This window comes from Epinephelus lanceolatus, chromosome 7, assembly GCF_041903045.1.
Source record: "Epinephelus lanceolatus isolate andai-2023 chromosome 7, ASM4190304v1, whole genome shotgun sequence".
Taxonomy (NCBI): Eukaryota; Metazoa; Chordata; class Actinopteri; order Perciformes; family Serranidae; genus Epinephelus; species Epinephelus lanceolatus.
In genome coordinates this window covers 37,371,957-37,444,045 of record NC_135740.1, presented here as the reverse complement: position 1 = coordinate 37,444,045, position 72,089 = coordinate 37,371,957, and the positions used below count along the sequence as shown (strand labels likewise).

Genomic DNA, 72,089 nt, shown 5'->3' with positions numbered 1-72,089 from the left:
ATGAGGCTTCCACTTATCAGAAGATCTGCAGTTTGATAACCAGCTCCTCTAGTCCACAAAATTAGATCCTGATGGGCAAATTTGCGCCTTGATTGGAGGCCTCTGCCATCAAACTGTGTGCGTGAGAATGGGTAAATGTGGTGTGTGGTGTTTTGAGTGGTGGTGAGACATCCATCCATTTACCAGTTGACCACCCTACTAAGCCCGGGCAGCATACCAACATTTCATCCTATAGAACAAACATCATTTCATAAAAATAGATAATGAAACAGATCAAGGTTATTATACATTAGTAAGCTGTGGCAGTTCTTGTATCCACTTTGAGACGTAGAGGACTGTGAGGCAAACACAATTGTCAAACATAAAATGGTAAAATATTACTTACAGTTGTTAAGTTCAAAGTGTTTCTTGAGCCCCTTTTCCACTGCACAAAAAACCCGCTAACAGCCACTGACATCTGGCTTTTTAATGCAGTGGGAAAGGTTTCAATCAACTTTCACACCTTGGTCAAATGACTCTGCAGTAGGCGCAGGTATTTATCGCCTTCGGCTCCAATCAGCATTGATGGGTGAGCCCAGGTGAACCCACTAATTTCAGCTCCTTTACCAGGGAGATGCAGTGACACGCAGCCACAAAATACCCTCTGTCTCCACCCAAGCAGCGCTCACATCGATCCAAAGAAGAAGAAACCACCATAAAGTTTTCATCGGTCTCCATGCTCCTCTCGCCTGTGTACCTGCTTTCCGGCCTGTCTGTGATGTCAAATGTGACACATTAAAAAACACACACACACACACACACACACACACACACACACAGAAAGGGATACTCACCTGCTGCAGAGCCGTGTACACAGTTCTGCTCTACTGGCAACGGGAAAAGAGTCGATTGCTTATTTTGAACGACTTAACAGAGTTTAAAAAGCCCACATACACGCACTAATTTGGGTGAAAAATGGGTTTTGGATTGCTTTAAAGGGACAGTGTGTAAGATTTGGGGTGATAAAGTGGAGTCTAGCAGTGAGGATTGAAGATTGCAACCAGCTGAAACTCTTCCCAGTTAGAATTCCTTCAGTGTTCAGGAAGTTTTCAACGGGAGCCGAATTATCCACAGAGGTCTCTTTCTGTCCAAAACAAATGGACCAGGTGAATAAATCCGGTAAAAACACTTAATCAAGCAGTTATAAAATCTGTGTTTTTGTTACAGGGGGCACAGGGGGGCTGCTAACTGTGGTGACCAATGCTAAAAAACAAAAACATGAATGTTCCTATCGAGAGCTAGTGTTTGATTTGTCCGTTCTGGGCTGCTGTAGAAACATGGCAAAGCAACATGGCAATCTCCATAGACAAGGACCTGCTCCCCATGTAAATATAAACAGCTCATTCTAAGGTGACTGAAACACAACGATTCTTATTTTCAGGTGATTATATACCAAAGAAAGCATATGTATTATATTATGAACAATTTCTGCCAATATATACCCCTAAATCCTACACACTGGACCTTTAAGTCAATGTGTCATCAATCAACTAAATGGAAAATGATCCATTTGTCACTGTTTTTCTGTGATCTGCAGACGTACACCAGCTTTCCATCCTTTTTCTAAACTCAGTGGCTAAGGGTATGTTTTCAACTTGTATTTGAAGAGAAGACCACGGGAAGAAGACAGAAACAGTAGGGCAGACAGGTTACCTGCAGCCACTGACTTTCCTTCAGCCCATTTCCACTTTGTCAGAATATAGCCGTTTTGAGGCTTAGGTTTCCACTTAAGTGGGAGTTTTTTGACCTCACAGGTTTCATGCCTTCGGTGGGCTTGCCAAGGAACAGGCTGCACTGAGTCATCCTTGTGCTAAACAGACAAATAGGATGGCATGAAAAATGTATAAGGATATCATCGGGTAGGAGGTTGCTCAGCTGGTGACTCATGTGGTTTTGAGTGACAACTGAGAGTCTGCCGTGTGATGTTGAATCTCAGATGGACTTGAACACAAAGCCAATATATCATCGTAACTTTGAGCCTGGAAACTACTATAGAATAAATATTTTTCCTCTAGAGAGGCACATGTGAATTGTGGATGGTAATTATGAATTATCAAGGGCTGAGGACTGAAACATCTGGTTACTCAAAATGCCAGCCAAACTGAAGTGGAGTTGGAGTTGAGAGAAAGTGCCTGGAAATATGCACTAAATTCTGCTGGAACATTCCTTTTGTAGTATCTGCTTCAAAAGAAATATTTCAAAGAGTACGTGGGTACCACTAACTCTATGAAATGATGATTCAGGGGGTTAGGGTGCATCACTGGTAACTGTGGCAAACATCAAATATGCACATACGATCAAATCGATATCAAGTGCAACGTCAGTCCCTCTTTTAAGAAATGGTTCGACTGAACGTCGAGTGGGACGGTTCACGTCTTCAAACGAAGTCTCTAGTGGTCTACAAATTGCTCCAAACCACTGACCTCAGCTCCCTGCAAAGTGAACAAAAAGAGTTTTGCTTCATCAAAATTATGAAACATTTGAAAGATCTCAGCGAGTTCACTGAAACCACAGCCTCTGTTCTGTTGTTTCTGCATGTCGGTACTTTCATTAATAAAGATGTGAATATATTCCAGCTCAATTATTAGCAAGATAGATTTATGTGCATGGCTGAGCTCTGCAATGAATCCATTCCAATTCTGATGCGTACAATAAACAGAATTTGTCATAGAGATTTAGGGATCCACTGACAGGAAAATTGAGCCTGTTAAAAGCAAATTTCAGGTTGTAGGTATTGTATTTCGCTACTGCAATGTCCTGCCTGGATAGTTTACTAAAATATGCTAAAGATAGCTTTTAGGCTGTAATGGTTTCGCAGTGCAATTAAGATATATTTTCTTAAATGACAATGCAGTGCGTCTCTGAAGGTATTGGTAGGTTAAAAACAAAACTTTCTAACAATAGAAATTTGACTACTAGACGGCTTTATTGAAATTATTGAGTATTAAAGGTACTATAAGTAACTTTTTGCATGTATTAATCGTTTTAATTGCCAATGCTTGAATGGATTATTAAAACTGACACCCTCACTGACTTTCTCAGTAGCCTATAACAGCCCGTGGACTGATGTCTACGTAAAGGTTTCAAGCCACATTTTCCAGGATGCGATAAACTTGAAGAAATCCCTTTTTAGTAAATAGCCCTCTGAGGTAAACTTCTTCCAACAGCGTGCTGCACCTCTCGACAGCTCTGCTACGATGCTAACAGTGTGCAACAGTAGCTAACTTGAGCTAAAAATGGAGTCTCTAATGTCAACAAACAACTGGCACCCACCACAACACGGTGACTGTGCGGTCCAGTATTGATGCTAATGCAAGGCAGCTACCTGTTTAAGCTGGTAGGAGGCGCTGTTTTGCTGTCTGTGTTACAGAAAATGTGGCAGTTCACACTGTTTGTCCCTGGCAGAGCACCATAGCTTTTAGATTTGCTCTGTGTAAGATGCCATGTTTTTCAAAGTTTATTTTCTCTTGGCCTAAAGGTTCATTATTTTGCTGAGGATAGGATGTCAGCATGCAGCAGTGATGTGACTGAGTGTTGCTGTGAAATAAAACACTGTCAAGGTCTCAACCACAATCCTGAATCCTGCTTTTCTGGTGCCGCCTTCTCTCGACATGACACTCCACCACACCTATAAATAAAAATCACAATACAGAGTCCATGGAAGGTATAGAGGGAGTCTGGCGACAGGCGTGCAGAGGCAGTGGGTTACACTATCATGCTGTTTAGTATGCCAGAAAAAGACTTAGTATGTCCCAATACATAGTATGTCAAATTCAGTGTGCCAAACATACCAGGATGTTCTACTACATCTGGTCCCATTAGGCAGTGTGCAAGCCAGCACACTTTTCTGGCTATTCTGACCCACAGTCCTTTGCACAGTGGAAGATTCGTCACATCAGCTGAGCTGCAAACAGATGAGATGTTGACAGCTGATTGACAGATGTCAGAAATCTTTATAATGGATGATGGTGCATTCAAGTGACTAATGACCAGTCGAATAGTAATGATACGAATAACAATTGTTTAAGAGAACATCAAAATGATAAAGCTGCCATCTGCTCTCCTCCAGTCGAAGTAGTCTTTCAAGAGTGGGGATCAAGTAGAAGGAAAATGGGTGCGCTACCAAATGTTTTTTCTAATTTGTCTAATTAGTAAATTAATTATATTGGATGGGTAACGTCAGCTAATTTACCCAGACTCCCAGGGCGTTTTTGCAAATCACTCCATCAGCTACAAAGCAACCAACAGCAGATCCAAGCAGCGTAGCTAGGTTACAGCTAGCTGGGCGGCCAACGAGCTAACCCAAACATATGCCAGATTACCCAGTTAGCTTTAAAGCTACGCTGTATGGTTGCTTTGAAACACCAGTTGATAAAGTAATTTGGAAAAGACAAGCCAGTTAGTATCATGGAGCCAGTGGTCCAAATGAAATACAAGAACATAGGTTACAGTTAGGGCTAATAGTGTAATTAATATTCCATTAGCCTATTCTGTCAACAGGGTGCAAGTCAGACATGGTCAGTCTCATGTTAGTCACTGTTGTTACTGATGTCACAGAGGATGCTGACTGTAGTTCACTTAACGGCCTCAGAGAGAGGTTTAACTACTAACAGGGATCCTCTGAAAATTACATACAGAACCATTTACTTTGAAATATGTCTGAACCCTGAATAAAGGTTGTTGGTTTCATTACATGCCATTAATTGATGAGCCCCATTTAAGGCTCCGACCAATTTTTTTTATTTTTTATTTCGTAGCCTTCTAAATTTTATCAGACAGGAATGGCTTAAAGCTGTCATGACTGTAGTATTAAAATCCGCAAATCATTTCTATGGCCTCTCAGAAAATGCTCAGTTAATCATTCAGTGTCATTTGGCAGGAGCTGGTTTGTTTGGAATTAATAAACAGAGAGCCCTGCAAAATTATCTGTGAGACAAGATGTAATTGGGAATGGCATTTTCACTCAAAGAGGGAGGCATGTTCAGAATTCGTGCTCGCAAGAAAAATTGCATTATGCATCTCCCCCTTTCCATTTGGATAGTTTTTAATAGGTTTCTTTCTCAGATATTTCTGCTGATTAGGGGAGAAAAAAAAGCCAAATTTATAGTTTTAATCAAGGGGCAATCCAATTTTTGGCTGCATTTACCGTTTACAGTCCACATAATTACAGTGACTTTAATTGCCAAGTGTAATAAATACACAAGAATGCTAAGTGCTAAAACAAATAACCTTACTTTTAATCGGTGTCACAAAAGGTCAATAGAAAAATTTAAAAAATGGAAATGAAATCACTCTTTCTTGGTGAAGTACATGCATACATGAAAATGAAGACTAATGTTTGAGCATGGAAGTATACTACTGACCTTTGGGAACAAATTAAATTCCAGGATGTAGTGGTAATGGGGAACATTACATATGTGAAGGGGTGAAGGCCTTGAGCAAAAGACTGAATGAGCGCTGGAAGCAGAAAACTATTGGCTCATTATCAAATTCAGAATCCAGTTCAAGGTTCGTATGATCATCGTATGTTCTGCGTGGTCAGGCACTTGTCTTACATTAAAGCTGTGTATTGTTTAAAAACTTACCAGTACTAAAGAAGACCGTTCTCTTGAGGTTGTGTCTCCTAAACTCTCGCCTTTGGGCTTAAAGGTCCAGTGCGTAGGATTTAGAGGTGTCTTACAGCAGAAATGGCATTTTATATTCATAACTATTTTTTCAATAGTATGTAATCACATGAAAATAAAAATTGCAGTCTTTTTGTTACCTTAGAATGAGTCATTTATATCTACATAGGGAGCAGCTCTTCTTTCTCAGAGTCCGCCATATTGTTCTGTAGTAGCCAAGAACAGACAAACCAAACATTGGCTCTAGATGGGACCATTCATGTTGTAGCGTCGGCCACTGTAGTTCTCTTAGATGCTTGGCAAATGGGAGAGGTTTCAGTTCTTCAATTCAATCCTGCAACTTCTAAATACCACAAACTGGACCTTTGAGACATGGATGGTGAACAGACTTTTATTTCATGATTTCTATGCTTTGTATCTGTTATTTTCTTTAATTGTGAATCACGTTGTGAAGTGCTGGAGGGTGCTACATGAATAAACGTGCTTAACTTACTCACAACATCAAATGTGGACATCAGTTCCACAGAGAAATGTCATGGAGGCAACTCCAAAGCAATGACACATTGTTAAATGGAGATAGATTACAATCTCTCCCCCATATGCAACCACTTGTTATCATGTAACCAAAGCTCCATATATATGTAGGCCACATGATGTCACTTGTGCCTATTGCCCTCGATGAATGTAGACTGTAAAATGAGGTTAAAAGCGCTAAAAGCTATGGTCCCTTAGTTTAGATTTAAATTCTTTTATTTGCCATTCTGGTAAAGTAAAATGTATGTTTGAAGCAGAAACACAAGAATGCAGCCATGTGATTCTACTCATAACACCAATACAGTTACTTCAAGTAATTTAATCCACATTTAAAATGCCCAAAAATAGGACAGGGATGATCAAAATGAATAATCGTATAATCTGGAAATATTTTTGTTTTTGCTCTTTAACAGGTCAGAGGTCAGATTCAGAACAGGACCTCTGTTCTGGCCACGTCTTGTTTAAATCGTGACTCAACAACCCCTGGAAATCTTGCCTTTGCTGACCTCCAGTGTGTTAACTTCTCACCTTGCTGCGTCGACAGACAGGCGGGCTCCAGGAGCTGATGAGCACATTTGTGATCTGCCACACCTATCAGTGATCCTGGGTGTGGTCAGAGGTGAAACAGACTTGAAACTTTGAACCAGACAGGGCGGCAAACTCCTTATGGACACATAGCAGGGTTGCTCTATGTGTTTGAACCTTGATCCTGAACATACTGAGACTCACTGAGCTAGCTTCATGTCCGTTACCACAAGTGTCATCATTTACATCTAATTAAATGCACCATTATCAAATTAGTCTAACTGTAAGCTCTGCGCTGTATGGGGAAAATAGTGATTACAATAATGATGTAAACTGACAATTAACTTTTCCTCCTGACAGCAGTGTTTGGATGAGCTCAGAGAGCTTGATTTAATGCAGTTACTTCAATGCCTGATGTTGCACCAGTTCTCCCAGTGACAAGTGCAGCCTGGTGAAAGCTGCTGGGGAGGAAATGAGTGGGTTTTGTCCAATTCCTTCCAGAAGACAGCGTCACTGATGAAGAAGGGAACACTGCCACCTAGTGGTGTGATATGGTAATACTGAAGTGGAGCTTTTCCTTGCAGCCATTTTGTTCTGAATGAATTCATCACTATCATGTCAAAAGCCACCAACTTGGCTTTTGTGTCGAGCTGTTGACAGAGCTGCAGGGTGCATCTGCTGTTTTAGCCTTTCGACAGTTTGCTCCTTTGACTGCCTCTGCGTGGTGTGTGTGTGTGTGTGTGTGTGTGTGTGTGTAGTGTAGTGTTTCTGTGATGTTGTTTTGTTGCAGTGACTGCCTTCACATTAAAAGGAACTGGTGGAAAGCGTTTCCTGTTTTCCAGGTCATTCCACGGTAGACTCAGTACATGACTTCACAGGCTGCACCCGCCCTGCTCAGCTGACCTCTCCATCTCCCAGTGGGCCTCCGCGTCTGAAAGGTGCCGTGTGTGAGTTGAGTGCTGGGATGTGGTTTCATGTGGTGAACTGGAAACTGTGGACCGTGAGCAGGCAGCCTCAAAGTCCATCCTAACAAGCAATTTTTAGGTTTTTGAGTAGCGTGAGTAGCATGATCAGACATTTACATAGATGAAATAGCACTACTCAGGATGTTTCCAGCTGAGAGAGCCAAACAAGAGGGACTTTATTCTGATTGTGCATGTGTGCAGGATGGAGTGGTGGAGTGGAGACTCAGTAGTTGTTTTTTCCCTTACCCAGTGTGTGCTACTATTCATAACTCTCGACCAGTGAAAATACTGATGGAACAATAATAAAAATTCCTCCAGGCCAGATGACACAATGATCATATTACATATGATGTGCAAGTTAAACACCCAGTAGATTATGGAGGAGGAGCTGGGGTGTGGGGGTCTTTGAGAAAATGGGCTGTACTTTGAAGAAGAGGGATTTGTTAAGGATGGAAATATTTTGAAAGATAACAGTATAAGTCAATTTTATGACGTTCAGAAGCAGAAGGATGTCACAGGATTTCAGCTAAATTGCCAGAATAAATGTTAGCATTGTGCGTTTCTGCAAAAACCACAGATATTTGCACATTACTATGTAGTGAATACGCTGAAACTTTATATGTCTTTATGTTTCAGCAATGTTGTGATTAATGTGTGGTGAGGTTTAGGCATAAAACTGACTTGGTTGTGGTTAGGAAAAGATCCTCTTTAGGCTTTGGTGGTACAATCAAGGCTGGAGAATCTCAAAACAGCTGTTTTTCATGGCACTATCCTGGCATGAAATGCAGCAATGTTTTGGTAAATAGCAGACTGTAAAACTAATAGACAAAGCTACTGTGATGTCACCGACTGGTTTTGTGGTCTCCCATGTTGAAGTTCAGCATTTCGGCCGTTGCTGTCTTGTCTTTTTGGAGCCTAGATGATCATTTTTGGGGACCTATGAAGGAGCAAGGGGTGGATCTGACTGAGAAGGTGAGGACACTATCTGTAGACAGCCTGTCAATCAAAGCAGCCCTTAATTATGTGCATCTTTAAGCCTGAATAAAATGTATACAGGTGAGTTATATAAAAATTCATCCCCCGTAAAGTTGTCATGAAGGGGAAAATTAGCCATAGAGACCAAAATTGTTTTTGTACCTGGCTGTAAACATGTTTATTTCTACCTTACAATGTGTTCATCTTGTCCTTAGAGTAATAAAGTATGATTAAGAGGTGCAGGAAATGAAGCAGAGAGAAAAGGCAGAAGTTACAGTATATTTCCTGAATAATACACAGTCTCACCACATTATATATTCTATAGAATATTCACATTTAGAGGGTCGCTTTTTAAAGTAGCATTATTAGCAGTCATCACTTCCTGCCAAGCTGGTAGAGACAGACATTGAAATGTGACCCTGGTGCGGCAAGTACTTTTGAAATCCCAGTTGCATAGCAACGCATCTCCATCTGCAGTTAAGCTTCTCTCCGCCAAAGAAACAACTGTCATTTTTGCTTTACAGGCAGTTTTATACAATGAAACTTTCCCGGAGAAAAACATAAACACAATTCTGTTTGAAGAGTATGAGCCTATTTTCCTCTTTAAAATACTGTGCCATTTTCACACATCTTTATACCGTACCTTAAATAAAGGCCCTGCAACTTAAAAAAAGCCTCCAAAAAAGTCCCAAATGAGAGGTGATTAATTTCTACAAAAAATACCTTGCTACAAGTCAGAAATATGAAATTAAGATATATTAAATCACATAGTTGACTTAACATTCCTTATTATGTCAAACTCATTAATTATGCATGGCAGGTCAACAGCCAGCTCATTGCTTTATGCTCCACTTGCAGCAGTTGAATAGGCTCCTGCTTCTCGTTTAATGAATGAAATCTTATTTCACTTTAGACCTCGTAAAGTATTTATCAAAGCCACCTAGACATCTTACATACACACACACACAAACAGCACCTGAATACAAATACACATGTGAATTATGTGCATGTTTGAGAGAAGTGCAGATCGATGCACTGAAAGACACATAAGCATAAATGTTGTATAATCCATAAAGAGAGTAACAGCTGCGGCCCCCAAATTTCATTTAACAATTAGAGGGCCATTAGGGGAATGGGAAGAGTTTTACAAGTCTCAAGGCAGTTTGCTTTATCCATTAGGAGTCTCATAATGGTTCAATGAAATTTTATGGATTGGAAGGGCTTTATCTTAATTTAAAGTACATCTGTGTTTGTATATATGCTCCTCTGTAACACAGAGTCCAGGTCTGACAGTGACTTAAGCAGTCTTTGGCTATTGATCGACAGCCATGTCAAAGTGTTACTGTTGTCAGAATGTGCTGTTCAGCAGCGACTGTCTTTCTGAATTCAGCTTTTAACAGAAGTCGGAGAGTTATTTGTTACAAGAAAATCCCGAAGCAAGGCACTGAGCTCCCATCAGGTATATCAACTTTATGTTTTCTGGACACAAAAATCTTTTCCTTTTGGCAGATCATTTTCAAACTGTAAGAGCTCAGTGGCCAGCAGGAGCAGAGTTGCTGCACTGGGTGCGCTGAGTGATTGCCAGATGTGATTTTGTGTGAGTACCTCAATCTCTTATGTAAGCACACGCTCAATTGAGAGGCTGATTAAAAGGAAATTGGTACTTACATGTACAAAAGGTCGTTTATTTGCGTGAAAGTTAAAGACACTAACCGGGGCACTTTTTTCAAGTAAAACCATAACTGAACAAGACAACAGTGGCACCTTCAGGGTGAGGTCATGGCCACCCTGTTACAATATCTGCACCCCCCAAGCGGCAGCCATCATCATCAGAACTGTATGGAGGGTGATTTTTTTACATAACTCACCCATTTACATTTCATTAAGGCTTGAAGTTACAGCCGCTTTGAGTGACAGGCTGTCTGCCAAAAGTGTCCTTGGCTTCTCAAACATACAGTCCCTTCTGTCTCCAAAAGAACAAGATGGAGACGCCCGAAATGCCGAACTCCAGGCTTCAAAACGTGAGTCCACAAACTAATGGGTGACGTCACAGTAGCTACATCCATTATTTTAGATGTGGCCCCTCTACACTGGCACTACTTGGCGAAAATAATTGGAGCCGACATTATTGTCTTTAAAAAGATGTGGTGCGCTCGTTTTTTAAGCTAGCTCAAGGTGGTATTTTGTTGTAACCGGCTCACCCCTTTTCCCCCTTTATGGGTGGTGGCCTTGTGGGTAACCTGTGAATGTGTGATGAGTGCTTCAGTGTGTATATGGAGGGAAGCAGCTCAGTGAAGACGGCATGTGGCAGCACAATTAGGTATCTAGATGAGCTCAGAGCTACTCTTTAACCTCATGTTTTGTGGTGAAGACTGCAATAAAGCCACTGCTGTGAACAACACCCAAATGCCTCGCAATCCTTCATTCTGCGAAGTGGTCCAGACTGTTAGAAGCTAGTTACCAGCTCACAATGAACCAAGCTAATTTAATGTTAATAAGCCAGCGTGTTCCCAACTATGGTTCAGAGCCGGTAAGCTGTCAATGAGAGAGGTGACAGTGTGAAACTAGACAACCTAAAGCGGCCATTGGTCCCAACCATATCAGCATAGCATTTTGGGAAGGGGTCTAAATAACGCTCTGAATTTAGGCTACATTTTGACGAGGGAACATATGGCAGGGCAGTTTTCAAAGGGGTACCTTGAACTCTCACCTCAAGATATCTGGATGAAAATGGGTTTCAATGGTACCCACATGTCTACCCTAAACTTGGCCTGACCATTAAAATTAGCCTGACCCATACATTTCTGTAAGAGATATGAAATTTTGTGCTGAAATGACATGCAAATTGTGGTGAAAATATGTTGTCAATGGACATTTAAAGTCTTCTGAGACATACAAACCAGCTGCTGAATCTGAGAGAGTTTTTATGAAAAGATTTCCCTCAACACTGCGCCCCTATATTGGCTGGATATAATAGCTATTTCCAACGAGTGAGATAAATCCAGTATTATTTCAGCAGTGACTTTATGCAGTAGTCAAAGAGGGTTGAAATAATTCAGTCACATAAAACAACAGCCTGTTGGCAGCTGTACATGATCACTGATGTGCATTTAGGTTTGTGTGTTTTATATTCATATCATCATGGAAACTCATAGTTGAATGAGTTGTTGCAGAAGTCATGACTCCACGTGTACAATGCTGCACTCAGCAGTTGGCACACATGCACAGACACACAAAATAAACATACACTTCTATACACACCTCTGTTTGTACATGCACCAGGTAGAGTTGTCCAAATCCACATTCTGAGGATCCACTTTGGCTTCCTCCTGTGTGTCACACCTGAGAGCACGGTGCATTTATCTTGACACACCTTGACACTTTTCCCCCCAGTGCTCATCAGTTTGCCGGCCACGCCTGGGTGATCATCTAGATCGTGGAGTACTGTACTTCTGTAGCTGCACTTTTTTCGCTGACAAACTGCAAGGCTCTGTGTTGCTCGCTCCATTGAGTCTGTGGTTGAGTTTAGTCTCAGAGGTTTCACTGAGCTTAAATCCCTTTAAAGATGTTTAAGAGCGGACAGTATGCCCTTTCTTGTACTTAGTCAAAAAGTGGACTGTCACTGTCTTCATCTTGCAGCAAAACAAAATGAACAAGGGGTTTTTGTGGTGAGTGTTGGTGTGGGGGAACATCAGCAACTGACAGTGTCACAGTTCAATCTTGGGTGCAGTTTAAACTGCAAGGCAGTCTCAGTACAAAGGCAGCGTGAGGGATATACAAAAAAAGGGTGGGTTGATAATATAAAAGTAAAAATTTGCTCTTATGCACTGTTTATGCTCAGAAAATGTGTGAAATTTGACTTTATAGGTGTGGATGAGGTCAAATGAATTGATTTCAATAAGGTGATTGAAATAAGTTAGAAGCAACACATTATCTGTCTGTACTTGGCTGCTGATACAACTTTAATAGAAACCAGCATGAGGTCCAGTATCGCAAAATTAGTGCATAAGATGTTTATCTAGATAGTTACATAATTTATACAGTTGTTGCGTCTTTACATTTTCTCAGCCAGGGGCATAACGGGGGGTTGGCTCCAGCCTCAAATGTTTCTTTAGAGCCCTAAATCTATGGTATTCCCTAAAGTAATCTAATATTATTGAATAAATGTTCTCGTGTTAGCCTAGTATTCAATTCAGAGTATTAAAGACCACATTTAGTTGGCATTATTGGGAATCCTTGATTTGCAATTCGAGCAGCCCAGATTATTATGGTATGGTTTATAATATCCCCAGGGGAGCATGTCCACAAATTCCCCTAAATTTGGGATGAAACCTTACATGAGTATGTACAGGAAATACATGTTTTACTAGATTTGTCTTCCAACATTTTGGATATTGTGGTCATTTTCAAAAAGAACTTCCCGTTATGAAAATAATCCAAGTACAATTCACAGCAGAGCCTTGGTGTTAAAGGGTTATATACTCAGTTAAGTAGTGATTGAATTGAATGCAAGACAGTGCTTTAATACAGTCTGACTGTTTGCACAGTATTTGAATCCCTTAAATCCGCACTGTTAACTTGCACATACAATCCCGATGAGACGCTTTCATTTTTTTTTTTTTTTTTTTACATTTAAATTGTCGTGTGAGGTCTTTTTGCCAACATAAGTCTGAGTTTTTATGAACATGGTATGGTCCTTGCCCTTCAAGTTTTAATATGTCTTTAATATGTCTCTCTGTAGTGGGACCAGAACTCTGCAGATACACAGGGGAACATTTTTACTTTTATCCTGGATACTGTGTGTCCTGAGGCAGGAGAGAAAGCACTGCAAGAGGGCACAATCCGATTTTTTTTTTTTTTTTTTTCAACTTGGATTGAATTACATTACACTTCCTTGGGTGAGACCCAGCTTCAAGTGCGCCACTTCCCTTGGAGCCAATGTGAGAGAGCAGCTTCAGATGTTAATACGCATTATTGCTGAGTGCTGCCTTTTTTGAAGGAGGGCATGGCTGTACACTTGGCTGGAGAACATGGAGTCTATCTATTTTTATCTGGGTCCACAGAAGGGCTTCTGGATGGTGAAACTGCAGAGCAAACAAGTTGTTGCAATTACGAAAGCAAGCCATGCAGAAAATCTTTTGACAATAATGCAAATTATAATTCCTTTGAATTTTTTGGCAGCCAGATGGGACACCTTAAATGAACATGGAGGAGGTATGGAAGGTATTACGACGAGGCCATAAGGCACACATCTGGCAGGCAAATTCAACCTGGGATGAGGGTATAATGGATAGAGTTAGGGAGGCAGGGCAAGGACATTTTCTGGAACTTGAACGCACCATGTAGTGTGAAATAAAGGTCAAACTTTGGTGCAGTGGTTACGTACTTCCTCTTTGTATTTTCTATATACTTTAACATTATGTGCTGTGACAGTGTTTGTGCATCAATGACACTACACGAAGTATTTGTAATTCAGACTTATTACTTAAAAATGCAGAAAAAGTCAACGATATGAACGCCTATTGACATTTCTGTATATATTATGTATACCTTCATTCATTAATGTTTATGTCACAATGTCACATATCTATCTATCTATCTATCTATCTATCTACAAAATATTAAACGACAGGTTATCTCAGTCATGTCTTTTGTGTGGGCTGCAGGCCCAACAATGGTACACCACCGCCCTCAAGTGGACAGTCGATAAAACTACTCCCACCCTGAGATGTACCACAGATTATTGGCACACCAAAGTGTCTCAAAAACAGTGTAAGACTTTGACACAAGACTTATATTTTAAGATTAAAGTTTGTGTCTAAGTATTGAGAGTAGCCTAAGCTTTACAATAAGGCTGCAACCTGAAAAATCAGAATGAGTCAGGGTGCTGCATCTTTAAAGGATATCACAGCTTGAGTAAGTGAGTACTCAAACAGATTAAAAGAGTTGAGACCAGGCATCCAGGAATAAATTTTAGGCTACATGCTTTTTAGATTGCAGGCTAAACTGTAGGATTAAGGAAATAAATGAATTACTAAATTATCTAGAGATTAGGGAAAGTCTTCTCATCATGTGTCGGTGGGTGTCCAACTAAATCATCAATTTCAGTGTAATATATTTTGATCTCCTTTGCTTCATCATGCCATGTTTTATCAAAATTTTACATGACTGATGAAATATGAGTGAGTGAATGATTGAAGGGAAGGAGCAACACATCTGTAGGTATAATTTAAAAATACTACTTTTGGTTTATAAAGTACATGGTTGAGAGCCCAAATACATTTCTGACCTTCTGCTACATTATGGACCATTCACACCCCTCAGGTCTTCTGGTACTGTTCTGCTCTGTGTCCCCAGAGTTAGGAATAAACACAGGGAAGCAGGATTTAGTTTTTATGCACCAAATATCAGGAACAAGCTCCTAGAAAACTGCAGGTCCAGTGCAACTTCTTTTAAATCAAGGCTGGAGACTTTTCTCCTTGCTCCTGCCTTTTATTAAATCATATATTTATTCATTTCTTACACAGCACTGTAACTTTTATTTTTGGATTTTATACTTGTCCTAGTATTTTTGTAGCTTGTTTTTATTTTCAGTTCTCTAACTCTTTAGTTAAGTTTTTAATTGCATTTTAAAAAAAATGCAATGTGATTATTCTGCACTATATCTCAGTGCTTTATGTTTTGTGTAGAGCACTTGCTGCTGAGATGTGCAACATAAATAAGCTTTCCTTGCTCTGTTTTACATACACAGACTATATAAGTATGCATATACAAGTATTTGTTGGCTATCTGTGCACACGTTATGCAACATTAGCTGCTTAATTTCCTTTAAAATCAGTATGAAAAAATATGCAAACTTAAAATGTATCTCCCACGTTGATTAATGTTTATGTTGTGCAAATACATCGAGTATAGATCATTTGCAAATAGTCTATGATCATTTGCCTGTAACATAAATAGGTTAATGCGCCTTTAAAGCAGGCAACGCCTATTTCCGGGTACAAACCGCACCACGCATGCGCGAAATTGAATGCCGTGGCGGGGAATCAAGACGACGACAACAACAAACTTTTATTATTCAGCCGCAGCAGGACAGTTTTAGGTTTAATGTTATATAAAATCTGACCTCAAAGATGGTTGAAGGTCCGGGGTGCACATTAAACGGAGAGAAGATCCGGTCTAAAGTCAAAACAGGACAGAAAGCGAAGGAGCTGAGAGGCAGTTTGACAAAATCCACCGTAAGTTACGTTATGTCACATATTACGCAGGGGTTTGTTGTTAGCTAACAGTTACTAAGCTAGCGTTAACCAGCTGCGTTTAGCTGCATGCTAACCTGCTTAATATGTCTCTTTACAGAAAAATAACCCAGAGGGAAGTGTCTTCCAAAGGTTTAATGGTTGTCTCTACACCGGGGTTGACACTCTGGGAAAGGAGCTCTTCATGTACTTCGGTCCGAAAGCGTTGAGGTAACGTTAACTGTAACGTTACTCAGTGCTGACGCTGACGTTACATGTATCTGTTAGCTCGTATTTTGCCTCTCCCTTGCACCAGCTGCTCGCTCCTCATCACTGTATAGTTTCAGTTTACCACAACAGTGCTTATTATATTGAAATGTATTGATTGATGACTATTACATCATTATCATATCACTTAATTTTAGTGCTTTATTAATGTATTACTATTTAAAATATATTGCCGTCACACAAGATACATTTCCTGTCACTTCAACATCAACACAACTCCCTTTTCTCTTCCTCTCTGCCACACATCCCATAACCTTCTCATTACCCCACAAACAAATTAGTAACCACATAAACACACCGCTACATACCCTACTTGAGACAATCTAATCTGTAGCCCTGGACTTAATCAAATAACCACATACATCATCATAACTGCTTTATGTTATTGTCTGTGTCTATCAATTGCTTTTGTCCCATTTCCCTTCTATACATGTACAGGTGCCACCCTTTCTTTGTTCTGTCACAATATTTCACCAAAAAAAAATCCATTACCCATCAGATTATGTGACCTGATTAGGAATATATAAATATATTGCTACTAATCATACTTAGTCACATTATTATATTGTGATTACTGTTACTAAACATGGTGCCTACATCATATTTTAACTATAAAGAGTCACAGACTTTGATAGCTGTGATTTTGTTGCGTAAATTCTGCATTTGACATTATTTATTTTATCTTATTTAACCAGAAAACATTTGATATGAATTTTTAAGTGTCTATATATACAGCTTGAGCTTCAAAACAAGAAATATAAAAGACCTAATGAGAATACTACAAAGAAAAGCCAAAAAGTATGTTAATGTTAGGGCTGGGTGATATGTGCTGAAAATGATATCAAGATTTCTTTTTGGCCATACCGCAATAAACAGTATATCTCCTCAAAAGCATTTCATTAATGATAGGACTGGGAGACATAATTCAACATAATATTTCTGACTAAATACCCTCTCTGATGCAACAAAGTGTAGGGATAACTACTGTTTTGTTGTTGTTGTTTTTTGGCCAGAAGAAAATAACGCAATGAGATTTTTGATCCGTAATCATCAATAATGTGGATGTAACAGCTAAGTGGGTTAAGGCAAGTATTAAAACAAATAGAGCTTAGTTCATTAATTTACATGACTTTACTGTATTGCAGTCTTTAACATGTGTGGAAAAACAACACTCATGCCACATCACGATACAACGATATCCAAAATCTACGATGATATATCATCTAATATCTCAGTGGCAATATAATATCTTCATATTGACCAGCCCTAGTTAATTTTGGCTATAAGTGACCCATAAGAATTGGAAAACGGGGCAACTGCACATGCTAAGATACACTCTGACATTGCCATATAAATGATAGCGTACAACAGGGCTTTGAAACAGTTAAGAGGAACCGATGAATGCATCTCTATGTCCTTCTGCAGGAGATTCCACATACAAGGAGTTGCATACATAAATGCTTGCTGACCAAACTCTGTACGTACCTGAGGTATAGGCAATAAAACATGTTCTGAGGACAGAGAGCAGAGCCATTTTCAGTTTTTTGCTTCATGTACACACATAAACATTCTGGAGGTAGGCCAAGAATAGCTTTGTAAAGGAGAGAATGCCAGTGAAAAAGCCTCAGAAATTTTTAAGACAGCCACCCAGCCCGAGCATATGTTGGTGTTACTTTTGCATTATTGTAACTGTCTGATTTTATTTGCCTCACTGCAGTCCTGACATGTTTTAATTGTGATTCAACTTTCTAAAGCACCTTGTTAGTTTATTAAAAAAGTTCTTAATTATTATTTTCTGAGGCAATTATTACTGTGAAAATCTCAAACTGTTGCAGCCCTATTCATAACGTTGACATTTAAATTCTAAATCAACATTTGAACAGTGCAGCTTTTTTTTTTCTTTTGTGTGTCTGTATCCGTCCTGTTTAAACCCGTTATTTCTGAACATTTGTGAACAGTAGCAGATAAATTTCCAGTGGTGGTTGCGTAGGATTGTTTCTGACTCATGTAATCCAGATATTTCCAGTAACTCCAGAGGGGCTGTACAGTCCGACACTCCAAATGTATTGACAAAAGACAGGTTTGTACATTTCCAAAATCCCACCGTTTTAATCGATCAAAACATCCTGCTTCAGTCTATATTTGTTGGTGTTTAGCCTTTAAAAACAACATTTTTACAGTGGTCAAAAAACTTACTGCACACGAAGGGAGGCACCCACTTGTATTAATGGGGTGGTCTAGCAGCAATGTAACAGCACCATAAATTCAATTTATTCATGTATTTTTTCAGCCCAATTAATCTGATGAATCACTGTATTTAAATTAAGGATTTGATTTGAACATATATGTTTTTTAGGGTGATGAAGACATAAAATATGATGACAGAAATTCAAAGCTTCATATGAAAACTTCAGTGGAAGCTTTTAATGTAAAAACAAAGACATTTGAAAGATTTATAGAGATATTAAAGGGATAACTTCAACTGTATAAACAGTAACATATAATTAAATAGATGACGCATTTGTATTTTGTATATTTATATATATTACACAACACATGACCGTAATTTCAACAAGTTACAGGGTTATAGTCATTTAAACTACGAAAGTCAGTCAGTCCCCTCTATGGGATTTACAGCTGTGTTGGTGTGAACAAACAGGTTGAAGTGTTACTGCCTTGTGTGAGAGCACTTTAGCAGTTTGCACGGCTGTTGATAGACACACACACACAAGCTCCTGCTAGATTGGAGCCTGTGACATTCCTATCACACAACCGAATCTCCAACCACCAGGCTCCTTTCTGTCCTTTTGTTGTCAGGTCTTATAAATTGAGACATGCTATCTTTAAGTGGAATTTTTCTTTCCTTTCCTTCTTTCTTTCATGCTCACATCCTTTAGAGTCCACTTTGGTATGAATGGATCGATGCGTATAAACCCTGCTGAGAGGAAGGAGAGAACTGGCTCCGCACCAGTGCTGGAAATACACCTGACTAACGACATTGTGTGCTTCTTTGACAGCACCGTGGAAATAAGGTAACGGGGACACCGCCATAGCCTAGATAGATTGAGGTGACAGAAGTTCACCTTGGGGTATGAGTCTCATTCAGTGAGTATGTCCTACATTAGGCTGTGTCTGAAGACAGTGGCCATTGTTGCATGAAAAACACAGCCTCGACATTTGTCCTGTTCATTGATTGTAAGGTCCTGGTGTGCTGTTCAGTAGCCAGACAGACATTTATTTATACTGTCTGAAAATTTAACCTGCGCTGTCCTGTCTCATAACAAACAAACCCAAACAGAATATATGAAAGAAACAATTTTGAAATGTCTAACCTCAAACGCACCAGGTGACCTCGTGGCACCCTTTCACAAACACCAGCGATGTATTTTCTCAATTCCTCCAGCGCTGTGAAACTGTGCTTGCAGGTTGACAGAGGACTGTGAGCAAAGGGTGAGGGCTATGGAGAGTCTGGATGTGTGCTCCCCCAAGTTCAGCTTCTCCCGCTCAGAGGAGGCAGTCAGGAGCCAAAGCAGCAGGATGCTCTGTGACGTTCTCCTAGACCAGGCTGTCATGCCAGGAGTCGGCAACATCATTAAAAACGAAGCCCTGTTTGACTCGGGCCTCCACCCAGCCGTGAAGGTATGGAAAAGATGATAGATGGTGTTCAGCAGAGGAACAAAAAAAGGGAATAAAAATGCAAGAGAACTCTCACCGAAAAAGTTTAAGCCCTTGTATTACTGAGTGATGCATTGCAATGAGGAGGGTGAAACAGGGAAGAGACAAACAAGCGCAATGCGACACAGAAATGCCTCTCACTGAGTTGGGAATGTTTTCATTTATTTCTAAAAATGCATATGATCTTTATTGAGACTCAATGAGGGTTTTCCTCTGATTTGTACCATAAATTTAACATTAAATACTTTATACTCCTGATATGGAAATCCCATCAGAATCAGGATCCAGTTTATTGCCAGGAAAGTTTTAACATACATGAAGACTAAATGAAAATAAAAGCAAGTATTGCAAATATCAAGACGCATAAATATAGAATATATATGTATATTATAAATTTATAATAAAATATGAAAGATACTACAAAAATATGTATATGTACCTTGACTCCCCGAACATTGTAAAATGTGAATATAACCTGAATGCAGTGATTTGATGATCCTTTTCAACATACACTTGGGGAACAAAGTATTCAAAAATGTTTTCTCATGAAGCATATTTTCAGTGCAGATATTCACATGATATTTAGATCAGGCATTGGTATTAACGGTGCACATTTGGTCTCCTAGGCAACCTAAAAAAAAAAAAATAAAATAAAAGAAGAGTTTTAAAGTCATTCAGTCCTTCATTACACGTCCTTTGAATGAGCGCAAATTCAATGACACACATTAATGAAACAACCTTTACTTCTATCACATGAAAAACAAATTTAAGATATTAGCAAAAGCTTGAAAATATAAAGATATTGTACATAATTGTTATCGCCCAGCCCTAATTTATCCGTCTGAACATTGTTCGATTAAATAAAGGTCGAAAAGAATTTGCAGATCATTGCATCACAACTTTTTTGGAATCAGGGTCATTATCTGTAATTGTTGTAAACTACTGTTATTTATCTGAATTAAAACTAAAGAGCAGTGCATTTTTTTGAAGTGGTAGTTTGAGCAGTTTGAGCACATTCACAGTAAGAATGTGCGGTGTCTGTCACGTGAAATGTGAGAGATCCAACACTTCACATTGCTCTCAGGGAATATTTTTTATTAAGCAAACTATAGAAGGAAAGCGTTCCTTTTTTTAAGAGTGACCTATCCATTGCCAGTGAGAGACACTTTGCAGCATGAATACTTCTATTACTCAACTATTACCAGGGGCTTTGCTCTGCTTCTCTTAGAAAGTATAAGACAGGGTTTAAGAATATAGCACACTGGACCAAAACATTAATCTACGACTTTTGGCCCCATCTTCTTCTGGGACCACTGAATCTTTATGAGCTTCCCCTCCATTACCGAGCCCCGAGGTATCCTGAAAGAGCTACAAGTGGTGTGTGTTTGTGTGCTTCAGATCTTTTCTTTTTTACTCTATGTGAGCGAAAATCAGGTCTTGGAAATATTTTCTATGTAATTTTTTTCTGCTGCATCATTTTAAATCCAGTTTTTCATTCATGTCTGGTGTTTTACTGTTTGAACACTGCTTGTATTATTGATTTGCTGACTGTGAAGCGCCCGACGTCTCTGTTTTGAAATGAAGAGCTAAACAAAGGTTTATTTGCTCTCGTGCTGTGAACTGTAAACAACTGTGCTACTTCATTCTTAGGTTCAACAGCTGACTGACGAGCAGATCCATCACTTGGTGAAGATGACGCGGGATTTCACTCTTCTGTTTTACAAGGTTAGACGTTTGAACATCAATAGCACAAACATATCAGGGCTTGAAATACTTCTTTACGTACATTACATAACTTTTAGAATAACATGTACAAGTACCAAAAAAAGATTCTTACTGCTCCATCTGGTGTGCTTGTCCTTCTTTATCCGCACATCTGCCATGGCTGCAGACAGATCTAATCAAAATTACAGAGACATACTGTGAAACTACTTCAATTTTGGATACAGGAACATTTTGAGCAGCCTCTCAGCAAACTTAAAGGGGAGCGCCACTTAAATTAAGAATTCCAATATGTTATTTCCACGGGCTAGGAAAGTTTAATCAATATTTGTGAACATGAGCTGCTCTCTCTCAGAGCCACAAGCCAGAGGAGTAAATCTCAAACTTGTGATGTCATATTGTATAACATCTGGAGCTGCTCCATATAGTGAATGGCAGCCTGATTTTATGGACCCACAGAATGTTTGTTTTTATTTTTATATCCAAATGAGCTTTATTCCACTGTAGTGTTCTCAGTTCTGAAACAGAAAATGTTCCCATATACTCAGAACATTCTCCTGTGTGCTCTCAGTGTCATTAGAACATCTTTCCCAATTCATTGTCTGTGGAGACACTCCAGACTTTATACACTATGACATCACAAATTTGAGTTTTAGCACTCTAGTTTTTGGATTTGGGAGAAAGTTGTTCATTTTTACTAATATTTTTGGACTGTCCAAGACCAGGGGTAGGCAACCTGAGGCTCCGGAGCTGCATGCATCTCCTTAGCTCCTCGTTAGTTGCTCCCTGTGGCTTTAACAAAAAACAAAAAAAGAGTATGGAAATTAATTATTAAAGTTAGGGTTAGGGTTAGTTTAACGTTTTAAGTTTCAAATTCTGAGGCCTGACACGTATTCCTATGAATTTTGCTAGACCTAAACAGCAGTGGCTTGTCTTAAGTTTTCCTAGTTAAACTAGCTATTGATTCCAAATCCAAAAAAAAAACGAAAAGTCTTGGAGGAAAATAGAGAATACAATAGTGTGTGGACAGATTTGTTTGCTTTCACTGCTAATGCTGCAAAGTTAAAGTACTAAATTATTAGAAATAGGCCACTGCAGAGTGGCCACCTTGTAGTAAAACATATCAATGGATGCTCATTTAGACCTATTGGTAATGGTAATAGGCTAATTAAGACTTAATAGGTTATGTTACTTACATTATAAGGCTCAAATATGTTTTGCAGCGCCAGACAGATTTTTTTATGTTTTATTATTTTATTTGTTTTTGTTCTGATCGTAAAGTTTGCCGACCCCTGTCTTAGACCATAAAAATAAGATGTATGAATTTTAAAAATGGGTGAATTTCCCTGTCAATTTATAAACTTCTTTGGTGACTTCTTTCCTTCTATTTTATATGAATATTTATTCATATTAAATAATTTATATACAAATAAATATTACTGAGTAAATATTTAATTCTACACTTCAGTTACCAAACTTGCATTATAACAACAGCTTTCAGTTCAGTTTGTGAGCATGAATGAAACGACGTCTCGCACTGGAAGTTACTAAACAAAATACAGTCTAGTTTTATTTAATTTTGAAATATGAACAGCACTATATTCCATATGAAGAGGTGTGTCCTCGTGTGTCCTCCTGTGTCCTGTGATACATTTTGATACCAATTTTCAGTTACTAGGTCACCTTACATGGAATTTATTTTTATTTTATTTATAAAATATTAATATAAATTAAAAGAAGCACTAAAGTCCTATATGAGCTGCGTCCTGTGAGTTCTACATTTTGATATTAAATTTGAGTCCCTGGTGTGAAACTACTTCAAAGATCATTAATAAATTATCTGGTATTGGCTCATCATCAGAGACATTTCTGATATTGGTATCAGAACCACTCTTATTTCAATGTGTACTCAGCACCAGTCTCAGGTGGCCATCTGGAAGCATACTGGTTACCGTTAGGCAAGATATAGTTTAACAAAAATATTATTACTGTATTTTCCATAAAAACATTAATATAAAGTAAAAGAAGCACTAAAGTCCTGTGTGAAGAGCTGCATCCTGTGCAGTTCTACATTTTGATATTAAATTTGACTCACCGGGACACCCTACATGGAGTTTATTAAAAAACTGCTATTACTTTCTGATAGAATATTTATGTAAAATAAGTGAACTGTACATTAATAATGAAAATAAGTGTGCTACCTGAGACCAATTTATTATCATTTTAATCATAATTTTCACTAATGTTAGTGTGAAGGTGTTGAATAAAACATCGGTTTTGTGTTACTTAAACGGCAATACGTTGATGATCCTTCAATCAGCCCCCAGCAGTTTAGCAGAAGGCTGGGAGGTGAGCTAACTGTCCGACTGCCAACGTGGAGTGAAACTGAGAAAGAGGCGACCCTTGGTCCAGAGTAAATGTCTGTCCACTTGAATATTCAACTTTAAACTAACTTCACTGTGGTGCGGCGGCCATGGCTAGTTTGACAGCAGTGTTTTTTTTTTTGTTTGTTTGTTTTTTTTCTGTGTTTTTTTATTTCTAAGCGACCAGTAAAATCTTGCTGACTAATGACCTCTCTGGTCGACTAACATTTGGTCGACTATTCAGGGGCAGCCCTCGTGCATAGCTCAAATTTTACATTCACTACAGTGTGTATACATGTAGTATTTCCAGCCCTGTATTAAAAATTGTTGTGGTGTAAATCGTAGATGTGTATGTGCTTATTAAAATGGATACACATTTATTTAGCTGTCACCTCATTTAGACTGACTTGCAGTGATGGATTAATGGAGAGAGAAAGTCAAAGCCTGGCTGCCCAGAGAGTAGATAAAACAAATATTCCTGTCTATGCATAATAGACAAGTAAAGAAATGTGAATGTTTTTTTCTTGTTCTCTTTATCCTTGTTCTCTTTATTCACTCATGTCTGCCCTCCTCATCTCTATCAGTGTCGCAAATCTGGCTCTGCGCTCTACAAACATTACAAAGTCTACAAGCGTCCCCAGTGTGGCCAGTGCTCTCATGTCATCACAGTCTGTCGTCTTGGAGACAACGGCAGGATGACTTACTTCTGCGAGAGCTGTCAGAACGGAGATCCCAGCGGGGTCGACATCAGGTAGAAATCCTCACAGACCTTTGGAACTTTGACTGAAAAGGTATTGTCTTGTATTCTTGTACAGGCTGTGGGTTGCTCAGAAATATCTGATATGAATAATGTTTCCAGTACTCACAGTAAGTAAAAGACCGTGCCCTTTTCCAGCAATATATGCAGTAATTACTGCTTGGCTTACATTTAGAGTGTTTACTTTTTAGGAATTAACTAGATGATGCTTAATTATCTCCAATAAAGTGTTCCAGTAGAAGATGAAACCTTTTTTTGGGCTTTAGATTCTCTTTAACACATACTAATGATTTCAATTTAATTCCAAAAAAGCAGCATGGTAAAGCTAGGTGTCATTTTTCCAAACCTACTCTTTGCAGAAAGTTCTAAAGCATTTTTAGGATAATACGTTCAAATTTAGAGAGGCCATCTTTGCAGGCAGATGGGCTTGGCAGGGAGTGGGAAGTGTTACGGGGGGAAATTAATGCGCATATAAGGCTGTGTTTGCCAGACAGGGCACAGGCTCAACACCTCCTGGGTTGTATTTGAGCAAAGCTTTGAGAGGGGTTAGAGCCTAAAGCCCTTACAACGCATTACACAGCTGATAAAGCAATCTGTGAGGAAAGTTTCCTGAAAGCCGCTGCTACTTTCCCTCCACCGTGACTGTTGGCATTGCAGATTTGCCTTCTTGTCAAACATAGTCGAGCTTCGTGTCCGAGCACTAACATGTATGCTTGAAGCAATTAAATGAAACACGTCTTGTCGCATATCTTCACCCTCTGCTTGAACTGCAAATGTTTGTCTAGTTAAAGCTGCCTCTTTGCCTGTATTCTCTATCATCAGGTTACAAAAATAGCTGATTATATTCTATATTGCTCATTTTGCACCTGCAGCTCCTCAGGACTAATTACCTGCAGTATAGGTACAGTGAGAACAGCTTACAGTGAGCACATCTGTTTGGGTCAAATTCATCACTGTAAGTGGATTATCACCATTTTTTTCTCTTCTGTATTTCTCATGCAGAGCACCATCTAATTGGCATTTGTATGTTTATTACATGAATATAAAGTAATGAAATGGACATCTTCGCTATTTACTGAATTTTATTGACTGTTTCTAAATAGAGCTGCTTCATTATGTGACCGCACATTATCAATCCACTTGATGAGGATAGCTTAAACCACAGGTGCTTTCCCTGCGCTCATTTGTTTTCTGTTTCCATTACAAGCAACCACGACTGCTCTTTGTTAGAGCAGACTACACAAGGTAGCCAGAGGAATGCAAGACTTTGCTGCTGCATCTCGTTGGCTCTTTTTTGGCAGTTCGTCATCAGCATCAAGGAGACTATGTTTTTCATTGAGAGAGTCTTTTTCCCATCTTGATTTCAAGCAGAGATGTTCTGATACTTTTTTGCTTTGCTTTTTTGCTTCCCTATACTGATTCCGATACCTAAACTTGCATATCAGTTGATCCCACTAATCCACAGATGTGAAATTATTGTTATCATTATACAGCATGGCTCTGGTTAAAACATTTGTTAAACATGAACAAATACATACAGATGACTAATGCCATAGAATTTTCTTTTATTACCTGAATTGACATTTGCTAATGGATAACGTTACGCTATTTACCGAAATAGTGCCGCTCTTAAATAAATGCCAGTGGCTACACAGTGCAGCTTTTTGTGTAGACTACAGTTTTAAGACAGCGAGAAGAACTGATTTCAGGGAAAGCTGACATTTTATCCAGGTGTGAAACTACTTAAAAGTTTATTAATCAGTTACCTGGCATTGGATCGGTGCATAGACTCACGTACTCGCTGATACCCAATCCACCATATTAGGCAGTATCGTATCATTTCCAGAGCAACTCTTATTTCAATGTGCATGCAGCAGCAGTCTCGGGTGGCCAGCTGGAAGCAGACTGGTTACCATGAGGCAAAATATAGTATAAAGTCACGAAAAATCGAATTACTGTAGTTTTAATTATTTTTTCATATGTTGCCATGTATGAAAAGACCTTGTAAAGTCAGTTAAGTGGACAACATGATGACTATAGGCAAATTATTTAAACAGGATTTGTATCGGAATTATTCTGTCTCCGATTTTTGATCCATAGAAGTGGTAGATTATAGGGTGTCTACAGTTCCTTAAAAAGTCTTAAATTGTCTTAAATTCAGATATGATGGGTCTTAAATATTTTCGGTCACAATACCGTGAAAATTTCTCCAGCCTGACTGACAGATCCAATGACTGTTTACAATCATTGGACAGACTGAAGAATTGCAATAATAAATAGCATTCATGACAGCGATGAGATTTTGTTTTCTTTTTACATTAAAGACATTAAACTTAAACTCACCAAATTGTCATTTGTCCTTATGTTCATCTTGAACAAACACAGGTTTGGTCTTAAATTTCATGTAAGGTGATATTAAAAAGGTCTTCAAGGGTCTTAAATTTAACGTGGTTATATCTGTAGACACCCTGGATCAACTTAACCATGATCTTTATGAGCGATTTTCACTCTATTTGAGGAAATGTATGTTCACATATGCACACATTGTAAATAAGTCCGGAAAACTAGAATGTAATAAAATGAAAGAATAATTTATGTCACAAATTAGAATCAGATATATTATAAAGTAGGTTTTCACTTACAAGGAATTTGCTTTGGACTTTGCTGCATACATTAAACATACAGTAAAAATATTAAGAGGAAATAAAAATAAAGTCAAAGTACTGCAACAGCTGAGAACATAAATATAGAAAATAAATAGTACAATTAAATATGAAAAAGATACTTAAGAATAATACAACACAATAAATATGTACAATATACTGTGAGCTGTACAGTTTTGTGCAGCAGGAGCCAGTTTCCCAAAATGGAAATACACTCTGTTGCAAGTTTATTAGGCACACCTAGTTAAAGCTAATGTAGAGTAATACAAAAGCCCTCCAGAAATCATTTCTTCATGCAGGTTATAATGTTCAGTTACATTTAGTATATTATTTTATTTAATAATATATAGTCTACTATCATTTATAGAAATGTTAATGCGGTGGACAAAATATTTGAAAATGTAGAAATATTCAAAAGATTTTGTCTACTTTGATGGGTACAAGATACAAGTGTGTGTCAAGTTTTCTTAATGTCCTCGAAGTGTGTGTGTGTGTGTGCGCGTCTGCCTGTGTGTGTTTGACACTATAGAAACCTGAGTTCTATTTTTACACAGTAACATTATTTCTGCTTCAGCGCACGTTTGACTCATTAGTGAACCTGTTTTAGCAACAAAGGTTTATTAGGATCGCCGCTGTCACTCTTGTGTTTCTTTATCCAGTAAGCTCCCGGTCAGAAACAGTTTGATTGGCTGGGCCTACAACGAGAGAACCAATGATAACGTGGCTAAGAGGGAGGAAGAGGACTGGGCCTGTCAACTTTGCACGCTCATCAACCCGCCAGCAGCAAAAGCCTGTGATGCCTGCCTCACTCCAAGACCAGAGGGTGAGTGAAATGTTCCGTTTTTACAGTCACTCAGTTTAATGGGGTGACAGAAGGTCCTTGTTAGCAAGAGATAAAATAATAGTAGCTGTAGTTTTGCTGTTTAGCTGAATGATCCCTGAGTGATACTGTTTGCCACTGACACTTAAGTACTTCTGAGCAAGGCACCAGACACCAAGCTGTTGAAGTGAAAACGCAGTCAAGCAGCAGTTGTGTGCGTGTACAGTATATTGCTGCGCAAGTAATGAGCGTGTCTGTCAGTTGGCCATTTTTCTCCGACTATCTTGAGATGCATTATGGCAGCAGTGAACTGGTGTTTGAAAAGAAATGTCCTTGCTGTCTCTTTGTTGCAACAAACCACAGCTGAATGGTTTATTTGTTGTATTTCACAGTTTTTATCTTTATGGGATCATACTGCCCAGTTTCAGATCACGTTTTTTGAAATTATAGCTGATTGTAAAACTGAATGAGACTTACTCAGGACTGCAGTTGGCCCATGGCTCTTTTGATTATGCAGAGCTTTCCAAGCATGGGCAAACTGCAGACTATCATATGTCAGCCTTACATTTTGGCTTCGACTCCTGCAGGTTCAGATAATGTTCTCAGCAGAAATTAATTACACTTCAGACAGGACAGAAACCATTTTCAGGCATGTGGCTGCAAGTACAGTGCTTATTAAAAAAAGCATTGCATATACTATATTTGAAATTAATTTAGATAACTGTGTAGACATCTTATTTCCACTTTGACATGGAAGGAATAGTGCCGGTTGGTACAGGAGATTTTTTCAGTCATGCATAATTCCCAAAATAATCATACTATAATAAGTTCAATAAAAAAGAGTAAACGTAAGTTTGATAAACCACATTTTGTGTTTTTTATTCCTATTTTAATTGCAGTGGTTAAACTGTCAACTGCTGCAACAAACACAATCATGTCCATGTTCGCTCACTGTGTGTTTCTACCAGAAATGTTTAGCACAGGTCAGGGAAATTCTGCTGAAAAACATATTTCAAAGATGTTACATGTTTTAAAAAAGTTTGGAAAATACTTTTTTAAAACATTAAAACATGAAAACTTCCAAGGGAAGGTGAAAACTTTTTACAGGGGCTGTACTTGCAACCACATGAGTTTAAAGGTGTTGTCAAAATTGAAATGAATTTGAGTCGTCTGAATCTAAATGTTCCATATATATGTGCAAAGTTCACCAGTTTTAAAGTGAAATGATTTTGGGTGAGTTATTACAATATCTGCATATTTAGATAAACTATTCCTTTTAAGGGAAGACACTGCAGGTGAATAGGCTTAAACTTTTAACCAATAGATATTGCCATTAAGTTTTATTTATTATTTATAGTAAGGGCTCTTTTTTAAGTAAGTTATATGTGCAAATGATGCATTATCTTATTTAAGATGTCCTGACTTGCACACATTACCAGAACAGAAATCTGGACATCGGATAAAGCCAGGTTCAAGATTCTTGTCCGAGGAAACCGCCCACCACCATGTTTTTAGGGGTAAAATGTTCTATAAATCAGGCTATAAATGATGTAGGAAAAGCCCTTTGTAAAACCCCTCAGAATATTGACAGGAAGGAATCTGGAAAGTTTGGTGTATGTAAGTGCCACTGAAGTTGAGATCTCTGGTTCGGAGTGTGACAAAAAATTCATTTTGAGAACATGGCCTTTAAAGATATGTACTGTGAATTTCCATTACAGTTTTTAAACAAAAAAACAAGACACCAGAGGTGAACTGGGTCAAAAAAAATTAACAGATTTGACCATAAAACTTCCCCAGTTGAGTAGTTATATTAAAACAATATTTTAATATAACTGGAATTTGATGTTTAAATATGCAAATGAGGCATTATCTAATTAAATATTCACTGTTAACACACATTTTCCAGAACAGAAATCTGAACTAAATTAAAGTATTTATTTTGGATGTTTTCCTTCCACTAGTTTAAAGAAGACATTTCACCAAAGCAAAACAGCCCAAAATATCAAAACTGACCAGTGCATGAAAAAACAGTTTTCATTGGCAGTGTCTTCCCTTGAAATCTGTGAAATTATTAATGGACTCTTATTTCTCCAGGGAAAGTTGACTGAGCACACTTGCTCTCCTCAGTAATGCCCCGATTTGCATTTGTACAGTTACATATTTCTACTGCTGACCACTGAGCTGCTTCTCTAAAACAGCTGGGGGTTAAGTGGTTTGCTCAAGGGCACATTAATGGTTTTTGAGGGAGGGGAGAGTAGTGCTTATTCACAGCTCTGTGTTAATGACTCTGTCAGGCATTGTAGTTCGCCATTACTGAAAACACGTACTTATAGTCAGCTTTATTATACGGGGACTCATTTCACAGAATTTTGCATAAGGGCTTCACCACAACAGATTGTATGACATTTTATTTGACGACAGCGCGGCCGTCTGCCGCTTACTGGTAAATTTTATGGCAAGATAACCACTTAAAGCCAACAACAACCTGCATTTTTATGAGAAGCAGCCAGTGCATCAGAATAAGCTGCAGCTGCTGAACATGAAATGAGTTTCTGACTCTGGCTCCGTCTTCACAGTCCACAAAGATGACATTAACACTGAGGCATCACCCTTCACCAGCGATTTGATTAAATATCCCTGTACTGCCTTCAAGAAGCCACAAGAGGAGCTCAAAGTCAACTGGAGGTCTGCATTTGGGACTTCCACCCTTGTTTTCTCTGACTTGAGCAAGAAGCCAAAGCCTGTAAACTCCCCACTCTCCCCAGCCGGCAGTCATTTGAATTCCTTGGCGGCAGAGCGAGGTTTATATAAATACAGTGTCTGCCAAGGGACAACAAGCCCCAATTATGCCTCTGGTGGCTGGCAGAGGCAAAGTGCCGAGCTGTCCAATGGGGAATCACTGGCCTCCTACAGTCACCCATCCAAGAAAATGAGAATTGATCACAGTCTCTTTCCCAGTAACAATGCTCAAAATGGAGCCCCCAACTCAGGGTGAGTGAATCTCTCGCTTGGCTATTCATGAATAAGTTTATAATGAGAGAAGTTTTTTGCAACCTCAGGGAGATAAGTGGGATAAAAAAGCATCTGACGGTGGAATTTTCAGTGCAACATTGTTAAAAAAAAAGTTCAGATTGATGAATAGCAATAGTAGGTTACCATGCAAATACCATTATCACTAACACATATCACCACACAAGGCTGAAGAGGGGTGGTTTGCTCGCTAATAAGGGTTGATGTGACAGGTGTGCTCGTGTTTCATTTTCAATTTATTTTAAACTAACAAGACTGTTTTCCTCACCGCCTGTCAGCACGCGCAAAGTAGAGGCGACAAGCCGCAGCTCGTCCATTTCTTCCAGTCCCAGCGCCCCTTGTTGTGCATCCCATCGTCGCCCAGCCGTCCTCAGAGTGGTCCACAAGGAGGGGGAGAATAAGGGACGACAGTTCTACGCCTGCTCGCTGCCCAGAGAGACCAAGTGTAACTTCTTTGAGGTGAAAATGGAAACCAGCGTATCTCTGTGGCATTGCCATGGGAAAAAAAATATTCTTTTAAAGCATCATTGGTTTAAGCCTAGCCACAAACATCGGGTACATTTACATGCAGACCAGTATTCCACTATTATTTCACATATGACAATATCTGAATTTGATATGGGTCATGTAAACAGCATATCTTTTTTCCGAATTAAACATTTTCCATACGCCGAAATTATTCTGGCTTTAGAAGCATTCATGTGACATGTATACAGCGTATTCAGAATATGTGTATCAATAAGGGTTTTTACTGCAGTTTGCAACACACAGCCCCCTGTCTGTTACTGTCAGCTCTGTGCGCTGTCATGGACACGCTGTACACACACCACCTCGCCAACAGTTTGCAAGGCCCCCCAAAAAATGCCCACATTTCTGGTCATTTGGAGAAACAAACCTACTTTTTAGTGTATAGAAAACATCCTGTGGATGTGCTGGGATGCATCATCAGTGATGTATCCTAAGGTCATCGGGCGTTTAAGGTCTTTTCAAACATCAGACACCCTCACCCAGGCGACCCCGCTGGAGGTTATCAATCCCCGGCTTGCATCTCAGCAGCAGTTGACCACGGGGCTTCCCTCCTCAGCTAGAGGAACCTAGTGGCTCTCTCTGTGGCACTGATGATATTCTTCATGGCCCTCCTCTTAGCCAGCCCCACTATCCCCAGCTTTGCGAGGACCCTGCAGAGCGACCGGCCTGCAAAGCCCCGACATCCCACCTTGATAGGGTCACAGTGGGTGTTCCAGCCCGCCTCCTGCACTGCTTAGTCAGCTCCTGGTGCTTGGGATGTTTCGTTCTTGGGCCAGTTGTTGATCTTGGTTGTGGGATGTTTTTCTCTCCAGCCTTAACAAAGGTGATGATCGTCTTTGGGCGATGGTGTTTGCTGGTGGTTATGGCTGAGGCTACCATCTCGGCAGCTGCTTTCAGCACTTGATCATGTTGCCAGTGGTAGCCGCCTTCTGCAAGGGCCTTTGGGCAGCTACTCAAGATGTGTTCGAGGGATTCTCCTCTAGAGCACAGAGCACAAGATGGTGTTTCACTCTTGCCCCAGACATGGAGATTAGCCGGGGTTGGTAGGCCGTCGTACACAGCCTGGATAAGAAATCAGACTTGGAAGTAGTCTGCCCGCAGGATGTTATCCCATGTGACCCTCCGCTTCTAAACATTATGAATGATTAAGATATCAACAGGTTTTTGGATATGCACAAATATCACAATACCAACCTTTTCAAGGAGGTAGTCATTGAATGAAAGAGGGAGCGTGTACTCACAGGGTTGAACAAGTCCGCCACTGGTGGAAAAATATTTGTGAAATATTCAGCTTATTTTAAAAGCTTAGTAGGAGTATATTCTTTTTTGGAATAAGGGCAAAAAACATAATATTTTGTGCATGTACACACACAGTCACTGTAATATGTCTGCATTAAATTCAAATGCCTGAAATACAAGTTCACAACAAAGTTTATAAAAACCTTGTTTCCTCTGTTGCAGTGGGCTGACCTGAACTTCCCTTTCTGTCACCATGGGAAACGCTGTTTAATGAGGACGGTTCTGAAACTTGGACCCAACAATGGCCGGAATTTCTACACTTGCAGCTTTCAAAAGGGTAAACAGTGTGACTTTTTCCAGTGGGCAGAGAACGGACCGGGGGTATCCATCCTCCCTGGTTGTTAATATGTCTTAGCAATGCATTACATCTAAGTGAAACCCTGATGCCTATACGTCCAGACACATAAATGGATATAGAGGGAACAGACAACTTAATCATTAAAGGTAGACTATGCAGGATTGTTATTTACTCTGTGTAAACATACTTGCCAGCAAAAGTGACAGTAAAATCCAACCCCATATTCACACTTGTTTGGCGTTTCGCCTCGCTATATTTGCATTTTTCAGCTCTGTGTTCCTTGGATGCCTGCTACATACGGTCTGGCACTTGGTCACTACCTTTTTATAAAGCCCTGACTTCACCTCAGCGCTGTGGGGGTACAAGTTCATAAACATCCCAAACACAAAAAATACGAAGAAAATAAGAAGAAAATACAGGCAGAGGGCAGAGTCTCTGCAGATAAGTACACTGCCACACACTTCTTGTGGGTCATTAGTGATGATTGAGAGGGATTACATCTGTGTGAGTCTATATTTTGTTTGTAGAAAAATCCTGCATATTACATCCTGAACTTTGTGAAATACACATTTGTACTGAACTGTGCATTTAATGGAGAATGGTACAAAACTGCACCTGATCAAGTCTCTATTTGCATTTGATTTGTATCGTGTCCTTTCGATATCCATGTTTCAGACACGTATGTTTCCAAGTTATGAGAAATATATATATGATTAATAAAGAATGCAAAAAAGTCATCACAACAATAATTAAAATTTCATGTGACATTTATTTTTGTTTACATTTTATTTCTGATTTAAAAGCAAAATCACAAGCATAAAAATACAGCATGGAGACTTGATTCATTCATCTAAGTTGCACACAGTTTAAAAGCAGTCCACAGATTTCAGGAGCGGTATGTCTGCCTCTGAGTTTGACACCATGAAATGGAACTGGGAGAAGCCAGGGACTTTGTTACAGGCTGCACCTTTGGAGATCAGAGAGAGAACAATATTCAGTGCTATAGGTAAGATAACATTTTTACTTTTTTGTCCTTATTAAGACCCCAGTTTAATACTGGTAATAAAATGTAATCTGCAGTGCCAATGCTATTAAGCCTGATCACATCCCCTTTATTACACAGATCTCTGAAGACATCTGTGAAAGCAAATATCACAAACTGACATTAAGTCTGACTCATCCTTTTAAAGCCAAACAGGCTCTAATGTTTACTGTCAAAGTGCCAGTCATCTGAGTCAAAGCTAAGTGGCCAAACATTTTATTTATTTATTTATTTATTACCAGGCCTAATTTCAGTGTTAAATATTTTGTTTATGATATTACTCAGCATGTCTGTGATTCCTTAAGTCATTAAATAATATTAAATTTGAATTTCTGAGAACTTTGTTGCATGTAAGCATATAAATTAAATGTATTAAATTTAAACACCACTGAATTTATATAATTTAAGTATTTTACCTTAAAAAAAACATGTATTTCAATTTATTTGTTCTGAATTCACCTCTGAAAATAAAATACAAAATTTATTGATGTGCAGTATGAACAGCTGAATATATATTTTTTTCAGTCTTCACAAATTCAGATCCAAAAATCCAACTTTTAGAATTTCAAAAAAATAGATTGAACTTTCTAAAATTAAATAGGTAAAATTCAGATTTAAAAAAAGAAAAAAATGTGTTACCCTGCATGAGCTTAACATAAGTTTATTTAACTCAAGGTTTTAGTGATCATTAGATAACCAGATGTTGAGGAAATAAAGGTTTAAACAATCCAGTCATCAAAGGTGTAGTTATTCATTATGTTCATACATTTTAAATGACCTTATCTCCTGCATAATTTTGACAGATAACTTTTACACTTTTATTATTTTCAGCAGGTTGCTCTGAGTTATAATGCAAGTATAATGAAATAAAATTGAAGTAAAATGAATTTAACAAATAAAATAAAAAAATCTGACAGATTTGTCATGTGTTTGCTTTTAAGTTAACATATTATAGAATATCAATTTCTTTATTTATTGGATTGAAACTGATACCTGAAGACAGTCTATTGCTGTAGCAGCGTTTTGTAAAAGACTAACTATTTCTATAAAGATAGCTGGTTAAATAATACTGGAAGTTCAGTTTACTTTTGGTTTAACTTTTTAGGTTTTAGAACAAGTCCTGTTTTAAATCCTCAAACATGCCCATATTCTATAAGCATGTGTAAACTCAGTAACCAGCAGTAGTATTTTAATGATGACCAAAAAGAAGCAGGAACCTGTTGAGATTACAGCCGACTGTTTTATTATTCATGGAGATATTTTATGGTCAGGCACAGTTTTCACTGGACTGTGTTGTTAATGTTTTGAATACATTTCTCAGAACTTCATTGTGGAAGTTTAACATGCTGTCTGAATTATGTATAAATGCATTTCAGATAGACTGCCCTCATTAATATATCTACAGTATGCATACACATGCTTGTCCTCATCCCCTGTACATGTGAGTGTGTGTATCAGGTGTGTGTCATAACACCTTTGGCAGTAGCTGAACAGTCTGTATTTGTGAACCTTAACACTCACCATAATGGCCTGTTGTGTTAGCACAGATGATGGCTCCAAAGAACTCTGAGTAATGCCTCTTGATTCTGGAAATGGCCGTCTTGCAGGCTGCCGAGGGATCTGCCCCGGCCCTCATCAGCTCCACGGCCAAGTAACTGTTGGCAGGATTACACGCAGTACACATGAGGCAAAACTAATGAGTGCTTTCAGGGCCACCAACCAGCATGATGATGGGGATGTGACTGAGATTATGGCATGGGATGAATGTAATGCAAACAAATCTGATGTCAAGAAACAGGGATTATATGTGATTATAAAAATAAGACTTCCAGCCTCACTGTGGTTTGCAAAAGAGTTGTTACGCTACTTTTTAGGAGTTCACAAGTGTGTATAATCAGTAAATGGGGAGAAAATGTAGTAATTTACCATCACCACAATGCAAATTACCTGCTCTACACAGACACTACAGGCACCATTAACTCCATTAGCCTGAGGTCAAATGTATAAAACAATGAGTGACACATTGCAATTTCCTAAAATCAACCTCTGTTGACATTGGGGATTTTTAAGTGGAAAATGTGTCAAGCTTATTTCTCAGTGAGTACCTCTGACAGGAGATGTACCATGTAAGGTGCTATTTTCCGCACAAGATAGCAAGCTAATTAGTTTGAGAAAAATGTATCATAACACTTGTTAAAGGGAAGATTCAGGATATTTGGACCAACATACACAACAGATGTATTTTAAAAACAGCCTTTTTGCTGGTGATGATGTGTTACTGCTACATTTTGACAGTGAAGTCCCTGAAAAGGCAAAAAAAAATGGGCACGGACACTGAATGATAAACACATTTCAGTCCACTAGTAGCAAGGTCTTCTTGAAAAACACAACCCCCAATCGTTCCAGGAAGTGACTCAGAAAACTATGATTGAAATAGACGGCCCTCAGGTGTGGTTGTGTGTGACTGTGAATGTAAAGCTGAGTGCAACTTAAAAAAAAAAACAGTATGTGTGCTCCTGAAACCATCCTGGATAAATAAATCTTAAAAAATAAGCCTTCTGAGACTGGCATATTCTCACAGCCTGGAAACAAACAGCAGCTTTAGTCTCTAAAAAAATCTTGCCTCCTCTCTGCAATGTACAAATGACAGTTTTGGGGCAATGTAGTCACGCCTCCACACTTTATAATACCATTGTTACACTTGCAGCAAGAGGTTCACACCAGAAATTGGCTGTTTAAAAACTACATGTGTCACAGATATCAATATTCTCTACAACACAATCCTTCCGGCAAGGAAAAGGCCAAGAAACGGTCATATTATTATAACCCTGAATAGGAGTTGTGATCCAGACAGCATGTCTCATGGCTTTTTAAATGCATCACAGTTGGAAAAATTCTGATGGATGACTACATTTTGGATTAAGGGAGAAATCATCTCAAACAATAGGTACCTTGGCAGAAAGCGCATCATGACGTCTCCATCTCCAGTAGCGGCAGCAGCACCAGCTGAACTATCAGCATAGGCCCCTGCTCCAGCGATAGGAGAGTCCCCAACACGACTGCAAGACAAGGTTTAAACATACACCACTGTTACATGTACACTCATTTTAGGTAGCATATTTAAAATACTGAATGCTTATGTCTCTTTTGAGAGTGGACTTTGAGTTTAGATGATAACACAAATCTACATACCCTGGAACTTTGTGTTTTAGTCCATTGGTTGATGTACCAGCAGCCACGTGGCCATCTTGATCAAGAGCAAGCATCCCTGGTGCCAAAACAAAGGAAGAGATACTGTACTGAATTCAATTTTTTAATTTAATTAAATTTTTTTTTTAATATACTTTATTAATCCCCCTGAGGGGAAATTCAATTTTTTCACTCTTTTGTCATTAACACACAGGTCCGAAAGACACACACATGCACAAACAGGACCTATACATGCACAAAGTGGAGAGATGTCACAGTGAGGGGGCTGCCTTTGTCAGGCGCCCCGAGCGGTTGGGGGGTTCGGTGCCTTGCTCAAGGGCACCTCTCCAGTCACCAGTCCACGCTCTCTATTTGGTCCGGACAGGGACTTGAACTGGCAACCCTCCTGTTCCCACCCCAAGTCCCTATGGACTGAGCTACTGCTCAGGGGGGAAATGGGGGGAAAGCTTTCTGGGGCGCAGCTGCCAGAGGGGCCCATTGATGCCAAAAATAATTATATTAAACACATTTTAATTTGAAACAAAATATTCACCATTACTTAAGAAAACCACTTGATTGAAATCAGTAAATCAGTTTTTTGTGCGCAGCCATTGTTAAAAACAAAAAAAAAAAGAGAACGCCATATGATCTGATAAAAAATGATCTAAACTAGGAGAGAGAGCATGCACATGCACTGAATTAAATAAAGCAGATTTGGTGAGGGCCCATTCACTAGACGTTTTCAGGGGTCCAGCCCTTTCTGCGACTGAAATGTCAGCCACCACCAGTGCATCCTAGTAGCCAAATAAAAGTCAGCAAAGTTATTTAACCCCTTTAAAACCTGAGCAAATTGTCTTTTAAAAACATGGGAAGAAGCCCCTCAAAAATTTGAAAGAAACTAGTAAAAAGAGAAAAATTTGTAAAAATAAATACAAAATTTAGAAAAAGCAAACAAACGAGAATAACCTGGAAGAATGCTAAAAAAATTAGATTAATTCTGTAACATAATTTTAAATAATTTTCTAAATCTTATAATTGTTTTATAATTTGTGGGACATTTCTTTCCAAGTTGCTCATTGCCTTTTTCCCCATGTTTTTGAAAGACATCACACCAGTTTGCTCAGGGTTCAAAGGTTTAAATACTTGCGAAAGGCGTCTGAAAGCAGCAAAAGAAAAGTGATGTCGCTCCAGGTTTCAAAGGGTTAAACATGAGGCCATCACATGAGGTAGTGCTTATGCTACTGACGGTTTTTAGTGAGCATAACACTAAATTCCTCGGGACTCCAGGTGCCTTTATCAGTACACAAGTCCAGCTCAGACCACATTAAAAATGGGGCAGGTAAGGGTACAGCTTGTGCAAATGTTTTAAAACCGGTTTGATTTTAAGGCAAACACCAGACCAATGTACCAAATTTAACCACGAGGTCTTGCACTTGACTTAGCAGCGCTCCTGAGTGCAGCCACGACTTTTTTCTCCCGCAGGTTTACATGTTACCTCATTTGTTCTCTGAACTTAAACACATCATGCACTGTGCGTATCTTTCCCTGTCCCATATCTACTGAAATTTGATCTCCTTCATGTTGACCCTCGGCTCTGCAGTACATTGCACATGGCCTGTCAGACAACGGTGGCTCTGTTGGCCAGTTTCGTAACGTAATAATCACGTTGTCATTTTGCTTATTGATAATGCAATAAAAGTTGGATTAAGCGTGATCACCCTGTTGCACAGGTTGCAGATGTAGACTACTTTCTGATTTTATGCTTAACCGGTATTTGTCATTATACAGTCCACACCAAGAATGTGTGGATTGTGGTAATGACAAATACTGGTCCAGCTGGTTGCATAAAATCAAAGCAGTTTAAGCTTTTACACTGGATCAGCAAAACCTGAAATCCACTTGAGTGTAGGCACGTAAAAATAGCAATAATTAGTCGTTACTATTTCTCTAGATTTGATCTTTTAGACAGAAATAAAAAATCAAGACCTCAAAACTGAACCATTCCCTGCTCCCCTTTTCTTCAATAGGTCCGTTTATGTTCCTTTTTGCCACATTATTCTCCTAAACTCTCTCATCCATGTCTAGATTTAATGAAGTGCTTAAATACTAAACGGTATAAAATGCCAGAGGAGAGCTGACTGTGTTAACAGATAAAACCTACCTATGGTGTCATGGGAGTGTATACTGGCACGCTGTGCCCTCCTGTTCCGTAGCAGTGTAGCCTTGGGCTTGTAGGGTCCACAGTACTTGGAAGGATCTGGCATTACATTCTTTTGACAGGAAAGAAAACAACATCACTGTTTGCATACTTTCATAATCCTTGGACTTAATTATTGTAATAACACACAGGCCAGACATGTGGTAAATTGCAGCCATTTGCTTTGATTTGCTGTCATGTAATGAAATAAAACTATTAGCACTATTGTCACCAAGAGCTTTGGCACTTAATAATAAACAGTAGGGAGTCTTGCTCCGTTGGGACTCGCTCTAGTACCTTATTTCCAGTGACTGAACCATTAAAGGAACAAAACATCCGAGTTTAAATTCCTGCTGCAGCCAGAATGTGTCCTTCAGCAATCAAATCCCATGTTTTATTGAGACCGACAACCTACTGTACCTGAGGGTAGTGTAGTTTGAGAAAAGGTTTCCCTGTCTCTCTACCTCAAGGTGTCTTCTCTGCTCTTATGAGGGGCTGAGAGTACCAGCCTGACCTGCAAGGAGGTGTGAAAAGTTCATGCTGCTCCTTTGATGTTACATGTTAGAGGGATACTGCTAGAAAATGTCAGATTTTGAGTTTAAGTTAGCAGTCACGAAACGCGGGCCATGAAAGGTAAACTGAAATGTTAAAACAAAGGTCTTTTCATACAGAACGTGTATCTGTATCAGCATTACCTTTTTACCCAGCTGCCATCATGCCATAAATAAACCAAAGTTGGGATCAACTAGTCTGCTTTATGAAAGTGCCTGTGCATTATTCATAAAGCAAAGTCTGTAATATTCCATTTCATGATGGTGGAAGTAAAACCCTTGAAAACTCTCTTCAATTATAAAACATTTAGGTTCAGTTGTTCTCCTGTTACCTCAACAACAACCTGAACTTTTAAACAAAAAAGAAAAAAATAAAATAATGTATGGTGTTTTAGTTAGGTATGCCAGTAATACTGGCATATCATTGGTATCACCAATATTGGCTCTGATAAAATCAGAAAGTATTGTATCGCATATATCCATCTGCTGATGGGCCATCTTGATAAGAGTATGCATGCATAATATGATGTTAATTCCGCAACAGAAGAGACTTGATGATCACTACAATTAGGTGGGGAAAAAGTGGATATATCGGTATTGGTTATTGGTCAAATGAATTGTTACATATCGGGTATCGACAAAAAATACAATATTGTGCATCCCTAGTATGAGTGTTAGATTTTGCCTTGTGCTATTTGTCAGTATTTCCTGCTAAATCTTTTCTATACCTCTTCACCAAGTCTATAACAAATTTTGGTGAATGCAGAGGTGGGAGTAAGTCACATACAGTACAGGCCAAAAGTTTGGACACACCTTCTCATTCAATGCGTTTTCTTTATTTTCATGACTATTTACATTGTAGATTCTCACTGAAGGCATCAAAACTATGAATGAACACATGTGGAGTTATGTACTTAACAAAGAAAGCTGAAATAACTGAAAACATGTTTTATATTCTAGTTTCTTCAAAATAGCCACCCTTTGCTCTGATTACTGCTTTGCACACTCTTGGCATTCTCTCGATGAGCTTCAAGAGGTAGTCACCTGAAATGGTTTTCCAACAGTCTTGAAGGAGTTCCCAGAGGTGTTTAGCACTTGTTGGCCCCTTTGCCTTCACTCTGCGGTCCAGCTCACCCCAAACCATCTCGATTGGGTTCAGGTCCGGTGACTGTGGAGGGCAGGTCATCTGCCGCAGCACTCCATCACTCTCCTTCTTGGTCAAATAGCCCTTACACAGCCTGGAGGTGTGTTTGGGGTCATTGTCCTGTTGAAAAATAAATGATCGTCCAACTAAACGCAAACCGGATGGGATGGCATGTCGCTGCAGGATGCTGTGGTAGCCATGCTGGTTCAGTGTGCCTTCAATTTTGAATAAATCCCCAACAGTGTCACCAGCAAAACACCCCCACACCATCACACCTCCTCCTCCATGCTTCACAGTGGGAACCAGGCATGTGGAATCCATCCGTTCACCTTTTCTGCGTCTCACAAAGACACGGCGGTTGGAACCAAAGATCTCAAATTTGGACTCATCAGACCAAAGCACAGATTTCCACTGGTCTAATGTCCATTGCTTGTGTTTCTTGGCCCAAACAAATCTCTTCTGCTTGTTGCCTCTCCTTAGCAGTGGTTTCCTAGCAGCTATTTGACCATGAAGGCCTGATTGGCGCAGTCTCCTCTTAACAGTTGTTCTAGAGATGGGTCTGCTGCTAGAACTCTGTGTGGCATTCATCTGGTCTCTGATCTGAGCTGCTGTTAACTTGCGATTTCTGAGGCTGGTGACTCGGATGAACTTATCCTCAGAAGCAGAGGTGACTCTTGGTCTTCCTTTCCTGGGTCGGTCCTCATGTGTGCCAGTTTCGTTGTAGCGCTTGATGGTTTTTGCGACTCCACTTGGGGACACATTTAAAGTTTTTGCAATTTTCCGGACTGACTGACCTTCATTTCTTAAAGTAATGATGGCCACTCGTTTTTCTTTAGTTAGCAGATTGGTTCTTGCCATAATATGAATTTTAACAGTTGTCCAATAGGGCTGTCGGCTGTGTATTAACCTGACTTCTGCACAACACAACTGATGGTCCCAACCCCATTGATAAAGCAAGAAATTCCACTAATTAACCCTGATAAGGCACACCTGTGAAGTGGAAACCATTTCAGGTGACTACCTCTTGAAGCTCATCGAGAGAATGCATGTGTTCATTCATAGTTTTGATGCCTTCAGTGAGAATCTACAATGTAAATAGTCATGAAAATAAAGAAAACGCATTGAATGAGAAGGTGTGTCCAAACTTTTGGCCTGTACTGTATGTGCAAGTCTCAAGCAAGTCCCAGGTTACTGTGGTGATAATCAAGCAAGTCAAGTCAAGTCCCTGCTGTAAGTCAAGCAAGACCAGGGTTTTCCACACATTCATCTATTTGTGGCAACTCGTCTCAAAAAAGCATTCGCCGCAACATTTTTTTTTTATTTTTGGAGGTGGACCATTCACTCAGAGTGCTGTTGGAACATATATGTACCCTTCTGTTATTCAGAGCACCACACTCTCAGAGTGAAGAGCGTACTCTGGGCACAGACAGAGCAGCAGAACGCCAGGTGCAGTGAAAGTGAAACTGCTTGTCAATTAGGGCTGCAAGTAACGATTATTTTCATTGTCGACTAATCTGTCGATTATTTCTTCGATTAGTCGACTAATCATTTTATTGAAAAATGTGTTAAAATGTTGAAAAATGTCGGTCTGTCTCTCCCAAACCCCAAAATTATGTCATCTACCGTCTTGTTTCGTACTCACCGTCATGGGAGAGTGTGTAAAGCTGCCAATATTTGAACGTACGAAGCTGCAATAGGAGTATTTTGGGGTACTTTTAGTACTTTTCTATGAAAAATGACTCAAACTGATAAGTCGACTACTAAAATAGTCACTGATTATTTTAATAGTCGATGAGTCATCGATTAGTTGACTAATAGTTGCAGCCCTATCGTCAATTCATAGAAAAATAGAATGCTCTATTTCTTAGAACAACTCTGCTCTCATTTAGTTGTTACCTAATGTTTTTCCATCCTATTTTAAATTAAATGGGCTTGCAAATTGCAACACGGCTCTTGCCCTGCTTCTCACATAAATGGCCAATAAGTTCCACAACCTGACCCGACCTGCTGTCTGTAAATCCTATGATAACTATGCGCTGCTCAAATAATTTGGTCAGGCAGCACATTTAAAGTGATCATTTTGGGACATTTCATACATACGAAACTAAGTTAATATATTTTAAAACGAAGGTAATTCAGAAAATACAATTCCAATGAATATTTTTTGCTTATTCTCACAATATTGAGCTTTAACGTGCCTGGTAGCAACGCACCTGAATGAAGCTGCTCTCATATTCCGGCTGGTGCAGAGGACAGAGCACACACACAAAGTCAGCAGTCAGAGGATTAAAAGGTTAAAACATTAAATTATTATTTTCATTTTATTTTAATATATTTGTTATCCAACCTGCATGTTCTTTGTTTCGCCGAGAACCAAACCGGGATATAAAATTAAGAAAAAATATCACCTGCAAATCATCTTTTTTGCGGCTTACCCACCAGGTACCCGACCTGATGCAGGGCTCTGACTCGAGTCCCCCACCTCTGAGTAAATGTAAATGATTTATTGGCACGAACAGTTTGGCAAAACTTGGGTGCTGGAAGTATCTTCGCCTCTTCCTCAACCACTGTCGAGATAACCTTGAATAAGGCACTTCACTCTTATGTTTGCAGTGAAGCAGATCAGTGGCCATCAGTAGAGGTCCTTGTACTGGACAGCCCCAAGTGTAAAATGGTGTAAATTGGATCAATAGGACGCTGCACACTCTCTCTGGAACAATAACAGCTGACTTAAAAGGAAAAAGAAATCTTATTCTGGAGATTTAGGGGCGTTATTGAGGAAGTGAACAGGTTCGTTTTAAAGAACAGCAACACCCCGGCGCTGTAGGGCATCACCTCTACCTCAAAAGCTGACTTTTTTATGAACTCCTTTAGTATGCCTGTCAGTTTTTCCGCTTATTATCAATCTTTTAGAGGCAGCATGCCTGTAGCCAACACAAGTGAGAAAAACACACACACACTCTAATACATACACACACCTTTCGATAATTAGGTTGGCAGTTGCCCTTCAGCCACTGTGAGAAAATATTCACAGATGTGTTGGTAGTCAGGTCTTCTGCGATGAAGCCCATGTTTTCAGCAAACACAGACGCTATAAAGAGAGAAGTAATACTTTCAGGTCAAGTTACACATTCTAGTCCACACTGACCTTGGGTTATAAGAAAACAAAGGGTCACAAACAAAGGAGGGGCTGGAGGCAATCTCATCTCATTTGGGCTTGTAGCTTTGGCGCATGATGGAGGACAAGTCTTACAACGCTGCTGTTTTGAAAAGCAGTGACCTTATGCTTCCAATAAGAATGATGTTTCAATTGATGGAGAGATGAATATTTGATTTAATGAACTGAATCTCACTGAAGGAAAAAAAACATTTTTCTTTTGACATACAGTACAGGCCAAAAGTTTGGACACACCTTCTCATTCAATGCGTTTTCTTTATTTTCATGACTATTTACATTGTAGATTCTCACTGAAGGCATCAAAACTATGAATGAACACATGTGGAGTTATGTACTTAACAAAAAAAGGTGAAATAACTGAAAACATGTTTTATATTCTAGTTTCTTCAAAATAGCCACCCTTTGCTCTGATTACTGCTTTGCACACTCTTGGCATTCTCTCGATGAGCTTCAAGAGGTAGTCACCTGAAATGGTTTCCACTTCACAGGTGTGCCTTATCAGGATTAATTAGTGGAATTTCTTGCTTTATCAATGGGGTTGGGACCATCAGTTGTGTTGTGCAGAAGTCAGTTTAATACACAGCCGACAGCCCTATTGGACAACTGTTAAAATTCATATTATGGCAAGAACCAATCTGCTAACTAAAGAAAAACGAGTGGCCATCATTACTTTAAGAAATGAAGGTCAGTCAGTCTGGAAAATTGCAAAAACCTTTAAATGTGTCCCCAAGTGGAGTCGCAAAAACCATCAAGCGCTACAACGAAACTGGCACACATGAGGACCGACCCAGGAAAGGAAGACCAAGAGTCACCTCTGCTTCTGAGGATAAGTTCATCCGAGTCACCAGCCTCAGAAATCGCCAGTTAACAGCAGCTCAGATCAGAGACCAGATGAATGCCACACAGAGTTCTAGCAGCAGACCCATCTCTAGAACAACTGTTAAGAGGAGACTGCGCGAATCAGGCCTTCGTGGTCAAATAGCTGCTAGGAAACCACTGCTAAGGAGAGGCAACAAGCAGAAGAGATTTGTTTGGGCCAAGAAACACAAGGAATGGACATTAGACCAGTGGAAATCTGTGCTTTGGTCTGATGAGTCCAAATTTGAGATCTTTGGTTCCAACCGCCGTGTCTTTGTGAGACGCAGAAAAGGTGAACGGATGGATTCCACATGCCTGGTTCCCACTGTGAAGCATGGAGGAGGAGGTGTGATGGTGTGGGGGTGTTTTGCTGGTGACACTGTTGGGGATTTATTCAAAATTGAAGGCACACTGAACCAGCATGGCTACCACAGCATCCTGCAGCGACATGCCATCCCATCCGGTTTGCGTTTAGTTGGACCATCATTTATTTTTCAACAGGACAATGACCCCAAACACACCTCCAGGATGTGTAAGGGCTATTTGACCAAGAAGGAGAGTGATGGAGTGCTGCGGCAGATGACCTGGCCTCCACGGTCACCGGACCTGAACCCAATTGAGATGGTTTGGGGTGAGCTGGACCGCAGAGTGAAGGCAAAGGGGCCAACAAGTGCTAAACACCTCTGGGAACTCCTTCAAGACTGTTGGAAAACCATTTCAGGTGACTACCTCTTGAAGCTCATGGAGAGAATGCCAAGAGTGTGCAAAGCAGTAATCAGAGCAAAGGGTGGCTATTTTGAAGAAACTAGAATATAAAACATGTTTTCAGTTATTTCAGCTTTTTTGTTAAGTACATAACTCCACATGTGTTCATTCATAGTTTTGATGCCTTCAGTGAGAATCTACAATGTAAATAGTCATGAAAATAAAGAAAACGCATTGAATGAGAAGGTGTGTCCAAACTTTTGGCCTGTACTGTATGAACCATATTATTTAATTTACAAGTCACTTATGACTGTCGAATGAAAAGTTTCAATAGTGGCCTTCACTTCTGTTTAAATTACTTGCAAAGATGTGCTCCTTTATTCAATTACCGCCCTCACATACAAACTGAAGGGACGCTCTTATTTATGTGTCCTTTCTGGGCACTGTTCATCATTTTACATATGGTAAGAGCGTTATATGTGGCTCTGACCCATGCCTTCATCACTAACTGCGGATGTTGGTGATCGAGTGCCTAAGATGTTTTGGCCGTCTGATGAAAAATAACTAATGCAAATTCAAATACCAAACTGTCTCTTTAAAACACACTTCATTCACTCTCTTTAAAGCTGCACATATTAAAAAAAAGGACCCTGCAGAGAAATTACAGAAACATTTTTTCGTACCATTTGCTAGTACAGGGGGCCTATGTGGTATGTCCTTGAGAATCTGACAGACAGACAACCTGAAAACACAATGCGTCTGGCTACAGGTATCGCTGGCGCAGAGACAAAATAAAAAGTATATGTATGCTAATAAGCAACTATTCAATGGTAAATATGAATTTTCAAGTAAAGATTTAAAAATGTTAAGATTATCTCTTTCATTATTAACCATGATTTTTTGTGAACGTTAATCCACACGTACCTGACTCTCCCACCAGCAGTGTGTGCTCAGTGTGCTCCATCACAGCTCTCGCTACCCCAATGGCATTCTTGATTCTTCTCAGGTCTGCAACTGCGCCCACCTCCATGGTATCTCTGGTGACAGAGAATACACAGAAAATCAGCACTGGACACAATTAGTCACTGTTTAAAGGTAACCTGACCTCTGGTATCTCTTCCATATTGTGGATGAGTTTAGCTAATAAGCACACTGAGTCAAGCCTATAAATTTCTACTCAGGCTGACGTCAAAATACCCAGCGTGTGATATTTGCTAATTACACAGAGAAATACAGAAAAATAGCACCCCCTTTACTGTGTGATGCAATTTACTCGAAATGCCTTGTGATTAATAGTAAATCTGTTAAACCTGAGAGGCTGGAGTTTGTTGTGGTGATGTAATGAATTGCATCATAGTAAGGTGTCTCTAATATTTATTCCTCACAACAACTTTAACTTTCCATCTTGCCATAAAGTTGAGTTGAATTCACCAAGATGTAGTATAAAAACAGTAACATAATACTTTCAACAAGGTTCCCATGGTCATGGAATTTAACTCACATTTTCCAGGCCTGGGAAAGTCATGGAATTAGTAAAAGTCATTGAACGTGTTGGAAAAGTCGTGGAATTTTGTTTTGTGTAATGAAATTGTTACAGTAATCTTCCATGGGTTACCTTCAACGTAACGTAACGCAACGCAACGCAACGTAACGCAACGCAACGCAACGTAACGTAACGTAACGCAACGCAACGTAATGACTAATTTATTTTCTGTAGCTGTTGATGTAACATAGTTCTAATATAGCTGTGACATTCTGTTTACATTAACATAAATGTTAATCTGTCTCTCCCTCCATATATGCCAGCTGGTTGAAATTTCTATGTTTGAAAAATGTTGGGCAAGTGGGGCAAGATTTGTATTATCATTATTATTATTATTTTCTATTATCCGACTGCAGTCAAATTTTTTCTGTACCATCTAAACCCCTTGGATATGTTTATAGCTTGGGTTTTCGTAGAACCATGTGACCATGGCGAGGTGTCAAATGTCAGTATTTCTCCACCAAACAGGAAGTGGTTTGTAACTCCAGCCTACATGGTCCAATCTGCCCCAAACTTCAAATGTTTAATGATGCTCCAGACCCAAAGCAAACAACATGCACATTAGGTGTCATGGTGATTGCGCCACCTACTGGCAACAGGAAGTAAGACTTGTCAGACAATTATCTTTTGATTTACATGAAACCGCAACATGACGTTTAAATAGTGAGTTCTCCAGTGCCACATCGTGGACACAGGAAGTGGTACAAAGTGTGAAATTGTTCATTCCAAAGCTCATACTCTATGAAGGATATACCATCTCACTCCTTTGTGCAGGGTCTGACTTTCATAGAAATGGACAGCCCTGTCATTTGACTTGAAAAGTCATGGCAAAGGTTTTGAAATTTTGTCCCTGAAAACGTGGGAACCTTGTTTCAAGTTTTACAGAGCTCATATTTATTGCAGGGATGTTCTATTGGATTACATTAAACTGTGCAGGTGTTTTCATTCTTGTCATACTATGTCTGCTCTTGATAGCAGCTGTATTTCTCATGCAGCTATATTGGATTGTGTGTGGGAGACTATTCTCTTTCCACCATCAATGTATTCATGACTAACCAAAATAAAAAAGTCAATTTTCCTGCAAAATAGAAGAAGGAGCATGCCGCGGAGTAACAACAAACCAAACAGCATGCTGCTTGCCTTTTGTGTGTCATTGTGAGCTGACATTTGCCTCCCACGATAACTTTTGAGTGTGTAAATGTTTGTAGCTAAGGACTTGATAACGGGCAAGCTTTCAGATTCTAATGAGAATCTTAATTAGTGCGTTATTAAAGGACGGCCGGCTGGAAAGGTCAACCAGTAATAGCTGTAAATGTTAAAGATGCACAGACAGCACCAGCACAAATTGTAATGGTAACAGTATGACAGCTGCAGGTGTCTAATGAGAGTGATCATTTTTAATTAAATACGCGTCGTTTCTGTTCATTTATGGACATTTTATGCTTATATTTTCTCAATTTGAAGGAATTTAGAGTGAGAGCATTGCTGAGATTAAACTGTTTACTTGCTACAAACATACAAACAAACATTTTTATTTTGTCTTCCACAGCTGCATTTATGTTGCACATCTGGCAGCTAGATAAAAACAAAACAGCTGTTAAACTCCAATAGCCTACATACATTTTCCATGTTACCAATCTTCTGCTTAATCAACTGCTTCAATATGCTACATTACAAATATCCTTTACAATCTCATTCCCTATTTTTTTTTTTACTTTCAATAAAAGTGCTTTTTATGACCACGTTTTACCCGTTCATAATCATGGCATCCAGCGTGGTCTCTCCGGTCTCATCTGGGCTCCCTCCGTAACCGACAGAACCATCACACTGCTCTATTTCACAGCGGGCACATCCCTTCTCCACCGCATCCAATGCTGAGCCACCGGACTGCAGGGCGCTCCATGCTACAGGATGGAACACAACACAGAGAGACATTCGGTATTATGATACACTACAAGACACACATTACACCCTGGATAAGAGGTAAACACCCTCCACCAGTGAAATAATATTACAGTGACTTTGGCCATGCTGTTGTATTCCACAAAATATTTGGCAGCTTAAAGGGACAGGTCACCCCCAAAATCAAAAATACTTATTTTTCCTCTTACCTGTAGTGCTATTTATCATCCTAGACTGTTTTGGTGTGAGTTGCCGAGTGCTGGAGATGTCTGCCTTCTCTCAAATATAATGCAACAAGATGACACTCAGCTTGTGGTGTTCAAAGCAAGGATCAAAAAATATAATGTAAAGCAATGCCTCTGTCCAAAAAAGTCATTAGCCGATTACTCATGATAATTTACAGACCTTGTTGTAAGCAGTTTCAAATAGGAAGTATTTTCTTTTTACCGAACTACACTTGCTAACTGTACTGCACAGAAGGAAGAGTGCATCTACTCATGCACAAGAGGCTTTTGACAGTGAGATCTAAACATTAATTGTGTCCTCCTCTGCTGAGCTGTAACGTTAGCTAGCTCAGAGGTGCTAGGTGAGCTCGCAGTAGATGTACGCTTCCTACTGTGCAGTGTAACAGTTGGTGGGTGCTGTTCTTTTGATTTGTTTTCACTTCATGATCAGAAAAAAATCTCAAATTTAAATTCCCATATAGCATCCCAGGATATCAGTGGTTTCAGAGTTCATTCATTTTCTGTAACCGCTTATCCTCTTAGGGGTCACAGGAAGGCTGGATCCTATCCAGCTGACATTAGGCAAGAAGCAGAGTACACCCTGGACAGGTCGCCAGACTATCACAGGGCTGACACATGGAGACACAACCATTCATGCTCACATTCACATCTCCGGCCAAGTTAGTCACCAGTTAATCAAACCAAGAACCCTCTTGCTGCGAGGCGACAATGCTGACCACTGCACCACCTTGCCGCCTACTGTATCACAGTAATACACATAAATACACAAAACCACACTACAAACACTACAGTTCACTTCAGACATTACAAAATGAGGAAACAGTGCAACAAAGTTATCATTCCTATTACATTCAGTGTTCGACTTGGGTACACTGAGGTTTAGAAACCATACTCTGATGTAACAGGTTGACAGACTGAGGAACAAAGGAGTTCCTCAACCTGTTCAGTCGAGCCTGTAAGACTCTTAATCTTCTGTGTGATGGCAAAAGCTGCTATTTTTCAAATAAAGTTTGACAGGCATCAGATGTAATATTACCTGCCAGAGACAACAGTCTTTTAGTATACATGGTAAAAGGACTGCATTTGCTTCTCTAGTCTTTCAGCCACTCAAAGTGTTTTAGACTATGAGTCACACACACAGTCACACACTGGTGGCCAAGGCGACCATACAAGGTGCCACCTGCTACTCAGCAACCATTCACAAGCTCTCACACAACAATGGAACGGCCATCAGGAGCAATTTGGGGTTCGGTATCTTGCCCAAGGATAATTTGACATGCAGACTGGAGGAGACAGGGATCGAAGTGCTTCCAATTAGTGGATCACCCGTTCTGTCTCCGGAGCCACACGTTGAAAACTCGGTTCATTTAAGTTCAGTAGAAACAAAGAAAATAGTTCCTATGTGAAACTCAAGGTCTGTGGTTTATCTTGAATAACTCGGGTCATGATTCCGGGAAAGAGACATTGCTGTTTTTAAATGTATTTTTAAGCACTTTAAGCACCACAAGCTGAGTGCCATCTAGTTCAATTACATTTGAGAGAAGGCAGATATCTTTACGGCTGACATCTCCAATGCACGGCAACTCACTCCTAAACAGTCTAGACTGATAAGTAAGACCCAATGTTATTTATCCCTTGATAGCCATGCAATATAAAAAGATGGTAAGGTACACGATAACAAAAATAGTTGACAGTAAGGTGCAAAATGGTGCGAAGAAGCACTACAGGTAAGAGGAAGTACATGTATTTTTGAGTTTGGGGTGAACTGTCCCTTTAACTTCATCGTAGGAGAAATAAGATAAGGTCACTTATAACCAACCATGCTGAGAAAGTAAGTTTGTGTCCTGTTCTGAGAAAACTTTTCTGTGACACAATTTACATCTTGTTTTCAAGCATTTTTGACACCTAATATAAAATGATGTGACACCACAAACATTTTTGCAAACTAGATATTGCTTAGGTTTAGTTAAGTATGTTCTATACTATAAATCTGTTTTGAATTGGGGTTTCAAAAAGTAATCTTATCCTATATATACTAAACAAAAATAATGCTTTTCTGGGAGAGTGTGATTTTTAAAAATGTTGAATATGTTGGGGAAATAATTTAATAAATCAAATTAACATATCTGGGCAGATGAGTTAAAGGTTCAGATGTTGCACAGGATGACCAGTGCCATGGATCCCTAATAAACAGGGGGTGTGGGCTGACAAGCATTTGGTCACTGATCCCCCAAGTGCCCATGGGGGATCAAAATACCAACTGGTAGCACTGTCACCAGCTTGCCACCAAATTCTCAGACCATCACACTGTGTTCAGCAGGATCCTGCCACAAATTCCTCCTCCTATCATTTCTGATTTATCCATCTTTAAATTCTGTCCGTCTACCATCTTTGCTAAGTGCTCTTGTCTCGGGATATAATTCTTTTTTTTTAATATATCAAACTCAGCATTACAATCCTTTCCACTTAGAAAATGCAGCAGAATGGAAGAGGAGATTAGCCTGCTATTGTCAGCTGCTTCTGTAAGCCCCCTAAGGAAAAGAGATCTGCATGGGCGGATCAATAGTAGGGGCTTCACAGACTACACTTTTAAATATCTACCCACAGAACAGATAGCTGGGTACATTTTTCATTTTCACACCCACCTCTAGGAGAAGAGGTGATGTACATCTGATAAATTAAAGGGTATCCATCTATCAAATGGCGAGATGTTTTGAGTTAACTTTAATCACCTGCAGGTTTTGATGTGTTGCTTGAGATGTTTTGAACACCGTTTCTATCATATTTTTTTTGGGGGGGGGGGGTTTGAGCTGTGTGCACCTGGTGGAAATCCACTTGACAGATAAGTCACAAGCAATGCTGAAATATTTTCAATTTCAATTTGAACATGTCCAATGTATCATCCTGAAGGAAATCAAATAGAGTTAGGGCAGACCTGGCAATGGCAGTTATGAAGCCTAGTGGGTTCTGCCCATTTCCTATCCCCATCTTGGGCTCTGACGGTTGTACATAGTTGTACCGTTAAGCTGCAGTGGAGTCACAGGGATACAAAAAGCACTTTATAATAGTGTGAGGGGGGAAATCCTGAAAATACTTATAGTTATGGAGCCTGCCAGGAACTGCACTCACTGCACACTCACTCTGTGTGCTTCCGTGATGGAAAATAGTCATAGAGTTCAATCAGTAAGGGTGTAAATTAGATAAAAAATAAATATTTCAGTATTTTTTATTGTCATTTAATCTGCAGGTCTTTTTCTTTATTATTTAATTGATCGTTTGGTCTTTAAGATGGCAGGAATTATGGAAAAATACCCTCTAAAGCCAAAGGAGATCATCAAGCTCATTTTAGAAGCTGTAAGCAGAGAATAGCTGATATATTTAATTTATAAGTGACAGAAACAAACGATAAATGAAAATATTTTCGTGTGGCTTGACTAATTGTTTCAGATCTAACAACAGAACATTTAATCAGAATTCTAATCAGGAATTAAATGTTTTAAATAAGCAAAAGAATCATAAATGCAAAAAAAAAACAAAAAACATCGCCTTTTAAGCCCAGTGAATTTATTAATAATTATTATTATTAAAGAGTCCATCATTATACTGTTTGTTGTAATACAGCAATGTGTCTTTTGAGTTACACTGTTAAAGGAAACCGGTCCAAACATAACAAACAAAATTTAACAACTGGATGCATGACACCTACAAGACTGATAGCGACAAATTAGAGGGATACAGATCAGCTGAAAGAGGGACTGTGACTTCAAAAATTCTTGGAGACAGTCTCCATGGAGGGAGCTGCATCTAATTTTTAAGTTTTTAATGAGAAACACCAATTGTGGACAGTCATACTGGACACAGTTAATGAAATACCTGCTTTCCCTAGAATCTTGAGACATACTCTAGAAGCAACATGAATGGTGCATGTTCCCTTTATGTATTACTCTAGTGGATAAATGGATTGAGCTGTATTCTCCAGGCACACCTGTATTTATATCTGTGCACAATAGCCACTCTTATCACAACATAAATGTTTCTTTATTTACTAAAATCAAATAACAATTAACAACTATCCATTACTCACAAAATATTTCTTACAAAATGATTCAAGAATTCATTTTAAACTTTTTAAAATTACATCAAAGCACCAGTTACACATCCATTTAAATGGGAAATAATGTAAGATCATGTGATGTGTCACACACTATTAATTCCCACGTCATCAGCAACAAGTGGGTTCCCCGTGACTTTCTTTTTATTAAATTAAATTAAATAATTTTTTTTAGGAAGAGTTTGCCTCTTTGCACAACATACTGATACAGTAAATTAAAAATTCACTCAAAACTTTTTGTATAGGCTCAGTTTAATATTGCAATAATAATGTGCGGTCATCACAAAATCCCACGGCACACCTGGATCTGCATCGCGGCACACCATTTGAGAACCACTGCTCTACACTCATCTCACTAAGCTATGCATAATCCCTTTTTTCTTTTTATTCTATTTGACTTTATTTCAATTTTCACCTTTTTTCTCTCACACTGCATAGATATCTTTGCTGGTTTGTGAGTTAAATATGTTGTTTCCTTTTTTTATATATTTGTTATGAAAATCAATAAAAGCTCCAGAAAAAATTAAATAAAGAGTCCATCACTTATTCATTTAGTCAGTACAACTAGACCTACCAGAACACCACTATTCAATTACATCTTTAGCATGGTGATTAATCTATTAGTTTGCAAAATTACAGTGTGCACAGCTATGACTATATGCTCCTAAATTCAGTTATAACACTATACAGCTACTGCTCTGCAACTGACACCCCTGTTAGACATGTAGCTGTTATTTAAGAATTTAAAGCAGATGCATTTCACAGTGCACAGAGCAGACTATATCCCAGAATAACAAGTCTTATCAGACAGTCAGCAGGAGGGCAGATAATAGACAACCTCTGCTTCTCTCTCAAATGTCATGGCTCACCTTGTAATGCTCTCCCTGCAAAGTTAAATAATTGCACTTGGTGTGTTTACATCCTTATGAAATGGCTTGAATAATGTATTTGTTGTTAGACTCTCTGGCTCAGTAATCTGCACTGTGAGAGTTATTCAGGCATGAATAAAATCTTTATTGTGACGGCTACTTTTCAGAAAAACAGAGACAGAAATAAAGATATTGTTTTGCAGTGGGAGCACAAGCAGGCTACATGACCAAACTAACGTTAATGTTATCATCTTCACATTAAATAGGAGAGTAACCTTTATTAGTATTATAGAGTTTGTTGTGACTGACCTGATCTGTCTCTGTGATTAATATGTTGGCGTTTAAAACAATAAAAATAAATAACCAACATCCTCAAATATATTTTTGTGGCACTGTATTTGTATGTCTGCAGATTTCGGCAATGATGTCACATGACTGAACTCGAGACTGAGTTGAACTTTTGGAGTATTTCCATGTAAACAAGCAGGATAAACAAAATACTATGTAACCTACCTGCAGCCGCTGCATTCTTGAATGGCCAGGTATTGATAACGACAGGCAGAGATGCATGTCCAAGAGGAAACAGTAACGTTAATAAAGTATAAATCAGGAGCGATACAAACATGTTGTCCTGACGCAACGCTACATGAACATGCACACAGAGGACTGCTGACGTCATTTCCTATTCATTGCTATATTTCACGTCCCGATGAGTACGTATTAACCTTAGCAGTAAGAGCATATTATTATTTTAATATGTTTAAAACGACAAACCGCTTTGGTGAAACGTTACAGTTCACTTCCTTATTGTGTCACGTGATTGGTGGGCGCGTGCCGCGTTCATACTTAAAGGGACAGTACAACTACTTCGGGACACACGCATATCAGAGCCTACATGTATAATTTTAAAAAAGTATTTCACTGCTGGAAATGGTCTTTTCATACAACTAGGAAGTAGAAGACGCAGTTCGTTTTAAAACTGGTGCTACATAACCAGAGAAAACAGAGGAAACAGAGCTGTGGCGGTTCCTTTTGCCCTAAGAGGTAGAAACCTACAACTACCAGAATGCTTTGCAGCACCAGCTCGCAGGTGTTGGTTGATGAAGAATAAGTTTGGCCGTTATTCCAATGGAAACAACATGGCGGGCGGCTGGTAACGCAACAAACAATTTGGAATTACGGTTAATGGTAAGGAAAATATGCTTCCGAAAACATTGTAGGCGAGAACTAGGCAACCGCGGTTACAGAATCTTGGTCTATATTTTATTAGTACTGCTTAGTTGTAGTGTTTGATATTTTTTTCAGCCCCCCTGTACAGTACAGGAAGCGGTATGGCAGCCATTTCCAGTTCCTCCACCTAATTTTGGACTGTTTAGGGCGTTTGGACAAAAAATAAGTTGGTACAGAACCCGGAAAATTGGTTCTCAGCTGAAACCAAAAAACAGCAGGTTTTTCTTTAGCATTTCATCTCAAATATATGTTTCTGAAGACATTTTACAAAGCTAGTAACACAACAAGTATTCCCGACCAGGTGATGTGACATTTAGAGTGTGCTCAATCAGTGCACCTGGCTCATCACTGAAAATATTACCCTGCCATTTCCATGACAACTTGTAACTGCCAGAGCAAAAACCAGCAGGCTACAGAACTGCTAACCACACCCTCTAGTGTTATAACAGCAAAATATCCCCCTAAAAAAGGGCAGTAACTTTTGGACTTAAGGCAAAAAATAACTATGATATCCCCAGGGAATTTATTTTTAGTTACTATTAAGGCATACAATTATTCTGTGTAAGGAATTACTGTATGTATTGAAGTGGCTGGCAATGTCATGAAATGTATAAAAGCTGCATTGTATGGGTGACTAAGCTAGCTATGCTAATCAGACAGAAAATGTGGGAATAATGGAGACAAATTTCATACTGAGACAGGTTCCCCTTGTTAGCAAACAAGAGTAACCCATACCCCCTTTACACCAGCCTGCATTTCCACCAATTTTAGCGGTACCATTTTAACCAAGGATGTGTCATCGACAGAAGCCACCGCACAATGCACAACTGAAGTAAAGAATAGAAGCAAAACCATCACATTGACTACCTGCAAACTTTTGTTTTATTGATACAGATAAGAAGACACCCAAAGTGGAGGAACCAGGGATCCTAGGGCCGGCTGCATGGAGCGGAGGGGAGACGTCCCTGCCACTACTAATGTTCTTACATTCAAGGGGCGAAAGATCTGTGAAAAGTGGCTCCCAGCTGATGACCCTGCGGCTGGCCCGCTGTCTCCGGCGGAGGTGTGACAGGCAGACATGCCTTGCAGGTAACAAACACCTGTGCTTGCATCAAAGTCTTACCCAAAAAACAAGGATGGGTCAATGACTAATGAGACTACCACACACTCTTTTTTTTTTTTTTTTTTTTTAAAGATATTTTTTGGCCATTTTGCCTGTATTGGACAGGACAGGTAAGCGTGAAGGGGGAGAGAGAGAGACGGGGGATGACATGCGGCAAGGGCCACAGGCTGGATTTGAACCCGGGCTGCTGCAGCAACAGCCCTGCACATGGAGCGCCCGCCCCGTCACCAAGCCACCGGCGTCCCTGCACACTCTTTTTTTTTTTAATCTCTCCCTTGACTTCTCCATTGTTGCCCTCTCCATCCTCTCTATTCGACCTGTAGAATATGACACGCCCACTGATGTCATTACCGTTCACACTTCAGGTCAACAGAAACCTGCTATTTTTTGGTTCCAGCTGAGAACTGACTTTTAGAGTTCTGAACCAATTTCTTTTTTTCGTCTAAATGTTTAAATGGTTCAAAATTTGGTGCGGGAACTGGAACAGAACCAGTTCCATATAAGTGGAAAAGAGGCACCAGAGGGGGCCCATTAGTGATTTCAGTAGCCCCCAATCATTAGTAACATGGTGGTGAATTTTTAACTTTACACAGCAAATACTTTCAGCTATGGAGACGGAGCACATTTAAGTCCCGCCCCCACCGGAGGGGAAAACAATTCATCGCTCTCCACTGATTTTGTATTGCGTGAAAGTGCCTACTTGTCATTGCCATCTGCTGGCAAGCAACACAAAATACCTAAAAGCTGATCTGTGGTGGGATGCACTACCAACATGGTAAAACATCCATAACTAAGTTTTTACAAGCTGCTGTACCAAAAGACTGAGCTTTTAAGCAACAAGATGTGAGGCATCAGCAGGAAGATATGGGAAAACTGTGAGATCCTGACACTCTATATGCCTACGTGCAGCAAGTGTTTTACTTATTTCTCCAGACAAACTGTGGAGGCTGATTATTGGAGGCTTTTGATCTTTGTTAGCTTAAATGATGAAAACTAGTGAAAATATAGTGTAAATATTGAAGTAAATACTGGCCACTCAGTGGGACTATTTCTCCAAATAAGCATGGTAAGGAGAAGGGACACTGAGTTGGCTGACTATATTATGTTGGTCAGTGTAACTCTCTCTCTCTCTCCGGTACTCATTAGGTACTAAAATAATTCTATGACATGCTGATGTCCAGTGTTTTTAGTGAGCTACAGGCATTTTGTTAGTGTTTCAGTCCCTGGTTGGATATTGTGCTGCCAATAGTTTTCCCCTCCGGTGGGCGTGGTTTTCATAGTATGATGCGTTGCACTACATCTCTATTTAAGCAGTCTAGTGTTCACTATAATGCCAAATGTTATGCTGAATGTCAGCATGTTAACAGTTAACTCAAGCTTTCATGTTTTGTTCTACAACATAAAATACATAATTTGAACTTTTAAGCTTCTATGTGTCTTAAAAATAGGCAAGTGCTAACAAGTGGCTTAATAAGAATGTCATCACACCAAAACACGGCTTTACAGCCTGGTTGTGGTGGGGATGTTATATCGTGCAACAGTATTTTTATTTTTATTTTTTTAATAGCTTAACTTTAGCTTTTTACTTCTGGCGGTTGCATTTAGGCTTCAATAATCATGAAAGTGGTGTTCATTTGTGAAGATTATCTTGCTAAATAAAATGTGTATTATTGTATTATTTTCTGCAATGATCCAAAATCTCACTCCCTTTTTGACAAGGGATCTAATGCGATACTAACTTCTGCATCGGTCTACAGGAAAACATCATCCCTGAGGCACTCCACTGGAGGACTGTTGACTGTTTCATTGTAGTCTCCAGCCACCGGAGGCAGCACTGAGCAGCAGGTAAGCAAGGAATAAATGATGAACCATCTTTTACAGCTGCCATTTTGACATGTCATACAGGAACAACACAGGTTCAATTAATATCGTCAAGAAATACATTCCACTTCGGTTGCAGGGCCCTGCTACTCTGCGTGCTGGCTCATTGGTATGGCTTTCTGGGACAACTTACAGGAACTGAGCCATCATAACAAAATTAATTTCACTTGACAAGTCAAAATGTCAGTTGTCAGAAAGGTCTTTTGACTTTAATGGAAATCACTGTAACCTTATCAGAGTAAGTTTTGCTTTTTGTGACTGACATTCACTTTTTTTCATCCTGTAGATTGCTGAGAAGTTCACTTTCCCTCCGGTAAGTTTGTATTTTCAACATTCTTCCATTAAATGACTCGATGAGCATTGTATCTGAAATGAGGGGATTGACTGCGCAGCACTTATAGAACTAGTAACATCTAATGATTCACACAGGTCTGCACGATGGCCTTTGTAACCTGGCAGTTTTCTCTGGTTGCCCTCATTATTCACACCAGTGCTCGGACTTGACCACAGCTGAAACCTGACTGTGCTGTTGGCAGCATGGGATCATGGTGACTTTTCTCAAGGGGTACATTTACTGCGAAGATGCCGGGAAACTAAGGTAAGTATTTGCTGTTTGTGCTTTTAGTAGATGTTACTGCTTGTGCTTTTAGTAGAGGTCTTGGCTCAGGACAGTCTGTTTGTGCTTGGCAAATGTCAGCAAGCTGACTAAGCTGCCCTTGTTGCTGACTGGTTGTCAGTCCACTTTCTGCTTTTCTGCTTTGAGCTTCAGAAAGACTCACTCTTTTTAGAGGCATGCATTTGTTGCAGGGTCTTTATGGCTGCCCTGCAGATGTGCTTGTAGTGGTTATTGTGCCTTCTGTCTGCTTCTCTATAAAACGACTGCATCTACAGGTACCTTTGAGTAGTTATTTTTCAAAGGCTTATGTAGCATTCAAGCTATTTAATTTTCTGTGTTTGTCATTTGCATTATGCCTTTAGGCTTTTGATATCAGTAGTGAGATATGAGCATTCACATTTAAATTTCCATATTTTCACACTTATGTACTAATTTGGTCTAGAGCATAGTTATCCTCATTTTGTTGACATTATCATGACATTTAGTTTAGAGATGTAAATGGCAGTTTTGTGATAGGCTCCATGGAAAATATGGCAATTGTCACACATAGGATATAAGTAGTCACATTCACATTTTGTTCTCCAGATACTTTATATTCAGTCAAGCATCATAATTGGCATTTATTCAAAGAATTGGTTTTATGTGCTTAATTGGTCTTTATGGGATCTAAACTGCCTATTTGGCTAATTTTCATGTAGGTGAGAGCGCCTTGATTGTCTCTTTCATTCACTGCATGCAGCTACATTAGTTATACCATATTTCCTTGTATAAAGATATTATAAGTATCTTTCTGCATGTTCATTTGAGAGTAGTCAGCACAATTACTGAGCTATGTCTCAAAAGAGAGAGGCTTTGCTGCTTCGATTGTGTGATGTTTCCAGAAAGAGTAGAGCATAGCTGCACGACCACAATAATCAGGCAGTTACTTGATGTGTCCGACTGATCTGATGTTATCAAAGTACATCAAAAACGAATAAAAGCTTAAAGTCCAAATAGCCGTGTCCCAGTTCAGAGGCTGCAGCCTCCAAAGGATGTGTGCCACAAAGGTTGGTTCTCTCAGAAGATCTGAGGTCTAGGCTGAGCCGGCACCTCTTCCCAAAATGAGACGGTCTAACCAGAAACCAAAACTAATTGTACGTTCAGACAGTGAACCTCTTCAACTTGCAAAGTAAAACAGAACAGAAAAAAATCCAAGTCAATTAGTTTCTCAAACGAAAAGAAAATGTAGGTGTAGTTAACTTATGAGTTTGAGGCTTGAAGAATGTCAAATAGTTTAACAAGCTGATGATAACAATAATAATGACAATGATAATAATAATAATTAAAATATAGAGATTTAGGGGAGATATATTGGCAGAAATGGAATACAGTATAACAAATATGTTTTTGTGTGTGTGTGTGTGTGTGTGTGTGTGTGTGTGTGTGTGTGTGTGTATGATCACCTAAAAATAAGAATCGTCAAATAAAAGCGAATGCATTTTCATTGCCTTAGAATGAGCCGTTTATATCTACATACAGAGTGGGTCTTTGTCTATAAGGATCGCTGTGCTCACTGCTGTGTTTCTACAGTAGCCCAGAATGGACAAACCAAACACTGGCTCTACATTTATGTTTTCATGTCAGCCACTTTAAACAGCAGCCCCTCTGTGATGAGCTGAACAACATCAGAAAAACATAGATCTTTAACATGAAACTACTTTCAGTGTTTTTACTAGTTTAAATCACAAGGTTCATTTGTTTTGGAGAGGAGGAGACCTCTATGGATAATTTGACTCCCAATAAAAAAAACTCCTGAACAATGAACACTAAAGGAATTCTCACCAGGAGTTCACGCTTGGCACATGGGACAAGTTTCAGCCGCTTTGCAATCTGTAGTCTTCACTGCTAGATGCCACTAAATTTCCCATACTGCTACTTTAAGTCAATAAGATATAAATTTTTGCAGGAGCACATAAAATGACAAATATCACTATCACTCAGTTGTCCAAAAAGAAACTTTACTATGACTCAGTCGAAGTTGTAGATTAGCCTGAGACAGATATAAATCATCAAGACATAGTAATGTCAGTTGTGAAAGAGGCAGGGAAGGTTTTGTTTCCTTTAAAGGATTGCAGGAAATAGAGGACTGGCTCCCTTTGTAATGGAATGTACTGTAGCCCAAATGTATCATGATTGATTACTTTATTTGTCTGTATGCTATAAATAAGGAGCAGACAATCAATACAGAAGCCCAGAAAGGGCTCACTGATTTTTTTTTTTTCCCGCTGTGCATGTATCATACGATGGCAGTTCAGTGCAAACCTGCGCTCCATTCCTTGTTTTCCCTGCTGGGTTGTGTTCATAAAAATAAATTGCATGACCGTCTAACATAGTTCACTCATAGCTGCTGCTCAATGTAGAGATTATTGGCCTATCAAAGAGTGAGAAAATGATGAATGTAAACCTTTAGATTTAATGCTTTGGATTTTGATTACAAGTCGCACATCAAACTAAAATTCCCTTGGAGAGCAGTTTTAGCATGAAGTCATCAGTTAAGTGTCATCTTTAATCATTCGAGCATATAAATCAATGTTCCATCAGTCCTTTCCTCGTCTCCTTCAATTTACCTCCTGGTAAGAAGCAGTTGATTGTGAGCGAGTGAAGGAAACAGGCTGTGGTGGGAAGTTTTGGCACACTCTCCGTCATACCATATGGCACTGCCTTGACATTACATACCTCATGCTGGGTATGGAATTTTTCTTTGAAGTTCCTGGAATAACATATCCTGGCAGAGGAGGCAAAGTGTCCCTCAGAACAGAAAACTTGATAGAATTGGATCCTCTCATTTCTTACCAAACAAGAACAAAGTGTGGGCCAGGCGGGGAAAACTAACAATATAGTCTAACCTTGAGACGTGGACGCCAACAGCGTGCCCTCTTTTACATTATTCATATGAAAAATACAATTTTCACTTATATTTTATTCATTGGTTTTTCCTTAAACAATGGGAAGTCCTCGTGTGATTTTTGACAGGGGTATCTGACGGAGAGAAAATGGATGAGAGAGAGGGAGAGTATTATTACTTTCACCTGTGTTATTGATCGAAATTAAAGAACAGCCGCTAAAAGAATAGCTTTTTAATAATAACTTCATCAGTCACCCACGTCCTTTCAGGTAGTTTCATAATGTCCTTCCTAACAGTCTCTGAGGGCATACACAATGTCAGTACGGGTGAGTGCAGTGGCATCCTAAGAAATGCATGTATAGATATCCCAACCACTGCACTGCTGTATATAATACCTGATGCACAATGTCTCCTTGCTTACTGTTGGACAGCTGCTGACAAAATGTTGTTGCAATATACAGGGGGTGATTTATATATATACATATACATATACATGTGTGTGTGTGTGTGTATATATATATATATATATAAATAATTATATTAGTCTATAGTTTTTTTTTGGTTTTGTTTTTCCACAAAAATGAATATTTCTCTTTTGTTTTTAAAGAATCATAACTACTACGGCTGTGTTTCTTTAGTTTTCACTTCCCCTCAGCCCTTGCTCTTGTGGCCACTTGGGGAGCAGAGGGAAAGTGGGCGAGGGTTTTAAATCACACCTGCTCTTGTACATTTTAAGCCTGAACTATCATGGATTGACCGCCAGTTGTAGGCGTAGCACTATACTACTTATTACTCATCATTAGTCATCAGAAATACTTGCAGACTCATTTCAGTGATTTGAAGTCGTCTTCTGCGGATAATCAGCTGCATCAGTTTGTGATCTGTATTTTAATTATCATAACTACTATTGCTATAGGTAAAAATCCTCTGTAACAAAAGATAATACATGACAAGCTGTGCCAGTGGTACAAAATGGTACACCCTACTGGTCTCCCAAGTGGGCATGGTCTCCTCTCCCACCTGGTTTGGCGGTGTAACTGTAGTGGGGATAGATGAAAGTAGATTCAAAACAATACAACAATATATACAGTACAAATTTAATATTTGCTCATTATTTTGCCACTCAAAGAAACACCCATTATTACGGTTTTAATTTTGGATTTTTTGATTCATGGTTTCATGTACGGTATGAGTCTATTTTAATTTCTGTTTATCCAGTTGGAAAGTATATACGTTTGTAGTAGTAGTGGAAGAGATTCAGTATTGCCAGATCTTGCAAGACTGGGTTGCTGAGGCCGAGATATGTCTTGAAAAAGTTAATTTTCTCCTGATTCGTCTCTCAAAAATGCCATTTCAGTGTCAGAATGTTTAGAATGGTTGGGGCTTGTTAAAAATGAGTCCAGCATTTACTTGAGTGACTCTGGAGCAAAGGACACAGTCATAATCTGTACTCATGTTCACTTTTCCAATTGGAATGAATAGACTCAGGACCGCAGCTGGTCTCCTAAAGGAGCGGGGCAGTGGAGAAACCCACGAGACAAAGATAGAGGAAATGAATAAAGTAGGCTGTGTCGCTGTATCACTAGTCTCTGCTCAGGTTCATCCTCTCCTTATTCTGTGGTCAGCAACTTCTAGCTAGTTTTATAAACATTCCTGCCACCGAACCATGGATGTATTTTCTTGCACCAAACGTATAACTACAATGCATTATGGGTGATATACACCTCTATACTGGTCATTGTTGTTGACCTGCTCCCTCAGCCCTGCAAGGGTTGATCTCACCAAGTTCCCTTTATTTATTTCATTTTCTTTAACACAAATGGAACAACACTTATTGATTTTTTTTAAAAATCTCTTTATTCACTTTGTGTACAAACAGAAAAATAAAGTGTTAACATCAGACACAGGCAATTTGTTCACAGTTTTTAAATCAAATTTTGCCCAACCATCCATTTCCCACATCTCTTGCAACTCCCCGCAACCCTTCCCTCATTCTCCCCTCCATTATCCTATCCAGACAGACCTCCCCACCCACCAGACCCTGCATCCAGGGGAGTGAGCAGCCAAACAAAGAGCACATGAACATGAGCAGAGTACATGTGATGTGTACATATAAGCAATAACTGGAATTAAAATGAAGACAGAAAAATAAATAAATAAATAAATGAGAGTCCCCAGGTCTTGCTGAAAATTTTAGGTCATCTTTTTAGGAGAATCTTTTTTTCTTATTGTGCAGTGCAAGAACAGCATTCATGACAGTGGCAGAGATTCCCCTAAAGCCAAGTGCCAAGGGGAAGTTGAACGACTAATGAAACACAGTATGTACTGAGCAGGAAATTTTATATTTGAAGAATAAACTCACCACTGCTGTAGCTCAGAGGTAGAGCAGGTTGTCCACTAAGCAGAGCATCAGTGGTTCAATCCCCGGCTCCTCCAGTCTGCATGTCAAAGTATCCTTGGACGAGATACTGACCACAAAATTGCTCCTGATGGCTGTTCTATTGGTGCATGAGAGCTTGTGAATGGTTATTGAGTAGCAGGTGGCACCATGTATGGTGGCCTTGGCCACCAGTGTATGAATGTGTGTGTGAATGGGTGAATGTGACATGTAGTGTAAAAGCGCTTTGAGTGGGCCAAAGACTAGAAAGGTGCTATACAAATGCAGTACATTTACCATTTGCTGTCTTTTGGACAAGCTATGTAATGGAGACACTATCCATATTACCAAAGACAAATATTTGAAATTTCTTTGCAGCAGCGTTCTGTCTAGCAGCTGAGTTATACACCGACACTCACATCAATACTACATTACAAACCAGTATAGCTGATTTGTGTTGTCCTTCCAATTTATTAGTCCACCTGTAATCCAAATAATATTGAGGTAGCTAAGAGAAGTCGACAAGACCTTTTATAGAAAGCATTGTTGTATTATTTAGAGAAACAGTAGATGTTTATTTTGAGTCTAGTGGTTGAGTTTCTCAAAATAAAGGGTGTTGAAGTTTTGATGTTTCCGAATATAAATGACAAGAAAAGGCTTCTTTGGTATAAGTAGAAATAAATCTCATCTTTGTATTTTTTTCACCAGTTCTTGCTCTCATTGTGAACAAGTTGAACGCACAGTGTCAGCATATGAATCTGAGCATTAGGAGTGGACTTTATTTTTGTTCAGAAACTTAGAAAATGTTAATTGTTTGAATACTGATCATGAAATTCTGTATTAACGAGGCTGCAGATGCTTAGATCGTACAGTTAATGTCTGTGTTTATTCAAGGTAATACCATCTCAGTAAGGCTTGTTTGTGTCCTATAGAATTGTATCCTCTTGTTTCTTACCAAACAAGAGCAAAGCGTGGGCCAAGCGGGGGAAACTAACAATATACTCTAACCTTGAGACATGGATGCCAACCGCGTCAGTTAATGACTGCATTTACTTGAGGGACATACCATCTCAATAAGATTTTTTTTGTCAGATTGTTTACACAGATTAGCAAGTCAGCATTTTTAAATGCATCCTCTTAACACAGAAGTGAAGTCAGAACAAAAAAAAATCCACACAAACCCCAAGAGTTTTTCTAATTTATCTTGAATGCCAGCAAAGTCAATTAGCTCTTTTTGTATGTTTTTTCCATGGTGTCCAAAACAGATGGTACGAAGGTTTGTCCAGAGACCTGCCTTTGTAAAACTGTTGCAAATGAAAAAGTTCAGATGGTCACATCGACAGGTCTGTTGAAAGATAAGTTGACTTTCAAAGGCAATAAATAGGGTAAAACGCCAGCTAGGGAAGCTGCGATACCAGCTGTCAGCCACAAGCACAAGAAAAATGTCTCAGTTCATGGCTGGCACTAGACACGTATCCTGTCAGCTGCCAGCCATCAACAGATCTGTCCTAAGAGAATACATCACCTAACAACATCAGTGCTCCCACCAGGAAAGTTTTTTACACGAAGTCACAAAACATACTGGAAAAAATAGCCCTTTTTTACCTTTTAAAGCATAGCCAAGAATTCCCTATTACCTAACTAATTGCGATTTTATTTTAAACACCTTCTCTCTCAAATTTAGTGACCAACTGTGCTCTTCACTATTCATGCAATAAACAACTGTTGACTGGCTTTCATGAGTTTTTGTCAATGAGAAAAACTTGTTTACATAAGTGAATGAAATATTAATTAATTTAGACACAGTATTGCAGCAGTAAAATACAGCATTGTAAACAGGCCTTTATGAAGTGATTATGTTTTTCATTTTAGTTTTGAGACACTTTTATCTTAAAAAATAACATTAAAACAGAAAGTTGATACATTTACCATGGACAAAATTATCAAAGGGGCTCGATGCAAAGTATATGAGTTGTTTGCACGCAGTTCTCAACATGGAGGTGGCTGAGCCAGCGCTAGCAGCTAACGGTGCTAACATCATAAACAGTGCTTAATGACCGCAACAATGTTGGCAGAGTTAACGGTGGTAAACAGGGGGGGAAGCAGAAGCTGGGCACTATGCTGTTCTGATATCAGCAATAACCGTGGTATGAGCATCGTGCAAAGTGGCGGTGATAAGCTAGTCACTGGGATACATGCATTAACATGGACTTGTTGACGGTACAGTTTACCACTACAAACTACAGAGAAACTCGGATTACAACACACTTAGAGGTCTCTGCTCAGGACACCATTACTCCACTATAGCTTGCACTAAGTCCTCCAACCCATACAACAACATAAGTTGTATGTTCATACCTCTGAATCCAACCTACAGGAATATTCCCTAAATATGGTGAACCTACTGGTGAGTGACAGAATAGCTGTGAGTGTAAATGGTCAAAAATTCTACTCCATTGTGACACACAGAGTTTAGACAAAATACTTATAGTTTGCTAGACACATTTTCCCCACAAACATCATGCTAACATTTTTAGCATTACCCTATGACATTTTCCATTACATAAATTAGCCTGGCAGCTAGCTTTTCCTAGTTTTCGTCTTCCTATAAGAAGCCAAGGACAACGTCAATGTGGGTATGGCGTTGATTTAACGCAGAAGTATAAATGCCACTTAGGTGGACTTCCTCACTTTTTATACGTCACTTGACTCCCACAATAATTGCTATGACCACTAAAGGTCGCATCTTAACAAAAAACGTAGCTATGGGTTGTAATATCTGCTTGTGCTATATGGTTGCATTTTGGAGAATGATGGTCTCATTTCTTTAAATAGTGGTTTGCTGCAACATTAATGTTCTGAATGTTGCATACAGAGCCTTTAATAACTGTATTTTTTGCAACATTTTTCATATATAAATGTTAATGCACTTTAACACAATAAGTCAAACGTTATACAGCAATTAAGTCTTAAAGTTAATTAAAAGGAAGTGATTAAGTTTATTTTTCTGAATCTCAAAATTATTTTTAATTGCAAAGATCTTCTGCTCCAAAACTTTGGGGGGGAGACCCTCTGGCTCATTTGAGTGTTGTGGAGGCTGACTTTTCATTATGCTCATGTTTTCAGGCAACTTTGAGCAAAATGCCTACATTGCATTTCACTCTATGCAAAATCACTTTTGTCCATACACAGTCCTTTACAAAGTTTTACATACTATACACATGTCAGAAATGTCAATGCCTTTCAATAACAAGACCTCATTTGAGCCAATCCATTGTATAAACCGTGCAATTTTTTTGAAACATCCAGTCATGTCAGCTCTTGAGATCATGTTAGCAAATCTGCATAGTCAGTCAGCCATCTACAGAGGCTTCAGGAGCTTAGATACAGCTGTATTATTTGTGATTGAATGTTTGAGTCTCCTGCAAACTGGGATTTGAGGCCATCCAGTGTTTGTGCTTTTTCATTTAGTTGAAGCTTGCTGAACAGACTGTCAGACATGCCGGATTAAAGATAAATCCATGCATGCACTTCTAACTAACAGTCAGACTTCTAACTAACGGGAAGACAGTGCCCAGTTAGATGTCATGTACACTGTGCTGCAGCTCCCGGGGCCTGGGGAAAAAACAGTAGCAGAGAATACTGTACAGTGTGGACCACCGCATAATGGTTTGTTGTCAAGATCCGATCCTGTCTGTGGGTGGATGAGTTCTTGGGAGAAACTATTTTCTCTTACAAAAACTCAGGTATACTCAAGAAATAAAGAGCCTATTTCTGTGTGCACAGCGAGACACAGTATACTCTGCTACATCTGCTTTCAGACAGATTTAACGTAATTGTAGCATGAATATTTGAAAGCTTTCCTGATCTTAATTTAGTGCTATATGCCAGTATTTCCATAGCTGCAAACCTTGGATCTCCTCCTTGTTTTACATTATACAGTGTTCCATTTGCCATATCTGTTTTTGTTAGCATCGTGTGTCCTTGATAATTGGTAGTAATTGAGTAATACTCCGTTGATGGCATGCAGCCCAGACATATTTTTCTCTGACGTGCACTTGTCAGATAAAAACAACTGCCAACTGACGATGTATTCTCCGTAATGTAAGCAACATCTGTTTAAGACAAGAAAATATATCATCTCAGCCTAGTCAGTGTGTGCCCTCCTTACACTGTACTCTCTATATGTACTAAGGTATAATGTTGCTGCAGTTTTATGATAATGATGCAATAAGTTGTAGCTTGTTTGCCGAATATATGAAAAATGGCACCAAGAAATTAAATATCACTCTTATTTATTTTTCATTTCACTTAAAGGAGATTAATCTTTTAGGAATCAATTTGAATAAAGTTGAACAAAGGAGGCCCCAACACATCAATGGAAAAGATTGGACTTTGGGATTAATTTAAAAAATACATTAAAAGTCCCTCGCAAAGTAACATCTGGGAGAAGCCTCCTTAATTCTATTACTCATGTTTCTGTGCTGCTCTCTCCATTTATCGAAATCACTCTTCACCCCTCTTTTTGTTGTCACAACTGATAAATTTAAACATCTGGGTAAAGGATTTCCGATGCAGTCCACGTACTGCAGGTCTATTAAAGTCACTCTGCTGGGAGGGGAAAGAGCTGTTTAGACGAAGGGAAGTGACAGAACAGTGCTCATCAGTAGCTTTAGTGATCCAGCTAAGTCAATCACAATGTAATTGTGCCTCTGATCCAGAGGATGGGGCTGAAGCATTAACCACACAGTGCTGTTCTGCTATTCTGTTTATGACACAGTGTGTCTAATGATAAAGCTGCAGCCTTGTACTTGCATGACACGGCTGATTGTAAATTGAATTGCAGCTCACATCGAGCCGACTCCTAGATGCTTTAAATCAGATTTCCAAGTGGCTAAGATGTAGTTGGCGGCCCACTGATGTGTCTGAATTGTTTGAATAATGGTAAAGCCTCCATAACGGCATAGTGCAAAATGAAAATGAGGTGGATGTTGGACTGTTGTCCTGCTCACATGGAAAACTCCATGATTTTTTCCAGTACAGTGGATCCAACTATTGCAAAAACCTGATCCCTAAACATCTTCGAAAGATGTTTCAGGGGGGTTTGAGATGTCTTCAGAAGAGAAAACGTCTTGGTAAATGTATCACAAAACCACAGGTATTACTCTGGAGATTTAAATTCCTCTTCACGCATAAGAGAGCAAGAAGAGGCACTTTTTCCAGCATTGGCAGGGGCACGTCTGTCTTTTCTTTTTTGCTCTCTATTCCCTGCTGCCTGAGAAGTCCTGATAAGACACACAAGTATCTGGGGAGGAGTAACCTCAGCATGCTGAGGTAGGATTCAGATTGTTTGATGGAGTGACTGATTAACTGTTTTATTTATTTTATTTCATTTTTATTATTGAACTCCCTGCATTGCTGTGGGAAGCTGGCCTTTGAAGTTGTGATGGTTGGTGCCATTCCAGTTTTTCTGCCAAGCCACTGTGTGTGATGGTAGGGATTAAATTATTTCTGTCATTGTATTACTGGCAGACGCGTAATTTGCTCTCAAGCACAGCCAGTGTAGGGCCACTCTCAAAGCTATAGTGGCAGAGCTATATTGAGAACTTTTTTTTTCTGTTGCAGAAAATCTATGCAAATTCGTTCATTTTAAACCTATTTGAAAATTGCAATCCAGAATACTAGATTACAGCAAAAAAACCAAACAGCATTAATTATGACTTTTGACTTAAATATCCCCGTTCACTTTTGCTTCAAGACTCTAAGTCCAAAAGCCAATTATAAATTAGATACAGTTTTAACCTAACCATTGTGACTGTCATAAGCCTGAGAAGAGTCTTTTAACACTCTTAGATAAATGAAACGTTTTTATTTAAAGGAACTACTTTGTTTTCTAGATTCATTCAGTATTCCCAACATGAGTTTATCAGTACCTCAAAATGGGTTATAACACAGATACTGTATACTTTGTAGTATTTATCTTCAGTCGTAAAAAAATTCAACTTTACTATATTTTATGTGGCATTTCTAACAACGCTGTGGTTAACATTATGTTGAGGCACAAGACCTCTTGGTTATGGTTAGAAAAAGATTATGTTTTGGCTTAAGATACCCACATTTGGTAGCACAAAAGCAGCTGGAGAGGTGGCAACGGGTCACTAAAAAAGATCGATGTATGGCGGCACAGAAGACACGAGAGAAGCGGTGACAGGTTGCTAAGTAAACATCCACATTTGATGGCAAAAAAGCCACTGGAAAAGTCATAGCGGGTCACTTAAAAAATCCTTGTATGGCAACTCAAAAGACACTGGGAAAGTGGCAGTGAGTCACCTAAGAAACATCTGTATTTGGTGGCACAAAAGCTGCTGGAAAAGTGGCCACCGGTTATGACAAAAAACAACCGTCTAACAGTGGTCTGCAACTCGGCAGCTGGCAGCCGTCTCGCCTAGGTGTCACACCATCCACCATCACTTCCAACTCCCAGTGACGCAGCTCATGTACTAAGACACTTCAGAAACGTTGATATGATACACATAAAATGTACAAATGTAATGTATCCATGGTTTGCCACCATTTTCTTCTAGCGACTGGGCTGTGCATTTTCAACACTAAAGGTTAAGGACTGTAAAATAACTTCCATTATTAATTCAACTTTATTATTTAAGCGCTTTTAAAAACAAAGTTACAAAGTGCTTTACGTGTTTGACCCTGGATATAAAACAATCAAGGATTCAAGCAAATAAAAGAAGGCAATTTCAAGAAATACAAAGAAACAGGAGTCCCAACAATACAGATAAAATACCGTCACTGAAGCAGATAAGCACACTTAACAACAAGCTGCTCTAAAGATTGCACTGAGGTGTATAAAAGGACACAATAACTGATGATAATACAGGATAATAAAATTAAAATTTACAGTGTGCTAAAATTAATAAAAGTCTTTTTCGAGCAGGTAAATGTTAAGGGATGATTTAAAAAATGACATTGATTCTGCAAGCTTCAGGCAGGGAGCTCCAGAGCTGAGGGGCCTTGACCGCAAAAGCCTGGTCGCCTTTATTTTTCAGCCAGGACTGAGGAACAGCCAACAGTGCTGTAGCTTCAAGG

General features: G+C 39.2%; 2 protein-coding genes across 3 annotated transcripts; one reads left to right on the top strand and one right to left on the bottom strand.

Moving 5' to 3' along the window:
* Positions 1-15,693: 15,693 nt before the first annotated feature.
* On the top strand, positions 15,694-34,091 carry neil3 (nei-like DNA glycosylase 3). The gene is made up of 10 exons (XM_033633776.2): positions 15,694-15,900; positions 16,019-16,128; positions 19,083-19,217; positions 19,611-19,824; positions 21,511-21,585; positions 24,530-24,696; positions 28,025-28,188; positions 30,762-31,176; positions 31,494-31,674; positions 33,205-34,091. The coding sequence occupies exons 1-10, from the start codon at positions 15,796-15,798 to the stop codon at positions 33,385-33,387; spliced, it is 1,749 nt and encodes a 582-aa protein (XP_033489667.1). The 5' UTR covers positions 15,694-15,795; the 3' UTR covers positions 33,388-34,091.
* aga (aspartylglucosaminidase) lies at positions 34,090-55,699 on the bottom strand. 2 transcript variants are annotated; one of them, XM_078169503.1, is made up of 10 exons: positions 55,388-55,699; positions 49,498-49,651; positions 47,129-47,241; positions 44,442-44,554; positions 43,677-43,703; positions 39,733-39,841; positions 37,575-37,650; positions 37,334-37,441; positions 35,904-36,037; positions 34,090-34,307 (listed from the first exon to the last, which is right to left on the bottom strand). In XM_078169503.1, exons 1-10 carry the CDS (start codon positions 55,551-55,553, stop codon positions 34,207-34,209), a joined length of 1,101 nt encoding a protein of 366 aa, XP_078025629.1. In that variant the 5' UTR covers positions 55,554-55,699; the 3' UTR covers positions 34,090-34,206. The 2 variants fall into 2 exon arrangements, with proteins under 2 accessions (XP_078025629.1, XP_033489668.1); XM_033633777.2 differs by lacking the exon at positions 43,677-43,703.
* Positions 55,700-72,089: the final 16,390 nt, after the last annotated feature.

Coding starts and splice junctions, on each gene's coding strand:
- neil3 (XM_033633776.2), top strand. CDS start 15,796: ATGGTTGAAGGTCCGGGGTGCACATTAAACGGAGAGAAGATCCGGTCT. Junction 24,697..28,024: donor CCCAGCGGGGTCGACATCAG/GTAGAAATCCTC, acceptor TTCTTTATCCAG/TAAGCTCCCGGTCAGAAACA. Junction 28,189..30,761: donor CCTCACTCCAAGACCAGAGG/GTGAGTGAAATG, acceptor CCGTCTTCACAG/TCCACAAAGATGACATTAAC.
- aga (XM_078169503.1), bottom strand. CDS start 55,553: ATGACGTCAGCAGTCCTCTGTGTGCATGTTCATGTAGCGTTGCGTCAG. Junction 37,442..37,574: donor CTAAAACACAAAGTTCCAGG/GTATGTAGATTT, acceptor CTTGTCTTGCAG/TCGTGTTGGGGACTCTCCTA. Junction 34,308..35,903: donor TAACACAACAGGCCATTATG/GTGAGTGTTAAG, acceptor TGATCTCCAAAG/GTGCAGCCTGTAACAAAGTC.